At 45.6% G+C, this 72,089-nt stretch overlaps 1 protein-coding gene across 1 annotated transcript; it reads left to right on the plus strand.

Annotated features, from left to right (window-relative positions):
* Positions 1-14,789: 14,789 nt before the first annotated feature.
* Positions 14,790-47,571, plus strand: CLEC11A (C-type lectin domain containing 11A). Its single transcript, XM_040327480.1, has 3 exons — positions 14,790-14,997; positions 39,749-39,940; positions 46,843-47,571. The coding sequence occupies exons 1-3, from the start codon at positions 14,898-14,900 to the stop codon at positions 47,235-47,237; spliced, it is 687 nt and encodes a 228-aa protein (XP_040183414.1). The 5' UTR covers positions 14,790-14,897; the 3' UTR covers positions 47,238-47,571.
* The last annotated feature ends 24,518 nt before the right edge of the window (positions 47,572-72,089 follow it).

A 72,089-nucleotide genomic window follows, 5' to 3' on the forward strand; every position in this document is an offset into this window, starting at 1 on the left:
CCAAGCCGACAATATTTTTACTATGAAGTGTATCCTCTACTCTCCTGCCAGAGCCTTTAGAAGAAGCAGCTGCTGTGTTGGAGGTCTCTACACCACCAAGTCGGTACCTGCTCCTGTGTTTAGTGTCTCTCCAGCCCGGAAAGCCAATAGTGCTCTCAGAACTCTCGATTTCTAAATTGGGCACCACATTTACATGGACGGGGTGGAGCTTGTTAAACATCAAACTGGTCACAAACATCCTGTGTTAGGAGAGCGATTCCTTTTTCCTGATCCCCATGTTCAAGTTATGCTTTGTAATTTCTCTGTTAGCCTGTTGTGGCCCAGTGTTACTGTTTATGCACAGTTGACATGTTTTGTTGTGCCGTACGGTTATGGTAAAATCTGAATAATGTAACAATAAAGTGGTTTAACTTTTTGGGGGATTTAGGTATGGGCCATGGTTCTCACCCAAAGATGGGTCATCTTTTAGAGGGTGGGGGAGTGTAGACAGATGCCTACTGATGGGGTGCACAATATGTAATGTCTCTAAAATGTAAAAGCTGGTGTTAGCAAGAGTTAGACACCAGTCTGCATAGGGAGGTAGGAAAGGTATAAGGTTCCTACTCCCAGGTGTTTATGGTCCTGTTTCCTGGCCATAGGTACAAGGGGAGGTAACCTTCTAGGTGGCAGGAAGCCCAGCTGAAAGATATAACCCCCGAGGAACACTTGGCCAGCCTTTTGGGGTACCCAATTGGAGTGCTGAAGCCTATGCATGGACTCTAATGAGAGGACTCATCCTTGCTTAGAGTATGGGTATGATATGGGCAGCCTGGTCCAGTTTAGTTAGTTAGAATGAACTGAACTGTGCCTGCAATGAACTGTGCAAGACTGATCTATTAACCTTGTATGTGTCAGAACCTCCAGTAAAAGCTCCAAGTTACTGGTCAGAAATCTCTCAAAGGGGTGCATGTATGGCAGGTGTATTAAAAGAAGAGGGGCTCACAGCAGAGGATGTGTGCTCCCAAGGTCTATAAAGTGAGAAGTGCTGCATGAAAGATCTACGTGTCAGTAGTAACCAGTAACGTGTTGGTGATCAAGCCGTCAGCCAGCATATTTAGTGTGACTGGCCAGGATGATGGTGCATTCTGGTTAGTGTGAGAGTGCCATATGTGTCACCCTTTCTAGCAGCTGGTGTCCCTCTGTACCTGGGAATCAGACCTACATCACAGAGTCCCCATGTACCTAGCTGCATGTCACGGGAGAGAGTGTGAAGAGGATCCTCAACAGTATGTCAATGGGGAAAAGGTGACATCGAGGCTTGGCTGGGAAGCAAGATACAGCATCCCCTCAGAAGGACTGCATCATGTAACGAAGACAGTTCACAGTTATGCCACGTACACACGATCGGTTAAACCGATGAGAATGGTCTGATGGACCGTGGTCTGATGGACCGTGGTCTGATGGACCGTGGTCTGATGGACCGTTTTATTTGGTCAAAACCGATCGTGTGTGGGCGCCATCGGTTAGTTATCCATCGGTTAAAAAAAAGCAACTTGTTTTAAAATTAACAGATGGATTCCTAACTGATAGGACAAATCCGATCGTTGGTAGGCACGACCATTGGTTAAAAATCCATGCATGCTCAGAATCAAGTTGACGCATGCGTGGACGCATTGAACTTTGTTTTTTTCAGCACGTCGTGTTTTACGTCACCACGTTCTGACACGGTCGGTTTTTTAACCGATGGTGTGTAGGCGCGACGGACCATCAGTCAGCTTCATCGGTTAAACAATGAAAACGGTCCGTTCTCATCGGATGGACTGATCGTGTTAACTGACACATGGTATTATTGCTTCTAAGCTGGAGCAACCCCTTAATGCTGACTTTGCATGACTGTGGCCTCTGCCTGTGCAATCAGGCATTAGCGAACAAAGATGTTTAGAGTTCCCCTTTAAGGGCGATAAGCCTTGCCCACATACATCCAAATATGTGTTTTTTGGACATCTGTCTGATCTAGGTCAATGGTCACCATGGTCTGGTGAAGGCACCCTAGTGGATTATATCCACATATCCAACATGCTGTAAAGCAGGGCTTAGTACAGTTCTGTAAATGCAAAAATTTTACATTGTACTAAAGGAATAAGAAATAGTTGTTTTTAAATTGTTGTACTGTCTCTAAATACTAGCACCCATATTAAAGACAGGTCCTCTTGTCTCAAACTTTCCCCCTTGACTGTGTTTATTGGCCCAAACATTTTTCTCTTTGACCACTGCCAGCAGGCGCTCGGAAAAAAAAATCCTGACATTTCCTGTATTTAAGAACAACCTCATGTGAGGAATCCTGCTGAAGAAACAAAGAAAGTTCAGAACAGACAAGAAAAGAATTCACTGTCTGGAGTCACAAACGTCCGACCAGACATCCCATTCTATCTGTCGAAGAGGAGAGATCTTAATTTTCTTGCTGCAAGATGTTACGGAGAAGTATCTTCTTAATGCTATTGTATTTGAGCCAACTCCCCAGCTGCCGAGCTCGAGAAAAGGAGAGCAGGGACAGAATTGCTAATGAGGACTCTGAAATGGAAAACCATATTTCAGCTGAAGAACAAAATACGGATTTGGAAAACCTGAGAAAGGTAAGATTTCCATATAATAGCCAACATTTAAAATAGCTTCTCGGACACTTGCAAAACCCGCAAAATTTATCACATTACACATATTGGGCCCAAAAAAAGAAAGGCCAACTATTGTGAAATGTTAGAATAGTCAAGGGTTCAGGGAACCCCCGTGGACCCTGAGACACCAACAGTAAATATTAATTCTTGACATAGTATAAAAGTCAAGAATTAAAATCACACATAGACAGTATTAAAACAATACACATGACGTGACAGCAAACAGATATTGTGAAATGTTACATGTATTGGGTTGAAAGCAACATTGTTGTTAAAGGGGCAGAAGCCATGCCAAGCCAGTAGAAGAAGCATGAAATTTGCACATCTAGCAAAGGATTGCCATAATGTACCAGTAAGGGGAAAACTGACAGGTAAATATTTAAAACAGCCCTTAACCACTTAAGGACCAGACCAATATGCTGCTAAATAACCCAAGGGGTTTTTACAATTCGGCACTGCGTCGCTTTAACAGACAATTACGCGGTCGTGCGATGTGGCTCCCAAACAAAATTGACGTTCTTTTTCCCCCCACAAATAGAGCTTTCTTTTGGTGGTATTTGATCACCACTGCGGTTTTTATTTTTTGCGCTATAAACAAATAGAGCGACAAATTTGAAAAAAATTCTATATTTTTTACTTTTTGCTATAATAAATATCCCCCAAAAACATATATAAAAAAAAATTCCCTCAGTTTAGGCCGATACGTATTCTTCTACCTATTTTTGGTAAAAAAAAAAAAAAAAAAAAAAAAAAAAAAAAAAAAAAAAAAAAAAAAAAATCGCAATAAGCGTTTATTGATTGGTTTGCGCAAAATTTATAGCGTTTACAAAATAGGGGATAGTTTTATTTTATTTTTATTTTTTTACTACTAATGGCGGCGATCAGTGATTTTTTTCGTGACTGCGACATTATGGCGGACACTTCGGACAATTTTGACACATTTTTGGGACCATTGTCATTTTCACAGCAAAAAATGCATTTAAATTGCATTGTTTATTGTGAAAATGACAGTTGCAGTTTGGGAGTTAACCACAGGGGGCGCTGTAGGAGTTAGGGTTCACCTAGTGTGTGTGTTTACAACTGTAGGGGGGCGTGGCTGTAGGTCTGACGTCATCGATCGAGTCTCCCTATAAAAGGGATCACTCGATCGATGCGCCGCCACAGTGAAGCACGGGGAAGTCGTGTTTACATACGGCTCTCTCCGTTCTTCAGCTCCGGCGAGCGATCGCGAGGGGGCGGCTAGAAACGAATAGCTGCGCCCTCGTCCCGGATCGCTCCTGAAGCCACGGGAACCGCCGCATGTACGGGGGGGTCCCGATCGGACCCCCGACCCACGTCTAGGCAGGGACGTACAGGTACGCCAATGTGCCTGTCCGTGCCATTCTGCCGACGTAAATGTACATGCGGCGGTCCGGAAGTGGTTAAAAATAGTAAGAAAGGACAAGATTTGAAGCCAACACTCAGAAAAATAAAGGATTATTGAAAATTACTACTACTAAGTCAGTTTACGCAGCTCTTTACATACAGTTAGGTCCATATACTTGGACGCAGACACAATTTTCTTTCTTTTGGATCTGTATGCCACCAGAATAAAATTAAAACGAGATCCAAATTAATTTAAATTGCCGAATTTCAGCTTTAATCCCAAGGGGTTGAACATAAACATCAAGTACACATTTTAGGAACTGCAACCATTTTTATACATAGTCACCCCATTTCCGGGGGCTCAAATGTAATTGGACAAATGAATAGAATCATAAATAAAAAATGTTCATATTTAATATTTTGTTGTGCTCAATTGGGTTGAGCACAGGCGATTGACTCGGCCATTGCAGAATATTCCACTTTTTTCCCAAAAAGCCCCTGGGTTGCTTTTGAAATGTGTTTTGGACCATTGTCCATCAGTAATGTGAAGCGCCATCCAATCAACTTTGCTGCATTTGACTGCATCTGGGCTGACAGTATTAGGTGAATTTAGGTAGGCGGGCGCATATTTGCGGCGGCGTAGCGTAGGGCATTTACACTACGCTGCCGCAAGTTTGCAAGGCAAGTACTGTATTCACAAAGTACTTGCCTGCTAAGTTACGGCGGCGTAACGTAAATCGGGCGGGCGGGCGTAATGGCGCCTAATTCAAATTTAGCTGAGGGGGCGTGTTTTATGGTAATGGGGGGTGACCTTACGTGATTGACGTATTTTACGAACGGCGCATGCGCCGTCCGCCTACATATCCCAGTGTGCATTGCGGCAAAGTATGCCGCACAGTCCTATTGGTTTCGACGTGGAAGTAAATCCCTATTCACGGACGACTTACGCAAACAACGTAAAATTTTCGAATTTTGACGCGGGAACGACGCCCATACTTAACATTACTATTCCAGCTATTTGATGGAATAACTTTAGGCCTGATAATGCGTTACGTAAACGGCGTATCTGTACTGCGTCGGCCGGGCGTACATTCGTGAATAGGCGTGTCTAGTGATTTACATATTCTACGCCGACCGCAATGGAAGCGCCACCTAGCGGTCAGCCTAAAAATTACACTTTAGGATACGACGGTGTAAGACACTTACGCCGCTCGTATCTGAGCCTAATTTAAGCGTATCTGGTTTTCAGAATACGCTTTAATTAGCGCCGGCGCCCATTCAGATTTAGGCTGGCGTATCTACTGGTACGCCAGGCCAAGTCTTTCTGAATCTAACTATATATATCTCTAAACACTGCAGAATTCATCCGGCTGCTTCTGTCACATTATCAATAAACACCAATGACCCAGCGTCACTGGAAGCCATGCATGCCCATGCCATCACACTGCGAGCTCCGCCATGTTTTACAGATGAAGTTGTGTGCTTTGGATCATGAGCTGTTCCAAGCTTTCTCCACACTTTTTTCTTCCCATCATTCTGGTACAGATTAATCTTCAATACCAGATTCAACAAGCAGTACCAATCAGTTGGATAGTAAGGAAATATTGGTCTATCCTAAAATCGGATAGGCTTCTATCCAAGATACTTCCAAAAAACAAGGATTTGTATGTAAAAGAGCTCCCACTCTTAGGAATCATTTGTTCCATAATGTAATTGACCCCCAAAAACTGTTAAACTGTTCTCAGACATGAAAGGGTTCTATAGATGCCAAAACATGTCTACCATGTAAAGTAAGAAACAACCAAGAGAAAAAAAAAAAAGCTTTCAGATCTAGGAGTTACAAATAAAGAATACCAAATGAGAGAATTAACAACTTGTAACAGCACACGTTACCCATGTTATCGAGTGCCCGCGCCGATTACAAAAATATAGGCAGAACCACCAGACCTTTATGTGTAAGAATCAGGGAACACAAACAATAAAAGAAAGGGTTTTCCCTAACATAACCTATCCAGACACCAGAAAGATCCCACAGGACTTATTTATTATGGGATAGATCAGATAAGGTGGATATATTGATTGGGGTCCTTACATCCTGGCGGCCTTAATATTGACATTGACCTCAACTGCTTCACATCAAATTTCTAATCACTAGGAGTGAGCAAAAGATCATTATTATTAGTCCCTGGGCGTTTTGGGGTACCCTTGAGCATATGCTCAATCGGGTAGGCCCCACTCCCCCCACCATGTGAATAAGGACCATCACCTACATGCCTTGGGAGGATTCCTATCCTTGCAAATATAATTTTATATATAATTTCCCCCCCCCCATTAATGTAATATATATATATATATATATATATATATATATATATATATATATATATATATATATATATAATATTTAGCATCACTTATGATATTCTCTTAGATTATGTATATTTAAATATTTTAATCGTTTTTACAAGGTAATATCTGGATGTGATATAGTATGCGGATGTGTCAAAGTTCCCCACTTTGACCACTGGGGGCACAGACATTTACTTAGTTCTTCCGTGGATCATGTTATTCTAATTGAGCAAGTAATGAGATGGAATAATGCTGTGAAAACTCTTAGTGCACCACTATGAGAAAAATAATATATATATTATACACACATACAGAGACACAGATTTTGGCACATAGCACTATTTGCAGATTTGAATACACTTTTTATTCTTTATTTTTATTAATTACGTTTTTGGCACAATAGTATCATTTGGAGCCTTGGTAACGATTTACACTTGAAATTTTTCAAGCCTGATTTGGTCAATATATTACCAAGTCTCTTTGCAGCACCACCTACCTCTTTATATTTATATTCCAGAATTATGTTAGTTTCATTCGTCCAAAGAATGCTTTTCCAGAACTGGCTATTTAAAGATTTTTTTTGGCAAAGTCTAAATCTGGCTTTTTATATTCTTCAGGCTTATGAATGCACCTTGTGGTGAACCCTCTGTGGTTGCCCCTTGTGAAGTCTTCTCTTGATTGTAGACTTTGACAATGATATACTCACCTCCTGGAGAATGTCATTCACTTGTCTGGATGCTGTGAATGGGTTTTTCTTTAACATAGAGAGGATCCTGTGATCATCCACCACTGTTGGCCTTTTTATGTTGCTGAGCTCACGAGTACATCCTTCTTTCCCTAGGATGTACCAAACTGTTGATTTGGTCACTCCTAATGTTGCTGCTATCTCTGATGGATTTCACTTGCATGGGAAGCGCTTTTGAACGCATTATGAAGGTTCACAGTAATAGATTCCAAATGCAACACTTAGAATAAACTACAGACCTTTTGCCTGCTTAATTGATGAAGAAATAACAAAGGAATAACAAACCGCTTTGGATTAAATTGTCCAATTACTTTGGGTCCCTCAAAAAAAAAAAAAAGGAGGGGGTGGCTATTCTTAAGAGCTGCAATACCTATAACCTTCCTCCAATTTGGATGTACATCAAATTAGACCTGAGAGTGTGCACTTTCAGCCCATATCTATTATATAACTATAGCTTGAATATGTTTTGGTAAATACCTGAAAAAATCTTTGGAGTGTGGGAGGAAACCCGCACAGGGAGAACATGCAAACTCCAGGCAGGTAGTGCTGTAGTTTGGATACAAATCAACGACCCTAGTGCAGCAGATTCCCAAAAATAACATTTCAAGAAAACGTCTTCAAAGTTCATCTTTATAATTCATTGCATCTACAGATAACATTTCAAATTAGGTCAAGGCTGGCAATACACCATTAGGTATTTTTCCAACATTTGTATGGAAATTCTGAAAAATCATTCCTCAAAACATCACTGAGTCAACAAATTTAGTTTGAAAGCTCTTAAATTTTCATCCTGCTACTTGAATGGAATCCCAGATGTACTAAACATGTTCAATTACAAAATGTGTGGTTTTTCCTGAATAAAAACCACATTCAGTTAGAATTTTGTTTGTTCAAGAAAAGTTTTCCATTCTGCATGCAATTTTCTCTTTACTATGTTGAAAAACAAATGCCGATTTAACCCTACTAACCATTTAGAAAATCTGAAAATTAAAAAAGCAGGACTACGAGGCATCTAAACACCACAAACCAAAAACGCAAATTCATTTTTAATATTCAAAGCAATCTCACCCATTCACCTATGTCTCCATGGTTCATTTTTCTGAGAAATCACTTTGAAAAAATCCCCCCCCCCCCCCTAGAATTTCTGACTGCAACCATCTTGAGTAAGGGTATATGATGAACACATAGTTACAAGCCCAACCTATGTTTATGATTATATGCTAGTATTATTGTACATCCCTGTATGTTGCGGTCGTTCAGGTGCTTATCTAATTGTTTTTTTAAACCATCCATACCCCTGCCGAAACCACCACCTGTGGAAGGGAATTACACATCCTTGCTGCTCTTAGGCCCCTTTCACACGGGGCAGATCAGTAATGATCCGCCTCCATATGCTCAGCGGGGATCGCTCCGTTGATCCCAGCTGAGACGGCGAATGAGAGAGCGGTCCCCGCACACTGTGCAGGGACCGCTCTGTCTTTTCTCCGCTCTCCCCTATGGGGGGGGTCGGATGAACATGGACCGTATGTCCGTGTTCATCCGATCGGCTCTGCAGAAGGAAAAAAAATAGGGATTTCTTCCGTCTGCAAAAGCAGATTTTTGCGGAGGCGGACGATTACATCCGCTGACACCCGCAAACACATAGGGACCAATGTATGTCCCTTTTTCATCCGCAAACGGTCCGCACATGTGAAAGGGGCCTTACAGTAAAGAGCCCTCTAAGCAGTTTACGTTTAAACCTCTTTTCTTCTAAATGTATTGAGTGGCCACGTGCCTTATTGAACTCCCTTCTGCAAAAAAGTTTGATCCCTAATGTGGAGCCACCAGTACGGTATTTGTAAATTGAAATCATATCCCCTCTCAAGAGTCTCTTCTCCAGAGAGAATAATTTCAGTGTGCACAACCTTTCTTCGTAACCAATATCCTCCAGACCCTTTATTAGCTTTGTTGCCCTTCTTTGTACTCGCTCCATTTTCAGTACATCCTTCCTGAGGACTGGTGCCCAGAACTGGACAGCGTATTTCAGATGAGGCCGGACCAAAATCTTGTAGGGAATTATTGCTTTATCCCTGGAGTTAAAGGGTCACTAAAGGATTTTTTTTTTTTTTTTTTAGCTAAATAGCTTCCTTTACCTTACTGCAGTCCTGGTTTCATGTCCTCATTGCTCGTTTTTGCTTTGATGTTGCTGTAATTCCTCTCTGTTCTGGACACTTCCTGGTTGTCTACATTAAACCTCATTTGCCATGTAGTTGCCCACCCTTTTAATTTGTTCAGATCTTGCAAGATCTTGAGAAGTTATTGCCCTGATTAGCTAAGTGTTGTCCGCAAATACAGAGATTGAACTGTTTACATCATCCTCCAGGTCGTACATGAACAATTTAACCACTTAAGGACCCCTTCACGCCGATATACGTCGGCAGAATGGCACGGTTGGGCACAAGCATGTACCTGTACGTCCTCTTTAAGTGCCGGCAGCACGCTCGCGACCCAAAGCTCCGTGACCGCGGGACCCGCGATCGGTCACCGGAGCTAAAAAACGGGGAGAGGTGTGTGTAAACACACCTTCCCTGTTCTTCATTGTGGCAATGTCAGTGATCGTCTATAAGCAAAGACGATCACTGATGTCACACGTCCAGCCCCGCCCCCCTACAGTTAGAAACACATATGAGGTCACACTTAACCACTAGGGAGCACTGTAGGGGTTAACTCCTAAACTGCAATTGTCATTTTCACAGTAAACAGTGCATTTTTATAGCACTTTTTGCTGTGAAAATGACAATGGTCCCAAAAATGTGTCAAAATTGTCCGATGTGTCCACCATAATGTCGCAGTCACGAAAATAAAAAAACTGATCGCTGCCATTAGTAGTAAAAAAATAAAAAAATAAAAAAAAAATCGAACAGCTGTGCTCTCTCTCAGAAACGCCTAGGCATCTACTTTCCTCTATGTACTCGCTACAACATGAACTGCTACACGATTATTGGGTCTTCTGAGACTGCAAATAGGACTTGCCTCGGATTTATGTGCTTTAGTCAGCCTACAACTAAATGCCCCAAATACTACCCTCTGGAATATGTTCATTGCTGACCATCTCTACCTCTGGACCCCCCCCCCCCCCCCCAGTTTAAAAACCCTTTAACTTTTGGGCCATCTTCACCCTCCTCATTTAGGTGCAGTCCGTCCCTTCTATAGAAATGGTGACCGACTTGAGAAGTCGGCCCTGTTCTCCAAGACCCCAAACCCATCATTAATACACCAGCTCCTCAGCCACTTGTTTACTTCCCTAATCTCCCTCTGCCTTTCTGGTGTGGCTCGAGGTACTGGTAGTATTCCTGAGAATACTACCTTGGAGGTCCTTTTCCTCAATTTAGCTCCCAAATCCCTAAAATCATTCTTTAGGACACTCCATCTGCCTATGACTTGGTCATTGGTGCCAAAGTGCACCATGACAGCCGGGTCTTGCCCAGCCCCTCCCAGTAATCTGTCCACCAGAACCGTTAAGTGCCTTACCCGAGTGCCCGGTAGACAGCATACAGTTTGACGCTTCAGGTCTTTGTCACAGATTGCCCTTCTCCGATTGTCCAAGAATTGAGTCCCCTACCACCAGAATCGGCCTATCCTTTTCCTTCGCTTTCCACCCCACCTCTCACTGGAGGAGAAGTTCCCCTGACAGCTAGGAGAGTCCCTCAGCTCCAGCAGTGCTGGTCCCTGACAGTTTTCACCAATGTAACTCAATGGAGTGTACTTATTGGGATGCTCCAGCCCAGGATCGGCCACCCTGGCACTTCCCCCTCTATCCTTCCTGACTGTCACCCATCTACTCGTTTCTAGTGCATGCACCTCTTTGTCTCCACCCACCTCTGTGCTGGCCCCTGCCAGGTACGTTCCCGGCTCTCCTTTAGTATGGAGGGTCTTTTCAGTGCTGACAGTTGCTTCCCTAGATTCAGAACCTGTGCTTTCAGGGAACCAATGCACTTACATTTTGCACAGCAGTATTTGCCCTTGATCAGATGATCAAGGAACGCATACATGCCGCAAGATGTACACCAAATCTAATCTCAATAAACAAAACAAGTTGGCGCCAATAACAGGAAAAGTTCTAGTAAAAATTAAAATGGAAAATAAGTCAGTAATTGGCTCCAATGGATAGAAAATTCTGCCAGGCATTGATGAGCGACTATATGGTGTAGCACATCAGGAGTGATGTGAAAAGTAGTGAGCAAAACAGAAAATCCATATGTTGAGCGCTAAATCAAAAACCATTTGTGTCCAAGCAATGAGCCACATGTACAGTACATTATAAGGCTGTCCGACTGAGTTCACTTTACCATCATACAGTTTTTGCTGGCTAGTTGTACCACTCATAACACAGAGGATTGTTGGCAACTTTTTAAGTGTTTCAAGGCAATAAACATCACATTTCTTCTATCATTGCTTGGACACAAATTGTTTTTGATTTAGTGCTCAACATATGGATTTTCTGTTTTGCTCACCGAATCTAATCTCCACACCCGCCAGGCATCGTACCTACCAATTTAATGAGGATTGGCTATACCCTGTCCAAATTACTTAATAACTAACTTCCTGACACCAATACTCGATACAATACACAGGTACTCGCCACCCATAGGCGTGCGCAAGGGGTGTGCCAGGTGTGCCTGGGCACACCCTAATTCTGGGGTTGGCAACCTGCCAATGGTGGGCAGGTGACAGGTAAACCGCAATCCTTCCTTGCCGACCCTCAGAACCTGGACAGGAGAGGTGGTGGGGGTGGAATTTAGTGGAACCGATCTGTATTTTCATCCTGCAGCAGCGGAAAGTAGGCTTCTCCTCCTCTCCCTTTTGTCAACATTCAGCTGCCACAGGAGGAAAATATAGGGTGATCGGTACCAATATATGCCACCCTTCCTTTCCCTGTTCCTCTTCCTTCTGTTGACTGGGTCCCCCATGTGCTCCCTCTTTCTCCCATTGTTTCAGGATGGAGAGCAGGGAAGAGGCCAGTAAATATGTCAAAGGCGTATGTGTTGGAGCTTTGGGGTGCACACCCTAATGCAATAGGCTGCGCACACCTATGTCGCCACCCATGTGCACTCGCAGACCCCTTACTTCCTGGAATCCATATACCCTTATCTCAGGACAGGAGGGCGAACTTGCTGAGAAAACCACTCTTGCCCTCCTGAAGCGTCCTGGGATGTACAGTACCTCACATTTTTGTAAATATATTATATCTTTTTACGTGACAATGCTGAAGAAATTACACTTTGCTACAATGTAAAGCAGTGAGTTTACAGCTTGCATAACAGTGTAAATTTTCTGTCCCCTCAAAATAACTCGTACAGCCACAAAAGTGAGTACATTGGGCCCACGGTGTCAATATTTTGTGTGACCACCATTATTTTCCAGCACTGCCTTAACCCTCTTGAGCATGGAGTTCACCAGAGCTTCACAGGTTGCCACTGGAGTCCTCTTCCACTCCTCCATGATGACATCACGGAGCTGGTGGATGTTAGAGACCTTGCGCTCCTCCGCTCCTCCACCTTCCATTTGAGGATGCCCCACAGATGCTCACTAGGGTTTAGGTCTGGAGATATATGCTTGGCTAATCCATCACCTTTACCCTCAGCAAGGCATGGAGATTAGGGGCCAGGATTATAGATATTGGGGGATCCATGCCGCTGCGCCCCTTATGGACGGGTCGCCGCTGCTATAGTCTGGTTAGTAAATTGTTTTTTCTTTTGCTCTTCTCAGTAAAAATTATAAGACCAATACCTAGAGTTTGGAAACATTTCCACAGCGCAATTTCTACTGAGAGGAAAGCTTCCATTTGCAAATATTGTGGGAAGAAATATTTTTTTCCAAATGCTACAAGAATGACAAAACCAATTGGCATGCAAGAGGTGCCCTAAAAGGCTATAAAAAATTCTCCATCGAATGAAATTAGTAGCTTTTCCCTCCAGAGTTCTCATGCCAGGAACACTCCTTCAAGCATTTTTTGCACAAAGTATTTCTTCACCAGCAGCATCTTCAAGTACAATACACAATACCCTTATTTATAGTGTAATGTTTGGGGGACCAGCTTGATCGCAGGACACAGGCTTCTTAAATCAAAACTATGGTTTATTAAACTTAAATGGCTTAGCAGCAGCAAAAACAAAAGAAATAACAGTCTCACCGACTTGTACAGCTCAGAACTGCTATCGCAGTTAAACAGTCCTTCCAGGTAAGTCCTTCAGTAGCAGGTTTTTAGGCAGGACACTGCCAAGTCCTTTCACAGCTTTTCATAGCTTCCACAGCTTTCCTTGTCCACCATTCACCATGCATTGGACTCTCCTACACTCCTTCACTCTCACCTGCACTTCCTGTCTGCTTTAAACTACTTCCTTACACAGGTGCGTTAACCCTTTCCATTCCCTTAAAGGCACCACAGTCCAAACAGAGGGGAAATATAACGTCCTTCCAGGACCCAGCCATGGCGTCCTGTACAATAGGTAAAATGACAACTGAAAAATTAGGAGAAAATACATGTTTTTTCCCATGGCTTCAAATTTTTCAGAAATTCTACATCTCTAGTAACCATACTTAAAGTGGAGGTTCACCCAAAAACGTAATTTTTAACATTAGATTGAGGCTTATTTTGTCAAAGGGAATCGGGTGTTTTTTTTTTTAAAATCAAAGCAGTACTTACCGTTTTAGAAAGAGATCTTCTCCGCCGCTTCCGGGTATGGGCTGCGGGACTGGGCGTTCCTATTTGATTGACAGGCTTCTGACAGGCTTCGGATGGTCGCATACATCACGTCACGATTTTCCGAAAGTAGAAGAACGTTGGTGCACAGGCGCCGTATAGAGCCGCACCGACGTTCGGCTTCTTTTGGCTACTCGTGACGCGATGTATGCGACCGTCGGAAGCCTATCAAATAGGAACGCCCAGTCCCGAAGACCATACCCGGAAGCGGCGGAGAAGATCTCTCTCTAAAACGGTAAGTACTGCTTCGATTTAAAAAAAAAACACCCGATTCCCTTTGACAAAATAAGCCTCAATCTAATGTTAAAAATTGTTTTTCGGGTGAACTCCCGCTTTAACAGATTAGAAATGTGGGAGAACATGTAATGCCTTGTATACACGATCAGGCTTTTGCCCGACCAAACTCACATTGGAATTCCATCGGAGGAAAAGAGAACATGTTCTCTATGTAAACTCCGATGGAATTCCCGATGGAAAAACTCTGATAGGCATACACACGGTCGGAATTTCGGATTGAAAAAGTCCGTCTGACTTTTTTCATCGGAAATTCCGATCGTGTGTACGAGGCATCATAGAGCGTGGTCTGCTGTGTTGTTTAGTGGTCTGAAAAGAAGTCCCAGCCTGAAGGTGAAATTTAAGTGTGTGCAAACATCTGTGTACCTTTCAACACTAACATGGTCTTTATTTTTTCCAGTTCCTGCTTGGTCATCTCGATGTCACAGTTCCACCAGAGAAACCTCTGATGCCTCCTAAATCTGAAACAAAAGTATCCTTTAACGTCACCTTGATTTCAGTTTCCAAGAAAGAGGTGGACCTACAACAGGAAGAGACAGAGGTGCTGAACAGTGAGATGGAAGAAGAGGAGGAGGAAGAAGAGGAACATAGGGAGGAGGAGGAAGAAGAGGAACATAGGGAGAAGCAGGAGGAGGAGAATGCAGGAGAAGAGAGGGAGGAGGGTAGGGAAGAAGAAAGAGAGCAGGAAGACCTGATAGAAGAACAAGAAAAAGAAGCAGAAGAGAAGAAGAGGAAAAAGAAGAAGCAGAAGATGAAGAAGGTGAAATCTAATAAAAATATGGTAACAGAAGCAGTAGGGACAGCTCAGACCCCAACTACAATACCGGCAGATGACAACTTGTCCTATATCTGTGAGTGTGTTTACTTTAGAGCTTTCAATGTTTTATTACCAATTCTAGGGTTATTTTGTTACTCTTGCTACAAAATGGGCTCAGCTAGTACCCAGTAAGGATTATTATACAGTATTTATATAGAGCCAACAGTTTGCACAGCGGTTTACAACATGAGGGCAGACAGTACAGTTACAATACAATTCAATACAGAAGGAATCAGAAGGCCCTGCTTGTTAGAGCTTACAAAAATATATGCGTATACACATAAATGTAAATCCCAACTCATTGTTGGGTAGGGCACCTTCTCCCTGCCACCCCCATCCCCCCAAGTAATATAAAAAAAATGTTTTATACAGTACAAAACTTTTTCCAGGGATCTTCTTGCTAGTCACATGGCACACCCCTCCTGGTCCCTTCTCAGGATTCTGATGTAACTTGGTACCTTAAAGTGGTTGTAAACCACATAAAAATAAAAAAAACTGCAAGACGAAAGCATAATGAGCTAGTACGCATAGCATACTAGCTCATTTTGAATTACTTCCCTCACATCGAAGCCCCCCGCAGCGGTCCTCGTACCCCACTCCGGCTGGCGACATGTATCCCGGGTTTACTTACGGGTATCGCGGCTCCGGCGCTGTGATTGGCCGGAGCCCCGATGACGTCACTACTGTGCATGGGCGCGGGAGCCGCCGGTAATGGCACACTAACTGAAGCAACAGCACATACGTGTCGTTGTTTCAGTTTGCTTTAGCGCGCATGTGCTGATGAACTGCAAAAATTGGAAGTGCAGAAGATTCCCTGTCCATCAATCTGCTGTTCAAAAACCATATAGTGGTAGGAAAAAAAATAAGATAAAAAGGTTTCAAAATTAAAAAAATAAAATACTTTTTTTTTAATACTTAACAGAAATTGCTGTTACTAGGCAGATCGTCCTAATCTGCCGCTTCCGCGGTGAGGTTCTGTGTTCTCCTCGCGTTGCCTCCTGGGTAATGGAGGCGCGCTGCCTTCTGGGACACACAGGACAGTGTTCCCATTCACAAATAGCCGCGTGACTCGCACATTCGCAGTAGGAAACGGGCAGTGAAGCCGTAATGCTTCACTGCCTATTTCCCTTAGTGAGGATGGCTGCGTCGGGACCAGTTAAAACAGTCAGTAAAATACATATGTATATGCATCAGTGGCGGTCCGTCTATAGAGGGCGCTGGAGCGCCGCCCCCTCTGGTGGCTCCGCACCGCCACTGAAATAACATACATTCATGCATTGCATGAATGCATGTTATTGTTGCCAGCTGCCGCTGGTCTAATTCAGATGGCCGGAACTTGAGCGCCGACCACCGGAATAACGGCAGCTGGTTGGCAGTGCGGAAGTGCCTATCAGAGCTAACGGCTCTGACAGGCTTTCCGAGTACAGCCCTCGTCTCCCGGAATGGCATGGCACAGTGATGCGAATTGATGGCATAGTGACTGCATTTGATGGCATAGCACAGCGGTGATAATTGATGGCACAGTGCCTGCGTTTGATGGCATAGCACAGTGGTGACAAGTGATGGCACAGTGGCTGCATTTGATGGGCACAGTGAGGCTGCAATTTTTTTTTTTTTTTTCCGTTTGCGCCCCCCCCTAAAATTTTGAGCACCAGCCGCCACTGATATGCATAGAATGGAATTTGTAAAGATGAACAACACTTATAACAGATAACTCGCTCAATATAGGTGATATTTACTAAAAATGGAGAGTGCAACGCCTGGTGCAGCTCTGCATAGAAACCAATCAGCTTCCAGGTTTTATTTTCAAAGCTTAATTGAACAAGCAATAGTTAGAAGATGATTGGCTACCATGCACAGCAGCACCAGGTTCTGGGTGATCCAGTTTTAGTAAATCTCGCCCAATGTGACCTTTTTACTTATGCAACAACACCTAGCAATGCACATAGCTCTAAAAAAACAAACTGAACACTTACCTTTTCTGCCACCAATACAGCTGAACGCATCTCCATTGCCAAAGACTTATCCTATAAAATCTGCTAGGAAGCCAACACTTCCAGGAGTGTTGGTCGCTTGTGCCCCTCTGCACTGTTCAGTGGTTAATCCTGCTGACCTCCACATCACTACTATGTCCTGAAATGATGTGGAGGTCAGCGGGACAAAATAGTAAATGCCACAAGAAACAGGGGAGAGATTGACATCCCTGGAAGTGTCAGTTTTTCCAAGAGACTTTGGGGGGCAATTCTTCAACAACAGAGAGGCAATCAGTGGCATTGGAGAAGTACCGGTAAGGCTAGATTCACACTGCTGCGAATTCAAAATCGCGGTAAAATCGCGATTTTACCGCAATTTCGCGGCTGCGGTTTTGCCGCAATTTAAGAGACATCTGTGCAGAGTTCAATGTAAATCGCGGCCCGAAATCGCAAAAAGTAGTACAGGAACTACTTTTTGAAATCGGTGCAGCGCCGCAGATGCGGCGTCGCACCGATTAGGACGGTGCCATTGCCGACAATTGCCGCCGATTTGAGATGCGATTAGACATGTGAAATCGCATCTCAAATCGTACCAAATCGTACCCAGTGTGAACCTGGGCAAAGTGTTTGGCGTCTTTTTTTTTCCTTGACATTTATTGAAAATTCAAAAAGAGTATGCAGTGTACAAAACAGAAACGGGCATCATAAGTACCAAAAAAATAAAATAGCAAAATTATACAGTAGGTGAACAGTTCTAATCAGGGCCGTTATCAGGAATTATGGGGCTTTACAAAAAAAGAAGAAAAATATATATTAAAAAAAAAAAAATTATAAAAAAGGGGGGTAGCCATCCAGGGCCCTCTGAACCTCTGGGCTCTTTAATAAAAAAAAAAATATATATTTTATATATATATATATATATATATATATATATATATATATATATATATATATATAAATTAAACAGGGGGGTTGCCATCCGGCACTGGGGACCTCTGTTCCTTTTTTTTTTTAAGAAGATTACAGAATTTACAAAAAAATGAGGGTTGCCATCCGGGACCTCTGGGCCCTTTAAAAAAAAAAAACATTTATAAAAAAATAATAAAAAAAGGGGGGTTGCCATCCGGGACCTCTGGGCCCTTTAAAAAAAAAAACATTTATAAAAAAATAATAAAAAAAGGGGGGTTGCCATCCGGGGCCCTGGGGCCTCCAGGCCCCTTACAGGTGTACTGCCTATACCCCCCTGATGGCGGCCCTGGTTCTAATGTACAGTGTACAAGGATGAACTTAACCATTATGGTAAAAAGTTTAACAAGTGAAACTGCTGCATTTATATAGTGGGATGGATTTGAAGTCAGCAAACAGTAAGGTAAAGCAATTATATCAGACGGGGGTGTTCAGATTGGGTGTGGATAGGATATTTCATTTACAGGTACGTGTTTTTGGTATTGTTATAAAATATGTGGATCCTACATGCTACCAGGAAGAGAGGTTTGGCTTACCTGGAGGTGCAGGGCCACGGGGCTGATGAGAAGATGCCGGAACAACCCTGATGACTGCTGATACAGGCTTATCTGATATAAAATGAGATGTAAAAAAAAGATGCCAAAGTCTGGCAAACAGGTGCAAGGATGGCAGACACTTGGTTGTCTACCAGGGCAGCAATAGGCAATATCAGAACGTGGTACCATGATGACTGGTTAGATAGGTAAGAAGGCAGGCAGCAAATAGAAAAAGAAAAAAAAAAGCCAAAAGGGTCAGGTAATTAGGCAAACCTCAGTTCAGGGTATACATTTTAATCACAGCCTGTCTATTATCAGGCAATGATCTGGTGCTGAGTCATCAAGTGAATGGAGACAGGTGTGAAGCACACACCTACATCCTGCAATTTAGTGCATGTGATGTGCAAAGTCTCCAGCAGGTGACAGCACAACAGTTGAAAAGACAACTGGCTGCATTAGTAGTTGTGCAAAAGATGGCGCCTAGTTTGGGTCTCATTCACATGACCAATCAGTGTAGCAAGTATCTTGTGATAAACTGTTTTTGTGAGCTCTGGTATGTGTGTGCAGACAGCCGCAGATGGGAATCCTGTATAAAGCAATAACAGGCTCAGGCTGCACATGTGCTTCTCAAGGCTTGGAATATATATAATATATCCGAACAGGTGTGACCAGGGCCGCCATCAGGAATTATGGGGCCCCTTACACAGCTTTAGGCATGGAAGGGGCCTTTACAAAGAAAATAGAAAAAAAATAAAAATATATATAAAAAAAAGGGGTGTAGCCATCCGGGGCCCTGGGGACCTCTGGGCCCTTTAATAAAAAAATATATATAAAAAAAAAATATTTTTGAAAAGGGGGGTTGCCATCTGGGGCCCTGGGGACCTCTGGGCCCTTTAATATATATTTTTTTTAATAAAAAGAAATTACAAAAAAAGGGGGGTTGTCCGATACGTCTGCCGCAATATCGCAGCCCTGACCAAAAAAAAAAAAAAAAAAAAAAAAAAATCGCAAATCGCCGCCATTACAAGTAAAAAAGAAAAAAAAAATCATAAATCTATCCCCCATTTTGTAGGCGCTATAACTTTTGCGCAAACCAGTTGCTTATTGCGATTTTTTTTTTTTTTTTTTACAAAAATACGTCGAAAAATACGTATCGGCCTTAACTGAGAAAAAAAATAGTTTAAAAAAAAAATTGGATATTTATTATAGCAACAAGTAAAAAATATATATATATATTTTTTTAAATTGTCGCTCTTTTTTTGTTTATAGCGCAAAAAATAAAAACCGCAGAGGTGATCAAATACCACCAAAAGAAAGCTCTATTTGTGGGGAAAAAAGGACGTCAATTTTGTTTGGAAGCCACGTCGCACGACCGCGCAATTGTCAGTTAAAGCGACGCAGTGCCGGAAGCTGAAATTTCGCCTGGGCACGAAGGGGGTTTATGTGCCCAGTAAGCAAGTGGTTAATAAAAAATTAAATTAAAAAAAAAAATTAAAAAAAAAACATTTATAAAAAAAATAAAAAATAAAGAGGGGGGGGTGTTGCCATCTGAATCAAGCACTTGCCCGTAAAACTTGAGGCCGCGTAACATAAACGAGATACGTTACGCCGCCGGAGTTTTACTCCATTCTACGAGAATCTGGCCCTCATTGCTTTATTCCAAGGCCCAACATGGCCAACATCAACATGGCACACGATAGAGAAAGGTTGATGAGCGTAGAGAGAACTTTAGTATCAGGCCTTAGATATGAAAGAGAGCAAGCCTGCTCTCTGCAATAATTTAGCTCAGCTCGTCGCCACTCCAGCTAGAGTGGGTAAAGTGCCCCCGGACAGGCGGTTGTCACAGGCCTGGCAGCCGGAGCGTCACTTGCAAATCACTGGGAGGAACAGATCTCTGCCACAGGCCCGACTCAAGGCCTCTGCCACAGGCTTAACGACTTTTTAGATATGAGGGATTGAATGGAGCTAATCCTCCCAGTTAGTTCAAATAAGGGTCACCAATTGACAGCTTTAGTGTACCTGTCATGCAAGATGATGACCGGATCCTCGATGGTTCGTCTAGGCCAGGGATCCTCAAACTACGGCCCTCCAGCTGTTGCAGAACTACACATCCCATGAGGCATTGTAAAACTGTGACATTCACAGACATGACTAGGCATGATGGGAATGGTAGTTCCTGAACAACTGGAGGGCCATAGTTTGAAGACCCATGGTCTAGGCCTCCTGGACAACCTCTATCTTTAGGTTCTCCCCGAGGCCAATCCCCCACCGTGCAGCTCTCAGCTTAGGATCCTCTCGATGAAGGTCTGAGACCCAGCAAGTCGTTGGGTCCCCTCTCAATGTCAGGGTGAAGCTCCGCATGGTGCGCAACTTCGGTCAAGTAGACCTCGGTGGCGGGGCCCATGGATGCGCGTACCCTGAAGGTGGATACCGCACCTGGAACTCGGGCTCCGCACATAACAGAACATGGCGGTTGCCACAGATATACCCCCCCCCAGCACGCCCAAAGAGGGAAACACTCCTCTGATTGGCTGCTGGGTCTGTCAGGACCCCTCTAGCGCCAAGTGTCGCCCAGGGGTGGTAACACACCCCTGGAGTGCAGACTGACCTACAGGACAGTTCTGAATCGACAACAGCCCAAATTTCAAAAGATTGTGAATGGGAGTAAACTAAATCTCCCACTCCCACTAACTTTAGCGTAGCGCCCATACTGAACAAAACATTGGGGTAGATTCAGGTAGCAATTGCGCCTGCGTAACCATAGTTACGCAGCGCAATTGCTTACTTGCCCCGGCATAACGACTTCTCCTGATTCAGAGAGCTTGTTACGCCGACTGCAGCCTAAGATATGCGTGGCATAAGGCTCTTATGCCCTCATATCTTAGGCTGCATTCTTACGCAGGCCGCTAGGTGGCGTTCCGGTAGTGATCAGCGTATAGTATGCAAATTGCATACCAACGCCGATTCACTACCCTACGTGAGCCCTGCGTACACAGTTTACGTCGTTTGCGTACGTCGTTTTTTTGCGCAAGGCTGCCCCTTCTATAGCAGGGGCAGCCAATGCTAAAGTATACCCGTCGTTCCCGCGTCGCGAAATTTAAAAATTTACGTCGTTTGCGTAAGTGAATCGTGAATGGCGCTGGACGCCATTCACGTTCACTTTGAAGCAAATGACGTCCTTGCGACGTCATTTACCGCAATGCACGTCGGGAAAGTTTCCCGACGGAGTATGCGCACTACGCTCGGCGCGGTAACGCGCCTAATTTAAATGATTCCCGCCCCCTACGGGATCATTTAAATTGCGCGCGCTTACGCCGGGCATTTTGCCGGAGCGCCCACGCAATTTACGGAGCTACTGCTCCGTGAATCGCAGGTAGCGCAGAAAATTTGCGGGGGCGCAGGGCAAAAACGGTGCCCTGCGCCTACGAAAAAAAGGGCAAATGTACCTAAATCTACCCCATTATTTTTATTTTTTTTCAAAATTGTCAGTATTTTTTTACTTGTGCAAAAAAACTTGATGGAGGTCAGGTGGGTAAAGTGTTAGCATTTCACCGATTGACTGAAGCTGGGCAGTGTAGGACTATGGGGCCGTTGTCAGGGTTACATGTGTATAATGTACATTTGTCCCTAGTAGATATAACAGTCGGTAGCTGTGTTCCAGCCCTCAGGTGGTAATCTCAGTAAAGCAGAGAGGAAAGGCCCCAGTGGCGTTTATACGAGACCGGGAACATTCAGCGACTCACCTTCCTTTACAAAACTCATCAGGACTCCAAGAGCACACCACAAACCACAGCGCCAGCAGCCTAGACTCTGAGGTCATAAGCATCCGTTAAGCCGCGAGCAGAGATAAAAGCTGCATTCTCAGTACATTTCTTTTTCTACAGCTAAGCTGAGAAAAAGCAGAGTTTGGTTTTTCAGCATGGACTGTGGAATTATATATTTACTTTAGTAAGTTCCACATCATCTGCTTATTAGAGAGCGTAAACAGGCTTTAGAACGACGATGCTCATGTGTCAACTGTAGAACCTATCGATACATTTCATTTTTAGAATTCAACAAACTGAATCTGAACTCTAGGACACAAATCACAATGGTTTGGCTAGAATTAGTAATACATTTAACCACTTCCTTACTAGGCATTTAATCCTGCCCAGACCAATTTTCAGCTTTTAGCGCTGACACACTTTGAATGACAATTGCGCGGTCATACAACGCTGTACCCAAATGAAATATATACCGTATTTATCGGCGTATACCGCGCACTATTTTGCCCTGAAAATCAGGGCAAAATTGTGGGTGTGCGGTATACGGCGATACCCGCTTTCCCGCGCCGAGTTTGAATACTGCGCCGGCATATACCGAGCGCAGTACACTCGTGTATCGTCGGGCAGTCTCGGCGCCTCTCGGGCTGACGTCCTGGATGTACAGGACGAGAGCGAGAGATTACCCGAGCCTGCCCGACGATACACGAGTGTACTGCGCTCGGTATATGTCGGCGCAATATTCAAACTCGGCGCGGGAAACGAGCGGGGACACGAGGACGCCGGACCCGACGAAGAGGACACTCGAAGCTGCAGACAGACACCGGACCCGACGAGGCCGCTGATGGACGCCGCGCAAGACACCAAAACTGTACAGAAAAACTTTTTTCCACAGGAATTCGGGGAAACTTTAGGGATGCGCGCTATACCCCGATAAATACGGTATATTTTTTTCACACAAATAGAGCTTTCTTTTGGTGGTATTTAATCACTGCTGGGGTCTTTATTTTTTTGCTAAACAGACAAAAACACATGTAAAATTTTGAAAGAAAAATTAATCATGTTTCATAGTTTGTTATAAAATTTTGCAAACAGGTAATTTTTCTCCTTCGTTGATATGCGCTGATGAGGCGGCACTGATAGGCTGCACTGGTGGGCACTGATGGGGACAGATAAGGTGGCACTGATGGGGACAGATACGGTGGCACTGATGGCACTGATAGGTGGCAATGATGAGCACTGGTAGTGGACAATGATGGGCGGCACTGAGTTTGTTATAAAATTTTGCCAACAGGTAATTTTTCTCCTTCGTTGATATGCGCTGATATGGCGGCACTGGTAGGCACTGAGGGGGACAGATAAGGCGGCACTGATGGGGACAGATAAGGCGGCACTGATGGCACTGATAGGTGGCACTGATGAGCACTGGTAGTGGACAATGATGGGCGGCACTGGTAGGTGACACTGTGGGCACTGATGGGTGGCATTGTGGGTGGAAATGTGGGCACTGATAGGTGGCGCTGGTGGGCAGTAGTAGGCAGCACTGTTATGCACTGGCAGGTGGCACAGATGAGCAGACGGCTACTCTCCTTCATCGGGACCTCTGACAGCCGCCGGTAATCAGCTATTTTTCTCTTCCGTTCATGGACGGACACAGCAGCCTTTGACCTTAGGGTTATATCCGCTTCCTTCAGGAGAGTTTAGCGTGAGGAGAAAAAATAGGCGATTACCAGCTCTGTTTACATCACATGATCCGCTGTCATTGGCTCATAGTTGATTACATGATAAAGGGGTCGGAATCAAAATTAGGTCTGCACTGTAGCCGTCTTTCGGCTATAGCGCGGATCTGAAGTAGTAAAACAAGTAAAAAAAACACTCTAGACCAGCCATTCTAAACTAGGGTTCCTCCAGAGGTGGCTAGGGGTTATTTGCGTTGTGGGTAACTGACCTCCCATCTAAAGGTGACTTCAGTAGCATTCTGGCCATTATTGTAAGGGGGACATTCTTCCCTCTGTTTACCACCAATGGAAAGGGGCATTTTCCTAGTCCTAATGGACTAATCTTAAAACAAGCTTCCTGAGACATGAAAATTAGTTAAACCACTTGCCGAACGCCTAACTGGTATAAATACATAATTTGTTTGACGTGGAATATGTGGGTTATGCCTGCAGCTAGATGCCATAACCCTGGAATTTTCTTTTCCCTTTAGGTGTCGGACTTTCAGATAAAAGTGATCCCTGTAGCAGATTTGCTGTGGGGTCACTTTTAGAAGCGGCAGGAGGGGTGCGCCCCCCCCCCCCCCCACCACCACTGTTTCCCAGGCTTATGTTGCCGGTCGCTGAGCCCGAAAACCATCTGGCGTAGAGGGTGGTTTGCCATAGAAATAAGCGATGGCAAGATGTCCGCTGCTCATCTCTATGCCCTTGGAGGACCGGAGTGACGTCCCTTCTGGTTCTCAGGCCATGTAAACTTGGCTTATTTTTTTTTTTTTATATATTTTTTTTTATCTTTTGCTTTTAAGGGTAGAGGAGAGATGTGGGATCTAAACAATGTCACGTCTCCATAAAGAGAACCTATCATGCTGTATTTTTATTTCAAGGGATGTTTACATTCCTTGCGATATCAGTAAAAGTGATCAACAATTTTTTTTAAAGGAACAGTGTAAAAATCACAATGCGGTGATCTTGACAGGAAGTGGGAGCGGGTATCAAAACCCTCACTTTAAGTGGTTAAGGGTTACCATAAAATGCAGGAGAGCGTTTTCTAAATTTGTAACTGTGCTGCCCCAATAGGGGCATAGAATATGAGATGCATAGCCTCAGTTAATATTAGCATTGTTATATAGATTAGAGTCTATATAGTGTGGTTTGCCTACTATTTTCTCATAGCTAAATCTATGTGTTATCCTATGCTGCCATCTAATGGCCTTTGTTGCAATGCACATGTTTATGTGATTCTTTGAGTTACCACATATTTTCACTGTATGTATGCCCCTCCCTGCTTCCTGTGTGGAGTACTTCCTGTGTCATCTCTTCAGCCAGCAAGCCACATGTAGAAGGACACTCATGTACTCTGCCCAAGGTAGGAAAGGCATCATCTTTTGACCGCACAATACTATCACCATTCATCTGCTGTTCCTGTTATCTGCTGTAACCCCTGAAGTTTAAAGAATAAACACCTCTTTTGAATGAATCGGTATTGACGAGTTCAGCTGTCTGACAAGGATTGTCCGCAGTGAGTATATCTGCTTATACAGGCCAGGCATAGAGGTCTCAGCAAGGGATATATCGCTATCACAACAATCGGAGTCAGAATAGTCAAAAGATGCATAGAATTCTTACAGCATGCTGGGTATATGTGTGTGCCTAATCTGCAATCAAGCTCAGTGCCAGCCGCCATCTTGTGAAAGCACATGGTCGCACAAGCTTAATGCGCTTCATGTGAATGTTGAAAGCTGTTTCTCTAATTGAACTGTGTTACCCCACCTGTCTAAGCTGCTGTTCGTCTTCTTAAAGAGACAGTACCATTTTTTAAAAAACCGTGAGAAATGTCTAGACAAGGCTCTGAACACTCTTTTACGGCTGAACCAACGCAGATTCATCATGCCTCTGAACCCGCAGACGTACAGGGAGCAGACTCTGCAGATATTGCTGAACAGAGTGTAAGACCCAAGCGTACAATAAAACCAATACAGAAACTCAGAGAAAACTATGAATACACTAGAGATAAGTTCTCCTGCAAGCTATCGGACTTCTGGGACAGAACTTCACACTGCATGTCAGTTTTTCCACACTTTAATGATCAACCGGCTGAACTAGGAGATTCTATAGTTCGCCTGTCTGCTGCGTATGAACATTACCAACGGCTGTCTGCAAAATACACTGCTTTCTTGCAAGACTGTAATATAGAGGACTCTTCAGCAGAACTGACCAAGACTGATGCATTGAACCAACAAAGGGATCTCTTAGTGAAAAATGCTCAGTGTAAGGCAGAACTCCGCATTGCTCAACTGCAAGAGACCAGATCTCACAGATCAACATCAACCAAGCACACTGCACGTTCTTCTAGATCCTCTCGCTCCAGAAGTTCAACATTAAGCGACAAGCTAATAGAGGCCCGCGCTGATGCTGAATCCAAAAAAGCGCAAAGCTCCCTTGCTAAGAAAGAAGCAGAGATGAAGGCCCAAAGCAAAGCTCTTGAAGCAGAGATGGAAGCCCAAAGCAAAGCTCTTGAAGCCCAGAGCAAAACTCGTCAAGCAGAAATGGAATCCCAAATAAAGATTCTGCAAATAGAGAAAGAGGAAGCAGGTGCGCTAGCAAGGCTGAAAGTCCTTGAACAAGCAATGGGTCAAAGTACTAATTCAGACTGTCTTATCCCAGCAGAACTGGAAGATCCAATTGATCGCACCAGTGATTATGTGCTAAAGCATAATGTTTACAAAGATACAGAGTCATCTCCTGTACCTCCTACTAACAACACTGTTCTGACTCTCAACTCAGGGACCTCCCAGCTCAAAATGCCTGAGTCTCCTCAAGTCCACAACGCCAGAGCATCTACGCAGCAAACCATATCAACTCCTGCCATCAACAAGGTGACTTCCAGCGACAAGCCGCAGCTCCAGCCACAGCCAGCAGAAGCCTTAAAGACTACACCAAAGTTAAGCGCTCATGCAACATCATTTCATCCTGGTAAACCTCACCTTTCTTCACCAGAGAACTTTCACACCCAAGGGGTTCCACAGATTACTTTGGCACCAAAGAGTGAGAGATCAGACTTGAATGACTTAGCCAGCTATTTGGCACGCCGTGAGCTCATTATCACCAGCCTCTCAAGGTTTGATGACTGTCCAGAGAGCTACAGGGCCTGGAGATCAACCTTCAAGGCTGCTATTGCTAATTTCAACCTTAATAGCAAGGACGAACTTGATTTGCTCATAAGGTGGCTGGGGCCAGAATCTGCAAATCGTGTTAAAAGACTGAGGACAGTACATGTTGACCACCCAGATGCAGGTCTTGTTGCCACATGGGCAAGACTTGAGCAAGCCTATGGTAGCTCAGAAGCCATAGAAAGCGCTCTATTCAAGAGACTGCAAAACTTCCCAAAAATAGGGAACAAAGACTATCGCAAGCTCCAAGATCTAAGTGACCTCCTCATGGAGTTAGAGTTGGCAAAGACAGACCCACGTCTACCTGGTCTAAGCTTCCTGGACACTGCTCATGGTGTCAATCCAGTGGTGTCTAAACTGCCATACGGCCTGCAGGAGAGATGGGCGCAGCAGGGCTCAAGGTACAAAAGAGACTATAACGTATCCTTTCCTCCATTCTCATATTTTTGCAGGTTCATCAGTGAACAAGCCTGGATGAGAAATGATCCCAGCTTCAGCTTCAGTGAACCCAACTTGCCTGCTTCATCACCATCTCCAAGGTATGACAACACAGCAGCTAAACACAGAGACTTTCATAGAGCAATATTAAAAGGACAGACATCTCACCACCCGTATCCTCTCATGCATACCAGAGTGATTCGGGTGATAAAGATCCTAATCGTCAGTGCCCTATTCACAAGAAGCCTCACCCTCTTAAGAAATGCCGAGAGCTGAGAGCAAAGACTTTACAAGAGCGCAGGGAGATTCTCCAGAAACTTGGAGTATGTTACAGGTGCTGTGCTTCTTATAGTCATTTTGCCAAGGACTGTAAAGTTGTCATCAAGTGCACAGAATGCAGCAGCGAAAGACATGTGACAGCTATGCATCCTACTCCACTTACAGACAGCCCACAGCAGCTACCTACCTCCACCCCTCTCTCAAATCATGGCGGGGAGCAACGAAGCCACGCTCTAGCCCAGGAGAATGTTTCTTCTTCATGCACAGAAGTCTGTGGAGAAGGTTTAGATCACAAGTGCTGTGCCAAGATATGCCTTGTTAAGGTATACCCAGAGGGTCAACCTGAAAAAGCTGCCAGGATGTATGCCATAATAGATGAACAGAGAGCACCTTGCTGATGAGATTCCCGCAATGGACATGAATGCTGAAATCTTAGTCTTGCTAGGAAGAGACATTCTTAGAGTACATAAGGTACGTGAGCAGTGTGATGGACCTGAGGATGCCCCTTATGCACAAAGACTTGATCTAGGCTGGGTAATAGTGGGCGATGTATGCTTGGATAGAATGTGTACATCATCTGAGATCCACTCCTTCAAAACTTACATGTTAGGAAATGGACGTGCATCCCACTTCAAAGAGTGCCCTCACCATCATGAAATAAAGGAGAAGCCTCTTGACATCATCCAAGTACCTGATGTCACTCCTATCTTTTGTGATGACAACCTAGGTACCACAGTGTTTTGTACCACAAGTGACGACAACAAAATAGCCTTGTCAGTTGAAGACAGATTTCATCAAAATAATGGACAAAGAGTTCTTCAAGGATGAGTCTAACAGCTGGGTTGCACCATTGCCTCTTCGTGCTGCAAAGGTCAAACTGCCAAACAATCGGGAACAGGCTTTATCCAGATTCAACTCACTTCAACGAACATTAAAGAACAGGCCTGAAATTAAGGACCATTTCATTACCTTTATGAAGAGGATCTTTGACAATGAGCATGCTGAGCCAGCTCCACCTCTTCAAATACACGATGAGTGCTGGTACCTACCCTTCTTCGGAGTGTACCATCCACGTAAGCCAAAACAAATTAGGGTAGTGTTCGACTCCAGTGCCAAACATCAGGGCGTATCCCTGAACGATATTCTTCTCACTGGTCCTAACCTTACCAACAACCTTGTAGGTGTACTCATGAGGTTCAGAAGAGAGCCAGTTGCCATAACTGCGGACATTGAACAAATGTTTCATTGCTTTATTGTACGAGAAGACCATAGGAACTTCCTAAGGTTTTTGTGGCACCGTGACAACAACATGAACAATGAGATGATTGAATACCGCATGAAGGTTCATGTTTTCGGAAATAGCCCCTCACCTGCCGTCGCAACATACGGTTTACGAAGGACTGCTCTTGACGGAGAACAGGAGTATGGTGCAGATGCTCGACATTTCGTCGAGAGAGATTTCTATGTGGACGATGGACTTAAATCTTTACCTACAGCGGAAGAAGCCATAGACCTGCTCCAAAGGACACAAGTTATGCTTTCTGAGGCTAACCTCAGACTACACAAGATTGCCTCAAACAGTGTTGCTGTTATGAAAGCCTTTCAACCTGGCGATCATGCCACAGGGTTTAAAGACTTAAATCTGGGGATGGACATGCCACCTGTGCAGAGAAGTCTGGGCCTACGGTGGGACTTATTAAAGGACAGCTTCGGCTTTCAAGTCAGCTCTGCAGACAAACCATTTACCAGGCGTGGAGTTCTGTCAGTGGTGAACAGCCTATACGATCCAATGGGATTTGTGGCTCCCATCACCATACAAGGTAAATCCATACTTAGACAGCTCTCAGAGACTATCAAAGATTGGGATGCCCCACTACCAATAGACAAACTTTCAAGGTGGGAGTCCTGGAAACAGTCGTTACATGCCTTAGATGGAATCCTTATACCACGCTGCTACACTCCGACTTCCCTTGCCACCAGTCGGAGGAAAGAGCTGCACATCTTCTCAGATGCATCTACTGAGGCCATAGCGGCTGTTGCCTACCCCAAGGTAAGGGATTCAGCTAATCTAACCCATGTAGGGTTTCTGTTTGGGAAGGCTAAGTTAGCACCCAAACCTGAACACACAATTCCTAGGCTTGAACTTTGTGGGACTGTGCTAGCTGTAGAGATTGCAGATTTCATACTGCGTGAGCTAGACATTCAGATAGATGACATCAAATTCTACACAGACAGCAAGGTTGTTCTGGGCTACATATACAACCAGACTAAACGTTTCTATGTCTATGTCAGCAACCGTGTAGAAAGAATAAGAAAATCATCTAAACCTGAACAATGGCATTATGTTCCATCTGAAATTAATCCTGCAGATCATGGCACCAGGCCAGTGCCTGCGAGTGCCTTCGTAAATTCTTCTTGGTTAACAGGTCCTGAATTCTTGTTGGCTGATCCAGAAGAAACCACGGCTGACGTCTTCAGTCTTCTAGAACCCGACAAAGATCCAGAGGTTCGTCCTGAAGTTAAAACCCTTGTCACCAGAACTGAACAAAGACGTGCCTTGGGCTGTCAACGCTTTGAACGTTTCTCCAAGTGGACAAGGCTGGTACGCACCACCGCAAGGTTAGTTCATATTGCACACTGCTTTCACACGAAGCTCACAGATGCTCACTGTCAAGGTTGGCACATGTGCCAAAAGCTTCTTTCTGCAAAAGACATTGCTCAAGCTGAACTGATCGTAATACGCAGTGTACAACAGGATGTCTTTGGCTCAGAAATCAGACGTATCCGTGACAAGGGGGACATTCCAAAAAACAGTCCAATCGCTAACCTGAACCCATTCATTGACAATGATGGCACGTTAAGGGTTGGTGGACGCCTAAACAAGGCTAAGTTCAGTGAGCAAGAACAGAATCCTCTCATTATACCTGCTCGCCATCACATCACCACTTTGCTCATACGGCACTACCATGAAAGGGTGAAACACCAAGGTAGACACTTCACAGAGGGAGCCATAAGAGTCGCAGGCCTTTGGATTAAAGGGACTGTAAAGACTTTCATCAGACCTATCACGGAACTCATTTTGCTCCTGCCGTTTGGAGACTGAACTTACTTGGGTATGCTGTTGGATCCTACCTGCAACTTCGAGAAGGAAGTATCTGGAACTTTAGTTGTCACAACTTGAAGCCTTATATTATAGTTGTTGTATTATATGCATGTTCTCCATTATGTCTTTCAGGTTTTCAAGACATCAAGCAAATTGCGCTGTTGTTTATTTGCATAACTACCGTTGTATTATGTAAATAGTGGCATTATCATGCCAGACGGGGAGTGTGCTGCCCCAATAGGGGCATAGAATATGAGATGCATAGCCTCAGTTAATATTAGCATTGTTATATAGATTAGAGTCTATATAGTGTGGTTTGCCTACTATTTTCTCATAGCTAAATCTATGTGTTATCCTATGCTGCCATCTAATGGCCTTTGTTGCAATGCACATGTTTATGTGATTCTTTGAGTTACCACATATTTTCACTGTATGTATGCCCCTCCCTGCTTCCTGTGTGGAGTACTTCCTGTGTCATCTCTTCAGCCAGCAAGCCACATGTAGAAGGACACTCATGTACTCTGCCCAAGGTAGGAAAGGCATCATCTTTTGACCGCACAATACTATCACCATTCATCTGCTGTTCCTGTTATCTGCTGTAACCCCTGAAGTTTAAAGAATAAACACCTCTTTTGAATGAATCGGTATTGACGAGTTCAGCTGTCTGACAAGGATTGTCCGCAGTGAGTATATCTGCTTATACAGGCCAGGCATAGAGGTCTCAGCAAGGGATATATCGCTATCACAACAATCGGAGTCAGAATAGTAACCCTTTGTTAGGACAGACAGTGTTCCAATCTAGTTTACAAAGAACTGCGAACACAGTCATTACAGAGTTAATTATGGTAAACTTTACTTCACAACCCCTTTCTAAACATTACAAAGCAGGGACAGCATGGCGGCCGGGCGGTGGTTCCGTTATCCTGACTGGACGTCTTATTACGTCTTTCAGGATAACAGCTGGCAACATTGATCACGGTAAAGAGCCTCTGATGGAGGCTTTTTAACACGTGATCAGCTGTGTCCAATCACAGCTGATCACTTTGTAAACAGGAAAAGCCATGTATAGGCTCCTTTCCTGACAGGAGAAGATGCCCACTTCAGACCACCTGGGATTGCTACAAATCAGCTGTGATTGGACACAGCTGATCACGTGGTAAAGAACCTCCATCAGAGGCTCTTTACCGTGATCAATGTTGCCAGCTGTTATCCTGATCACGATAAAGAGCCTCTCATGGAGGTTCTTTAACACGTGATCAGCTGTGTCCAATCACAGCTGATCACTTTGTAAACAAGAAAAGCCATGTATAGGCTCCTTTCCTGACAGGAGAAGATGCCCACTTCAGACCACCTGGGATTGCTACAAATTAGTGCCTAGTAATGCCTAGTGCCTAGTAATAAAGCCTGCCAGTGCCTCCTTATCAGTGATGCCAATCTGTGCCCACCTATCAGTGCCCATCAGTGCTGCCTATGAGTGCCCATCAGTGCCCCATACCAATGCCACCTATTAGTGCTGCCTATCAGTACCCATCAGTGCTGCATACTAGTGTGCATCGGTGCCACCTCATCAGTTCCCATCAGTGAAGGAGAAAACTTACTTATTTACACAATTTTATAACAGAAACAACGAATGTTGGAACAAAATGATACGAAAAATTGTTTGGGTACAGTGTAGCATGACCGCGCAATTGTCATTCAAAGTGCGTCAGCACTGAAAGCTGAAAATTGGCTTGGGCAGGAAGGGGGCAAAAGTGCCTGGTATTGAAGTGGTTAATCAAGCAAAACGTGTTTGACTGCATCTGAGCACCACAAACAAAAAACGCTATTTACCCGAATTTCTTTTTGAGATTCAAATGCAAACTCCCTCATCCATCCATGTCTCCATCCTTTATTTTGCCAAGAAATCACTTAAAAAAAAAGAAAAAACCCTAGCATTTCTAGCTTCAGCCATCTTGAGTAAGGGCAGATGATCCATTTAGCATTTGCTTCCTGGAATCCATCTTCCCTAAGCTCAGACATGCAGGCAGGAGGGTGTGCTTAGCTAAGAAATTTTTTTTTTCTCATTTTGGACACAGTATGCAATTGTTAAAACCCCTGACGGATTTGTTTTTTTACATCTGGGTCCCATTAGGAAGATTTCCCTTCACTTCCTGTGTCCATGCAGTCGCTGCATCACAATTGACATGAATACTACTGCCTACATAGGGATGCACGGAACACCTGTGCATCCACATACATACATGGTCTCACACATGTATGTGCTGTATGCTGCATGTAGCACTACCCCCGAAGGAGCTGCTGGTTTAGATTTGGGCCTGCACTCTGCTTGTCAACCCCCACAATTTGGCTCGATTCCTCCCTGGCACAAGTGGACAACAATGTAATTGGGGCCCCCACTTGGTGGTAGAGGGCCCCAATGATACCATACAACAATAAAGGTAGTAAGATGTTGTTACCTTGTTGTTGTTCGTCTGCTACAAAAGATAGAATCCAATACAAGATGTAGCTTAAACAGTGGTAAGACAATTACTTGGTAAAAGAACAGAGCAATAGTTATACAGTGAACATTCAATACATACAGCTCCCTGTATCAATCAATGGAGTACCACCAGTTCAGAGTATCCCCATAACCAGACCCTCATAAAGCAACCTGAAGGCCAGACTTGAGTGAGGATGTGGTGGAGGAATCTCCCAGTGTACTAACTTGAGCACCTCTCCACCAGGTCTCACGTAAACAATAGAATAAAACACAACGTATTGCGATCACTTGTATTAATCACATGTAGCGCCTGTGTACTTTCGTACAGGTGCTATGTTTAAATTTAGTGGGGGAATGAGAGAGTTATGTTGCTCTCATTCTTTGATTTGTTAAATTTGGCTGTCGCCAAATCTGGATTGTCCTGTGGGTCAGTCTGTGCTCCAGAGATGCGGTCTCATCTCTGGGCGGCAGGTGGCGCCAGAGTGATCCAGGCGGAGCCGCTTCTTCCTAGCAGCCAATTGGAGGAGTTTTTCCCTCGCAGGGCATGCTGGGGAGGGGTATTTCTGTGGCGGAGGCCGTTGTTCGGGGTTCTTTGCGGGTTACTGGTTCCAGGTGCGGCACCCACCTTTAGGGTGTGCGCACATCACGGGCCCCACCACTATGGCCTACCAGGCCGGGGTCACGTGCTACGTGGAGTTCCTGACTCTGGGCTCTCATAGCCCGGAGCAACTGATGTTGCCAGGGGACCCCAGTGACTTACTTGGTTCCCATACCTATTAAGAAGATCCCAAGCTGGGTGCTGTTCGGTGGGGGATCGGTCTGAGGAGAACCCGGAGGCAGGTGATCCAACAGGGCTTGAGCGAACCATCGGGGATCTGGGTGACCGGACACTGACAGGGTACATTTAAGCTGTCAGTCTGTAACCCCAAAAGACATACTGGGAGGATTCGCTCTATCGTTCACAACTTTCAGTACTAGGCCTGTGGCAGAGGTCTCATCTACCATTTTAATTTAATCAGAGCCAAGTCAGTGGCAGAGACTTGTTCCTCCCAGAAGCTCTAAGTGGCGCTCTGGCTGCCAGGCCTGTGAGAGAGGTCTGTCCAGGGGCACTTTACCCACTCCGGCTGGAGTGGCGACGTAGATGAATACAACTACAGAGGGCAGGACTGCCTTTACTATCCATAGCCTGATTCTGTGAAGTTGCTCTTCCTTCACCAACCTATCCTGTCTACCTCAAGTTACGTGTTGGTCGTGTTTGACCGGGAAAATAAAGCATTTGAAAACGTCAACCAACGGCCCTGGACTATTATTGCTCTCAGCACCACCATCACCCCTAGACACAGTATAGAGGCAACTTAAATACGCCGATCCCAAATCTGATCAGCGGCTCCCCTGGGGGGTAGCGCTACACACATAAAGTCACATTGGTATGGCTCCCCCTAATGGATAGTTTAACTCAGACCTGGGCAAACTACGGCCCGGCGGACCTTTTAATCCGGCCCACCCCCGCCACCGAAACCGCCGCCGCTGCCACGTTAATCACCGCGGCGGGGAACATTAGACAGCGTTCGTTTGAACAGCTGTTTTCCCCGCCGCGCATAGACACTCCCCCTTGGACGGATCTGTCCAATCGCGAGCAAGGGGAGTCACATAGACACTCCCCCTTGCTCGCGATTGGACAGATCCGTCCAAGGGGGAGTGTCTATGGCATAGACACTCCCCCTTGGACTGATCTGTCCAATCGCGAGCAAGGGGGAGTCACATAGACACTCCCCCTTGCTCGCGATTGGACAGATCCGTCCAAGGGGGAGTGTCTATGCGCAGCGGGGAAAACAGCTGTTCAAACGAACGCTGTCTAATGTTCCCCGCCGCGGTGATAACAGTAGGCAGGGCCGGGAGGGGTCACACGCAGCCACTTGTGCCAACACACGCAGCCACTTGTGCCAACACACGCAGCCACTTGTGCCAACACATGCAGCCACTTGTGCCAACACACGCAGCCACTGTGCCACCATAAATTGTCGCCACTGTGCCAATCACACGCAGCCACTGTTCCCAAACACAGCCACTGTGCCAATCACACGCAGCCACTGTGCCAATCACACGCAGCCACTGTTCCCAAACACAGCCACTGTGCCAATCACACGCAGCCACTGTGCCAATCACACGCAGCCACTGTGCCAATCACATGCAGCCACTGTGCCCATCAAACGCAGCCACTGTGCCAATAACACGCAGCCACTGTGCCAATAACACGCAGCCACTGTGCCAATAACACGCAGCCACTGTGCCAATAACACGCAGCCACTGTGCCAATCACACGCAGCCACTGTGCCCATCAAACGCAGCCACTGTGCCAATCACACGCAGCCACTGTGCCAATCACACGCAGCCACTGTGCCAATCACGCGCAGCCACTGTTCCCATCAAACGCAGCCACTGTGCCAATCAAACACAGCCACTGTGCCAATCACACGCAGCCACTGTGCCAATCACACGCAGCCACTGTGCCAATCACACGCAGCCACTGTGCCAATCACACGCAGCCACTGTGCAATCAATTGTTGCCACTGTTCCCAAACACAGCCACTGTGCCAATCACATGCAGCCACTGTGCCACTCACATGCAGCCACTGTGCCAATCACACGCAGCCACTGTGCCAATCACACGCAGCCACTGTGCCCATCACACGCAGCCACTGTGCCAATAACACGCAGCCACTGTGCCAATAACACGCAGCCACTCTGCCCATCAAACGCAGCCACTGTGCCAATCACACGCAGCCACTGTGCCCATCAAACGCAGCCACTGTGCCATCACATGCAGCCACTGTGCCAACACACGCAGCCACTGTGCCAACACACGCAGTCACTGTGCCATCAATTGTTGCCACTGTGCCCATCACACGCAGCCACTGTGCCATCAATTGTCGCCACTGTGCCCATCAAACGCAACCACTGTGCCATCACACGCAGCCACTGTGCCATCACATGCAGCCACTGTTTAATCAATTGTTATTGATTTAACAGTGGCTGCCTGTCCCCAGCCTCTGTCCCCCTCCTGTGTCATGTCCCCAGCGTCTGTCCCCCTCCTGTGTCATGTCCCCAGCCTCTGTCCCCCTCCTGTGTCATGTCCCGAGTGTCTGTCCCCCTCCTGTGTCATGTCCCCAGCCTCTGTCCCCCTCCTGTGTCATGTCCCCAGCCTCTGTCCCCCTCCTGTGTCATGTCCCCAGCCTCTGTCCCCCTCCTGTGTCATGTCCCCAGCCTCTGTCCCCCTCCTGTGCCATGTCCCCAGCGTATGTCCCCAGCGTCTGTCCCCCTCCTGTGTCATGTCCCCAGCCTCTGTCCCCCTCCTGTGTCATGTCCCCAGCCTCTGTCCCCCTCTTGTGTCATGTCCCCAGCCTCTGTCCCCCTCTTGTGTCATGTCCCCAGCCTCTGTCCCCCTCCTGTGTCATGTCCCCAGCCTCTGTCCCCCTCCTGTGCCATGTCCCCAGCCTCTGTCCCCCTCCTGTGTCATGTCCCCAGCCTCTGTCCCCCTCCTGTGCCATGTCCCCAGCCTCTGTCCCCCTCCTGTGTCATGTCCCCAGCCTCTGTCCCCCTCTTGTGTCATGTCCCCAGCCTCTGTCCCCCTCCTGTGTCATGTCCCCAGCCTCTGTCCCCCTCCTGTGTCATGTCCCCAGCCTCTGTCCCCCTCCTGTGTCATGTCCCAAGCCTCTGTCCCCCTCCTGTGTCATGTCCCCAGCCTCTGTCCCCCTCCTGTGTCATGTCCCCAGCCTCTGTCCCCCTCCTGTGTCATGTCCCCAGCCTCTGTCCCCCTCCTGTGTCATGTCCCCAGCCTCTGTCCCCCTCCTGTGTCGTCCCCAGCCTCTGTCCCCCTCCTGTGCCATGTCCCCAGCCTCTGTCCCCCTCCTGTGCCATGTCCCCAGCCTCTGTCCCCCTCCTGTGCCATGTCTATAACAAGTACTCGTACCAGTTTTCCAACAATGATATTTACTGCTTTTTATAAAGAAATACAATTGATTTTATGCAGTATTGAGTTTAGCCTTTTGGCCCGGCCCTCCAAAATATTTTTAGTTTCTCATGTGGCCCCATCGAAAAAATAATTGCCCACCCCTGGTTTAACTGATGTGTATGTCCTGTAGCAACTAGTTGCAAGGATAGAGAAACAGGTGACTGTTCCCCTAAGAGGCAGTTGATCTTCAGCTAGCCACATTGGTGCACTTGGTTAATTGTAATCCAAACACAAGGTGGGGAAGGAATGAACACTGAAAGTATGAAGTGGTATAGAGTTAAAGCATCAATCCTCCCAGACCACTGTGTCATTCTCAGATGTAATGTATCCCCGCTTGTGATTCTGCAATTGTCAGCACACTCGGGTGGAACTATAACTACCCAACTTGTTGGGACTCAGTAAATAAGTGGATAGGCAAGTGCCCTCTCACCGAATGCGGCCTTGTCTCACCGGCTGCTCCATCTGGGCTCCGCTTGGCTCTCGGTCTCTCTGGAACTCGCGATCCCCGGTCCTCCACACAGCTGCTCACAAGGTGCCGTGGACTGGTGGTTCCGGATACTGTGGAACGTAGACCGGCCCTTCTCTGGTCTGATCAGCAATCCTGTAGTAAGGATCCCTTTCTGACGAGGCGATCCGTCCTCAAGCTGTAGGCCCAGGCTTCTCGGGTCTAGGAGACTTTCAGCAGGCCTCAGCACAGGCCTCCTGCCGGCTGGAAGATGGTGTCCCAAGAGAGAGAGCTGAGGGCACGCTCGCCTTAAATAAGTCCTTCCATTAAGTCATGCGCGACGCACTGCCCTCTGGTAGCACAGTAGCCTTGTGGGCAACATAGTCTCTGTGCTACCCACTATATTAGAGTCTTTGACTCTGGGTAACTGAACCAAACAAGTTGTAATGAACCAACATAAAACCAACACCAGAGGGAGCCAACTTATATTCAAAGCACAAATTGCAGTCCTTTAGGATGCTTGCAAGGGTAATACCTTGCTACATTCATATGCCATGTGAACAAGGTCTTCAAGTAAAACTATAAGCAAAGCCTTTTTTTTTTTCATTTTGGATAGAGCAAGGGAGGGTTATAACCCTGTGAGATTTTTTTAATTTTTTTTTTGTTGCCAACTGTGTCCCATTTTGAAGATTTACCTTCACTTCCTGTCCCATAGCCAAACAGAAGGTGAGAAGAAATCCCTGCATATTAAAGTGATTGTAAGATCTTGTTTAAAAAACAAAAAAAAAAACAGATATGTCATATTTACCCCCTCTGTTGCAGTGGATTTGCACAGAGCAGACTGGATCCTCCTCTTCTTGGGTCACTCTTCTGTGCTCCTTGCCCCTCCCTCCTGTCGAGTGCTCCCGCAGCAAGCATCTTACTATGGGGGCACCCGAGCCGAGTCGCAGTTCCCTGTGTCCATTCAGACATGGAGCCCCGGACCGGCCCTGCCCCCTCTCTCCCCTGATTGGGTAACTGACTTTGAATGACAGGCACGGGAGCCAATTGCACCAATGCTGTGTCTCCCAATCAGGAGGAAAGTCCCGGATGGCCAAGATGCTCATTGACATCGCTGGAGAGAGATGGGGCTCAGGTAGGTAATTAGGGGGTGCTGCTAAACAGAAGTTTTTTTTTATCTTAATGCATAGAACAGGACAAGTAGAGACGGTGAAACTCCTTAAAGGGGTTGTAAAGGTAAACGTTTTTTCACCTTAATGCATTCTATACATTGGGGTAAAAAAATATCTGTGGATTATCGGCTCCCCGAGCCCCCGTTTACTTACCTGACCCCTCGAAAGTCTTGTGCCGTGATCGGGCAGACTTCTCGGCCGGCTTCTCCGCTCATTCATTGGTTGATTGAAAGCAGGGCAGCCATTGGCTCGCGCTGCTGTCAATCAAATCCAATGACGGGGCGGGGCCGAGTGATACAGTGATTAGCTATAGCCGCGGGCTGTATCACTGGAGCGCGCCCGCAAGAACTCACCACCATGCGAACTTGCTCGCATGAAGGTGGTTTATTCTTGCGGGGAGGACCTGAGACAGCCGCCGAGGGACCCCAGAAGACCAGGTTTGGGGCCACTCTGTGCAAAACGAGCTGCACAGTGGAGCCAAGTATGACATGTTTGCCATTTACATTTTTATCTTTAGTGTTCCTTTAATGGAAGCACAGATCGCAATAAAAACGAACAGAGGTTCAAATCCCTCTCCACGCTATCCAAAACTAGAAAAAAAAGTTTTGCCTTTAGGTATACAGAGCGGGATAATGTATAATGCTTTATCTGCAAAATATTTGTGATTACATGATTTATAGTACCCAAGTATTATTTTTTTTTCTCATGATGGCTTTCCTTTTATTCTCCAATACAGTGTCTAGACTGAGCGGCATTGAATCCGCTATCCATCGCCTCAATGTCCAGTTCTACGGTCTGGATGTGAAAGTGTCGCAGATGTATCAGAGTCTCTCTAAGATGCGGAACAAGCTCAGCGACGCAGACGATGCCATCACCACTGTGTCAGAAATGAATCTCAGGAACCAGAGACAGATTGGACAGATTGAAGGTAGGAATGCCAAGCAGGAACATGTGTTGGGCTGTTGTTTATCAAGCTAATTTCTTGTTTTAATTATGATATTCTCCACATTGCTACGGGAGACTCTCTTTTATATGCTAAATAAAATGTTATTTTTCAGCTATGCATAACTGACAGCAACGGTGTAGCAAATGGTGTAGACAAATCCCACTGGGCCCTCTGACCCTACACAATGACCCTGATCAAAGTGTTCTCATCTCTTTACCACTTATTACAACAATGGAAGCATCATTACATCTTCTTAATTAGAAGAGAGCTTTTGTGTGTGTAGCGCCCCCTTGCTGTCAGCATGGGCACTACGCCTAAAGTTAGTGAGAAGTGGGAGAGTTACCTTGCTCCTATTCAGTGTTTACTTAAATTTGGGACTTCTGTCGTTCCAGAAAGTCCACTGGGTCAGTCTGTGGTCAGGGGGTGCAATGCCACTTCTGGCCGGCAGTTGGCACCAGAGGGGTTCTGGCGGAGCAACTCTTCCCCAGCAGCCAATTGGAGAAGCTTTTGCCTCGCGAGGCATGCTGGGGGAGGGTATATCTGGGACAGGGGTCATGTGTTAGGAAGGCTTCGCGGGGTCCCCGTTCCAGGTGCGGTACCCACCTTCAGGGTACGCGCATCCATGGACCCCACAGGCGCGGCCCACCTGGCCAGAATTGAACTCCGCATTGAACCTTATCCTGATGAGAGAAGGGACCCCAGCGCTTCACTGGGTTCCAAGTCCTATTGACAGAATCCCAGTCTGGGATCGGGTGTTCGGACCATTGACAGGTATGCTTGCTGTCATCCGGGGACCCTTTATAGAAAAGTCTACTGGGAGGATTCTCTTTTCCTTATTCACCCAAGTCTTCTATTGAAATTGGCCCGTGGCAGGGGCCCTAGAGTCAGGTCTGTGAGAGAGGCCTGTTCCTCCCAGTAACACTCCGGCTTCATAGGCGTCTGTCCGGGGGCACTTCACCCACTTCAAGCAGAGTGGCGATGTGTAGCAAAGTTGGTTCTATACAGAGCAGTGTTGATTGCTCCATTCTACATCCAGGCCTGATACCGCATGGTTCTGTTTCTTCCTTTATCAACCTTGACCTTCCTAATGTATGTTGATGTTGGCCGTGTTTGACCTGGACAACAAAGCATTGAAAACTCTTTATTGGATGTCTGGACCTCCACTCACTATTGCTATTCTCACAGTTACACCCCTAGACACTGCCAGGGTAATTTGGTAGGCTGGTCCCAAATAAACCAGCGGCTCCTTCGGGGGTAGCTCTACATGCGTGTTGTTTTTAAACATATTTACTGATAAGTCAGTCCTGAAAGGGATTTTGTCATGAACCACAGAGGCACTTGGACATGTTTTCCTTAAGCCTCATACACACGATCATTTTTTTCCATGGATTTTTGTTCGAAGAGTGTTGGCTGTGAACTTGTTCTGCATACACACGGCAGGACTTTTTCAGCCAACTTTCACCAAATCACGTGGTTTCTCAGCTCTTTACCGCCACCCTGTGGGCAACTTCTGTTATTGTTGTTTGATCTTTAGCATTGGTTCTAAGTATATGTGTTTGTACTTTGGACTTTAGTCCAATGAACTTGTGTACACACGATCGGATTAGGCTCCATCTGACATTTGTTGGTGAAAAGTTTGAGAACATTCACACCGAACATTTGTTCGATAAACACACGGCCGGATTGTCCGATTAAACGGGTCCGGACATTTTTTGTCAAAAAGTCAGATCGTTTGTATGGGCTTTTATGCCGCGTACACACGATCGGAATTTCCGACAACAAATGTGAGCGTTCTTGACGTTTGGAATTTCCGACAACATTTGTGTGACCGTGTGTATGCAACACAAGTTTGAGCCAACATTCTGTTGGAAAAAAAAATCCACGGTTTTGTTGTCGGAATGTCCGATCGTGTGTACACGGCATTAGGCTCCATCCACACTTGTGGGACTTGTCATGCAGCTTTGGACATCAAAGTCGCATGACAAGCTGTTCCCCATGTTTCACAATGATAACCATTCATATATGTGTTACTTAAAGTTGCAGCAACTTCAAAGTAGTTAATGCACTACTTTGGTCCGACTTTCATGCAACTTGAGGGCCATAGATTTGAATGTTAACCCTCAGAAGTTGCATGAACGTTGTACCTGAAAGTTATAAAGTACAACAGTTGTGCAACAGTTGTCCGTTATTACTGGTCAAAGCCAAAGTTGTATCCAAGTTGCACCCATCCAAAGTTGTGTCAAAGTTGCACCAAAGTTTCACTCCAAAGTCGGACCAAGTGTGAATGGAGTCTAAAAGTTCCAACGCATACAACAGATTCAGCTGGTTCTTATTTGCGCCACGTTAATAATGTGTTGCTATGGCTACAACAAATTCAAAAAGGATTACAGCAAATTCACAGATAAGCAAACTGGGGGTAATTAAGACAAACTCTAATAATTGGCTTACAGAGACATGTCACGCATGTTTGCACTGGATAGCTGCCATAAGCTTCTTGCTTAGGGTTTGGACGTTGCCAAGACACTGGAAGCCACCAGCCTCATAGGAATAAATAATGCATCCCTGACCCTACACAGCTGCCAGAGAGTCCCTGGCCAACAGCTGAATGTGCTCACGAATGGTATTACTCATATATGACCATGACCGCATTAAAGTGGAGGTTCACCCGGAAATAAAAATATTTAACCTTAGATTCATGCTCATTTTGTCTAGGGGAATCGGCTAGTTTTTTTAAAATCAAAGCTGTACTTACCATTTTAGAGAGCGATCTTCTCTGCCACTTCCGGCTATGGGCTGCGGGACTGGGCGTTCCTATTTTGATTGACAGTCTTCCGACAGGCTTCCGACGGTCGCATCCATCGCGTCACGACTTTCCGAAAGTAGCCGAACGTCATACGCAGGCGCCGTATAGAGCCGCACCGACGTTCGGCTTCTTTCGGCTACTCGTGACGCGATGGATGCGACCGTTGGAAGCCTGTTCAATCAAAATAGGAACGCCCAGTTCCGAAGACCATACCGGGAAGCGGCGGAGAAGATCGCTCTCTAAAACAGTAAGTACAGCTTTGATATTAAAAAAAACTACCCGATTCCCCTTCACAAAATGAGCCTCAATCTAAGGTTGAAAACATTTTTTAGGGTGAACTCCCGCTTTAAGTCAATGAGGGGACTATGAATGGGGCCAGGCAACCATATTCCATTGCTAGGACGCTGTCGGCTGCATAGCCAACAACATTCTAGCAACCAAGGATGCTGTTCGGCCTAGGGTCTGAACATACACTGGGGATGGAATGTCCATTATGGACACTCAGACACTTTCTTTCGGCATTACAAGGACATAGAGGGGGTTATTTACTAAAGGCAAATCTACTTTGCTCCCAAACAAAATTGACGTCCTTTTTTTCCCACAAATAGAGCTTTCTTTTGGTGGTATTTGATCACCTCTGCGGTTTTTATTTTTTGCGCTATAAACAAAAATATAGCGACAATTTTGAAAAAAAATCTATATTTTTACCTTTTGCTATAATAAATATCCCCAAAAAATATCTAATTTTATTTTATTTGTTTTCCTCAGTTTAGGCCGATATGTATTATCCTTCAAATTTTTGGTAAAAAAAAAAAAAAATCACAATCAGCGTTTATTGATTGGTTTGCCCAAAAGTTATAGCGTCTACAAAAAATAGGGATAGTTTTATGGCATTTTTATTAATAATTTTTTTTTATTATCAGCGATTTTTATCGTGACTGTGACATTATGGCGAACACATCAGACACCATTTTGGGACCATTGTCATTTTTACAGCGATCAGTGCTATAAAAATGCACAGATTACTGTAAAAATTACACTGGCAGTGAAGCGGTTAACCTGTAGGGGGCACTGAAGGGGTTAAGTGTGTCCTAGGGAGCGCTTGCCGTGACATGGGGGCGTGGCTTGCCGTGACATGTCACTTAACGTTGTTCCCGATGACAGGGAACACGATCAGTGACAGTGTCACCTAGGCAGAATGGGGAGATGTGTTTTCACTAACATCTCCCCGTTCTTCACCTCTGTGACCCGATCGCGGGACACCGGCGGCGATCGAGTCTGCGGGTCCTGCAGGCGCGGTCACGGAGCTCACGGTTTGCAAATTAAAGGGGACGTACCTGTACGCCCATTTGCGCAGCCCTGCCATTCTGTCGACGTTCATCGTCGTGCGCCGGTCGGGAACCGGTTAAGGTAGGCTAAGGTTATATTTTATACAGTGGCATTTGTTTTATTATCTCTTTCCTTACTATTTAGTTAGGCCTTGTGAGTTAATTATTATTTTTTTTTTTTTTTAATAAAAGGGTACCGAAACCTTTGATCCCTTTTTAATGTTGTTAAGGTAGATCTCCACCCCTTAGGCCCCGTACACACGAGGGGATCTCCGCTGGAAACGGTCCGCTGGACCGTTTCCAGCGGAGATTCCTCCTCCGGATTTGGATCCGATGGCTTGTACTCAAAATCCGCGCGGAATTCATCCGCGGTGACGTGTCGCGACGATGACGCGGCGACGTGCGCGACGCTGGAAGGTAAGTACTTCCACGCATGCGTCGAATCATTACGACGCATGCGAGGGAGGGGAGCGGACGGATTGATCCGGTGAGTCTGTACAGACCACCGGATCAATCCGCTGGACCCGATTCAAGCGGATAGATTTCTTAGCATGCTAAGAAATTTATATCCGCTTGAAATCGATCGGCCAGAGAAATCTCCGCGGATAAATATCCGCTAGGCCGTACAGACGACCGGATTTGTCCGCTGGAACTGATCCGCGGATCAATCCCAGCAGATAGATCCGGTCGTGTGTACAAGGCCTTTCAAGGTTACCTACCTCTGCTTTAGTTTGTTTTAACAGTGCAGCCTCGTACACACGATTGGATTATCCAAGAGGAATTGTGTGATGAAGGGCGGTTGTCGAAAAACTCCATGGACAAATGTGGGATAGCATGCTTTAAAGCGGGATTCCACCCGCAAATTTTTTTTTTTAAAAGTCAGCAGCTACTAACAGTGTAGCTGCTGACTTTTAATAAGGACACTTACCTGTCCTACTTGCCCGCGCTGATGGCCCCCCCGATGCCGATCCCACGATCGATGCAGGTCCCGCGCCGCTATTCACACTAGGGGAAACAGGCAGTAAAGCCTTACGGCTTCACTGCCCATTTCCTACTGCGCATGCGCGAGTCTCGCACCGACTTGTGAATGGGCGGCTGCTCTCTGAGAACACACACAGTTCCCAGAAAGCAGCGCGCCCCATTCACTAGGAGAAGATGAAGACGGACCGCGGCTACGGAAGAGGCAGATTACGAAGTTCCGCATAGCAACAGGTATTTTGGGTGAGTATAATTTTTTTTTATTTTTTCTCATTTTTTTTTTCAATTTTTTTAAAGATTTTTGGGCAAATGTTTTTTACCTGGGTGGAACTCCACTTTAACCACTTAAGCCCCGGACCAATATGCTGCCTAAAGACCCAAGGGGTTTTTACAGTTCGGGACTGCGTCGCTTTAACAGACAATTGCGCGGTCGTTCGACGTGGCTCCCAAACAAAATTGGCGTCCTTTTTTCCCCACAAATAGAGCTTTCTTTTGGTGGTATTTGATCACCTCTGCGGTTTTTATTTTTTGCGCTATAAACAAAAATAGAGCGACAATTTTGAAAAAATGTTTACTTTTTGCTATAATAAATATCCCCCAAAAACATATAAAATGTTAAAAAAAAAATTTCCTCAGTTTAGGCCGATACGTATTCTTCTACCTATTTTTGGTAAAAAAAAAATCGCAATAATCGTTTATCGGTTGGTTTGCGCAAAATTTATAGCGTTTACAAAATAGGGGATAGTTTTATTGCATTTTTATTTTTTTTACTACTAATGGCGGCGATCAGCGTTTTTTTTTCGTGACTGCGACATTATGGCGGACACTTCGGACAATTTTGACACATTTTTGGGACCATTGTCATTTTCACAGCAAAAAATGCATTTAAATTGCATTGTTTATTGTGAAAATGACAGTTGCAGTTTGGGAGTTAAACACAGGGGGCGCTGTAGGATTTAGTGTTCACCTAGTGTGTGTTTACAACTGTAGGGGGGTGTGGCTATAGGTCTGATGTCATCGATCGAGTCTCCCTTATATAAGGGATCACTCGATCGATACGCCGCCACAGTGAAGCCGTGTTTACATACGGCTCTCCCCGTTCTTCAGCTCCGGGGAGCGATCGCGACGGGGCGGCTATAAACGAATAGCCGTGCCGTCGTCCCGGATCGCTCCCTGAGGCTTACGGACCGCCGCATGTACCGGGGGGGTCCCGATCGGACCCCCGACCCACGTCAAGCAGAGGACGTATAGGTACGTGCATGTGCCTGTCCATGCCATTCTGCTGACGTATATTTACATGAGGCGGTCCTTAAGTGGTTAATATTGTCCGCCAACAATTGTGTTTTGTCAGATTTTCCAATCGTGTGTACACAAGTCTATCGGACAAAACTCCAAAGTACAAACACGCATGCTCAAAGTTGCCCAAAGGGTGGCGCTAAAGAGCTGAAAAACCACGTTGTTTTGCGTTTGTTGGCCGACAATTCTTTGCCGTGTGTATGCAATACAAGTTCCTGCCCAACGCCTTCGGACAAAAGTCCTACGCTTTATTCACAGAAAATCCGATCGTGTGTATGAAGCTTTAGAACTCAAAAGATGGCTTGTGTGTCTTTTGTTTTCTTTATGCAATCCTGACAGCACTTTTTCGTATGAAAGATTTGGTTGTCTGTATTGAGCTCAGGTAAGAGTTCTGTTTAAAGGAATGTATCTATGGAATAACAAAATATTATCCTGATACTAATGCCAATAATTATTGTCTTGCTTGTATTTCTTTGTAGGTTGTTTGAAAGGCAAGAGGTACACACGCAAGTGCTACCTCATTTTCCAGCATTTTGAAGATTACGATACAGCACAAAAGCATTGCTACAGCCGCGGTGGAAACCTGGCAATGCCCATTGATCAGCAAGAATTTGGAGCTGTGGCACAATATGTTCATGATGTCTTCTTCCCCTTTAACTGGCCTGTCTGGATTGGCATTAATGATCGTCGCTCGGATGGGCTGTACTTGTTTGAGAACGGGCATCGGGTTTCTTATTATAACTGGTTCAAAGATCCCTTAGTGACGGAGCCAAACGGTGGCGTCAAGGAAAACTGTGTGTCCATCTCCTCAAATGATGGGAAATGGTGGGACAGTGACTGCACCCGTAGGATGTACTATATTTGCGAATACTGAGCTGAAAGTCAAAGGGCCTCCTCAGTTAAAGGAACAGCCCAGGCCAAAACTCATGTTTCAGCTTCAAAAGGGTAATAATAACTGCACGGTCACTAGAAATGATACATTTGTACTTCTCCCAGCAGCCTCTTAAAAAAATTCCAGTGGGTTGGTGGTGGGACGACCAACCACCAAATAAATGCAACTGGGATGGTGGTGGGATCATAGGTGTGCGCAGGGAGTCTGCCAGGTATGCCTGGGCACACCCTAACCACTCTCTGTGGTGCCAATTTCCCCTACTGCCTGAGCTTACCCTTGTCTTGCACCCCCCCCCCCCCACAGTGCTGCTGGCATCCCTCTTCTCCCCCATGCTGCTGTGGGGGATGTTTCAGGGGAACGGGCTAGTCAATACGTCATTAACCAGCCCCTTCCTTTTCTAAATGAACATAGTGAATACATTCCCCCACTGTGTTCATTCCTAGCTGAAGCATAGTAAAGTATTTTACTTACTAAGGCCCGGATTCAAAAAAGACTTACGCCGACGTATCTACTGATACGCCTCGTAAGTTCATAGATGCGCCGTCGTATCTCTGCGCCTAATTCTTAATAGAAGATACGCCTGAATTTTGGCCTCATCCGACCGACGTAAGTCTCCTACGCTGTCTTGGGCGCATATTTACGCTGGCCGCAAGGGGCGCTTCCATTCATTTACGTGTTGAATATGTAAATGAGCAAGATACGCCGATTCACGAACGTACTTACGCCCGTTGCAGTAATCTACGCCGTTTACGTAAGGCGTACGTCCGGCGTAAAGTTAAACCACCATATAGGAGGCGCATCCCATGCAAAGGTATGGACGTCGGAACAGCCGTCGTATTTTACGTCGTTTACGTAAGTCGTACGTGAATGGGGCTGGGCGTAGGTTACGTTCATGTCGTAGGCATTGAGCCGTCGTATCTTATGGAGTATATGCGACGTGATTCTGAGCATGCGCGCGCCGTTCGTTAGGCCCTTCATTTACATGGGGTCACGCTTCATTTTAATAGATCACGCCCACTACCATCCTACTTTGAATTAGGCGGGCTTACGCCGGCCAATTTACGTTACGCCGGCGCAAGTTTGGGAGCGAGTGCTTTGTGAATAGTGTTCTTGCCTCACTGATTTACATATGAGATGCGCTACGCCGGTCTAAAGATGCGCCGCTCTATGTGAATCCGGCTATAAGTGTTTACTATGCTTCAGTGTGTGAATTAACAAGAAACCTCTCTGCACAGAGCACTTCCCATTCCTTCACTTTCCAGTGCAGCTGAGGCTGCAGACAAAGGTATGTGCGTTTGAGCTTTTGGGTGCACACCATAATGCTATACTTGTGTACACCACCAACCCACCACCACCACCACCATCCAAAGACCACAAAAAATGCTACTGTGTTGGCAGTAGGACCACCAACCCGCCACTACTCAAAGACCACAAAAAATGCTACTGGGTTGGTGGTAGGACCACCAACTCACCACCACCACCATCCAAAGACCACAAAAAATGCTATTGTGTTGGCGGTAGGACCACCAACCCGCCACTACTCAAATACCACAAAAAATGCTATTAGGTTGGTGGTGGGACCACCAACTCACCACCACCACTTAAAGACCACCAAAACAAAATACTACTGCAATGGGTAACCATTTTAAAGAAAATACCTATTTCCAACAATACTACTTCTGGAAGAGGGGTTGTGCATTCAACCCAATAGAGAGAATAGAGCTCCTGTCCTCCAGGAGTGACCAGAAACAGCTTAGTAATATAAAGATTGATGGAAGCACAGGACCAGCGTCCCTGTTATATTGGCACAGGCTGCGAGGACAAGTACAAATGCTCAAAGTGACACTAGACAATATCCCTTTTCTCAAAAAATGAATCCACTACCTAATGGCCCTGTAATCTATTTCTCAATAAATTGTCCCTTACTGTTTTTTTCTGCCTCCTAGTAACATCCTCCGTGAGCTCCCAAATGCCTTTTTTCACTCACAAGCAGACATACATTAGTTGCGGTCATTTGCACTGCTCTATGCACACAACAAATCCCATATTCCATACTCCGTTTCTGGAGTGAGTTACGCTGCATTCACATCTGAATCCGTATTTTACCGCAATTTGCCACGACAAATTGCAGCGTTTTGTCCCGCGATTTTCCGTGACAAAACGCGGCGTTTTTTACCGCGGTTTTCGCTGGAGGGGTGATTTACACATTGTCGGCTATGGCCGAACGCCAAAGCCGCCTGAAAAAAAGGGTCAGGGACTTGTTTTGAGCTTCAGGCGTACGGCGTTTCGGCGTTCGGCGTGGAGATGTGAACCATCTCCATAGCCGACAATGTTAAATCACCCCTCCAGCGTATTGCAGGCTGCAATAGCGTCGGGCGACAAAACGCCTAGGTGTGAATGGAGCCTAAGGCCCCATACACACGAGAGGATTTATCCGCGAATACGGTCCAGCGGACCGTTTCCGCGGATAAATCCTCTCGAGGATTTGCGCGGATTTCCATGCAATGGAGTGTACTCACCACGGCGACGTGCGCAACGCTGTCATATAAGGAATTCCACGCATGCGTAGAATCATTACGACGCATGCGGGGGATCCCTTCGGACGGATGGATCCGGTGAGTCTATACAGACCAGCGGATCCATTCGTTGGGATGGATTCCAGTGGATAGATTTGATAGCATGTCATCAAATATTTATCTGCTGGAAATCCATCCCAGGGGATAAATATCCGCGGAAACAGATCCGCTGGAGTGTACACACCATAGGATCTATCTGCTGAAACCCATTCGCTGGGATTTTTCAGCGGATGGATTCTATCGTGTGTATGGGGCCTAAGAGTGGCTACATTCCTATATACAGTGGAACCATTAAGAACGAACGTAGCCACCCACCCCAGAAAGTCAGATCACAGCAGCAAAAAAAGGGAGTTGGAGGAAGCTGGGAGCAATAGAATGGACTTATTTGCGTTAAAAATACATACAGGTGAAACTGAAAACATTAGCATATCGTGCAAAAGTTCATTTATTTCACAAATGCAACTTAAAAGGTGAAACTAATATAGGAGATATACTCATTACATGCAAAGCAAGATAATTTTGATGATTATGGCTTACAGCTCATGAAAACCCCAAATCCACAATCTCAGAAAATTTGAATACTGTGAAAAGGTGCAATATTCTAGGCTCAGTGGGGCAGAACCACAGAGCGATCTACTGATACGCCGGCGTACTTTCAAATTTCCCGCGTCGTATCTTTGGCATCTGGGTTAGATCTGACAGGCGTATGGCTTCGTACGCCTTCGGATCTTAGATGCAATACGTTGGCGTCCGCTGGGTGGAGTTCTCGTCGTTTTCCGCGTCGAGTATGCAAATTAGCCATTTCCGACGATCTGCAAACGTACGCGCGGCCGTCGCATTCTCTTACGTCGTCTCTAGTCGGCTTTTTCCAGCGTATAGTTAAAGCTGGTGTTTTGCGGCATATAATTAGACTTGCCATGTTAAGTATGGCCGTCGTTCCCGCGTTTATTTTGAATTGTTTTTTTTTTTTTTTGCGTAAGTCGTCCGTGAATCGGGATGGATGTAATTCACGTCTATGTTAAAAAAAATTACGTCCTAGCGACGTCATTTAGCGCAATGCACGGCGGGAAATTTAGGGACGGCGCATGCGCAGTTCATTTGGTGCGGGGACGCGCTTCATTTAAATGAAACACGCCCCCTAATCGCCGATTTGAATTCTGCGCCGTTACGCCGCTTGAGATACACTACGCCGCCGTAACTTACGGCGCAAATTCTTTATGGATTTAATTTAAAGCCAGGTAAGGTACGGCGGCGTAGCGTATCTCGGATACGATACGCCGGGGCAGATCTTTGTGGATCTGCCCCAAAGTGTCCCACTCTAATCAGCTAATTAAGCCAGAACACCTGCAAAGGGTTCCTGAGCCTTTAAATGGTCTCTCAGTCAGGTTCAGTAGGAATCACAATCACGGGAAAGACTGTTGACCTGACAATTGTGCAGAATATCATCATTGACACCCACCCTCCATAAGGAGGGAAAGCCTGAAAAGGTAACTGCAAAAGAAGTTGAATGTTCCCAAAACATTAATAGAAAGTTATGTGGAAGGGAAAAGTGTGGAAGAAAAAGGTGCACGAGCAGCGGGGATGACCGCAGCCTGGAGAGGATTGTCAGGAAAAGAACATTCAAAAGTATTGGGGACTTTCATAAGGAGTGGACTGAGGCTGGAGTCGGTGCATCAAGAGCCACCACACACAGACAGATCCTGGACATGGGCTTCAAATGTCGTATTCCTCTTGTCAAGCCACTCCTGAACAACAAACAACGTCAGAAGCGTCTTACCTGGGCTAAAGAAAAACAGACCTGGTCTGTTCTCAGTGGTCCAAAGTCCTCTTTTCTGATGAGAGCAAATTTTGCATCCCATTTGGAAACCAAGGAGCTGGAGTATGGAGGAAGAATGGAGAGGCACACACTGCAAGATGCTTGAAGTCCAGTGGGAAGTTTCCACAGTCTGTGTTGATTTGGGGAGCCGTGTCATCTGCTGGTGTTGGTCCACTGTGCTTCATTACGTCCGGGGTCACCGCAGCCGTCTACCAGGAGATTTTGGAGCACTTCATGCTTCCTTCCACAGACGTGCTCTATGGGGATGCTGACTTCATTTTCCAGCAAGACTTGGCACCTCCCCACACTGCCAAAAGCACCAAAATCTGGTTCAATGACCGTGGGATTACTTTGCTTGATTGGCCAGCAAACTCGCCTGACCTGAACACCATAGAGAATCTATGGTGCATTGCCAAGAGAAGGATGAGACACATGAGACCGAACAATGCAGAAGAACTGAAGGCTGCTATTGAAGCATCCTGGTCTTCCATAACACCTCAGCAGTGCCACAGGCTGATCGCTTCCATGCCACGCCGCATTGAGGCAGTAATTGCTGCAAAGGGGCCCCAAACCAAGTATTGAGTACATATGCATGCTTCTACTTTTCAGATGTCCGATATTATTCTATGTACAATCCTTGTTTTATTGATTGCATGTAATATTCCAATTTTCTGAGATTGTGGATTTGGGGTTTTCATGAGCTGTAAACCATAATCATCACAATTATGACAAATCACGGCTTGAACTATCTTGCTTTGCATGTAATGAGTCAATTTCATATATGAGTTTCACCTTTTAAGTTGCATTAGTGAAATAAAAACTTTTGCACGATATTCTAATTTCTTGAGTTTCACCTGTACTTAAATAGATTTTTTTTTACAAGCAGAGTTAAAGCGGTAGTTCACCCCCCCCCCCGACACATTTTACCATCGAGACAGGCATTGTAGCGCGAGCTACAGTATGCCTGTCCCGATTTTTTTAACCCCGTACTCACCTTGTAGTCGTCCATCGTAGATTTCGGCTCCCGCGGGGAATGGGCGTGCCTATGGAGAGGGAGGATGATTGACGGCCGGCCCTGGCACGTCACTCTCCCCGAAGACAGCCGGAGTAGGTCTCGGCTCTTCACGGCGCCTGCGCACAGGCTATGCGCACGCGTCGTGAAGACCAAGCCTATTTCGGCTATTTCCGGAGAAGCGTGACGCGCCAGAGCCGGCCGTCAATCATCCTCCGTCTCCATAGGCACGCCCATTCCCCGGTATCTTCGATGGACGACTACAAGGTGAGTACGGGGGTAAAAAATTCGGGACAGGCATACTGTAGCTCGCGCTACAATGCCTGATTTTAAGGTAAAAGAAAAAAAAAATGTTTTTTTTCCCGTCGATAGGGTGAACCCCCGCTTTAAGGCATGGTTCAAAGCTATGTGTTTTGCAGTGCGTTTTCAGTTTTGCAGAAACGCACTACAGTCCATTTAACATGATTTTCAATGGGTTACCTTCATATCTGTGTGTTTTCAGCGACAGGGACTTTTTTTGTCTGCAGCAGGCTGCATTTTTTGCTCCAGAGCCTTCAATGGAAATGCAGAGGAAATGCATCAAAAACGCAGTGATTGCATTTTTGATGTGTTTCCGCTGGTTTCTCCCGCATGACAAAATACATCTTCTAAAAACATATTAAAAACATATGTAAAGAAATTCAAAATGCATTGGGAACACGCATCAACTGTAACCTGCATAGGTGTGAACCTAGCCTTAAGGCCTGTACACGGGATTGGATTTGTATGCTCCATCGGACAATTGTTGTCGGATTTTACGCCAACAAATTTTGGATAGCATGCATTAAAGGGTCACTAAAGGAATTTTTTTTTTTAGCTAAATAGCTTCCTTTACCTTACTGCAGTCCTGGTTTCATGTCCTCATTGTTCGTTTTTGCTTTCATGTTGCTGTAAATCCTCTCTGTTCTGGACACTTCCTGGTTGCCTGTTTCCTGATAACCACAGTACTGGGAGATTTCTCACGGTGGTCACTAATGTGATTATTGTGTGTAAAACGAAACTGGATTGGTGCTGAGGAGTTTTAGACAAAGTATCACTGCTCTCTATTGGCTGACTGCCCTCTAGTGGCTCTCTGTACATCAGAGAACCAGGAAACAACAACAAAAACGAAACTACACTGCAGGCACATTATATGACTGTTTTTTATCTATTTTTTAATCATTTTTAAAAGGAATCAGTTAACTATTATGTCTCTATGCCCTGTAAACAATCATTTCAGCTAAAAAAAAAAATTCCTTTAGTGACCCTTTAAGATTTTCCGATTGTGTGTACATGATAGACCCCAGATCTCTAAGTAAATAGTACCTGCCACTGCCCATGCTTTCACTAGGGATGTTGTTGAGCAATAAAAAAAAAAAAAACAAGGGCCAGATCCACGTAGCGGATCGTAATTTTCGGCAGGCGTAGCGTATCGTATTAATGCTACGCCGCCGCAACTTTGAGAGGCAAGTGCTGTATTCACAAAGCACTTGCCTGTAAAGTTACGGGGGCGTAGCGTAAATCTGCCGGCGTAAGGGTGCGGAATTCAAATGTTAAAGATGTGGGCGTGTTTTATGTTAATTTTACTTGACCCGACGTAAATGAAGTTTTTTCTGAACGGCACATGCGTCGTCCATGGGGGAATCCCAGTGCGCATGCTCGAAATTAACCCGCACCAAGCCAATGCTTACGACGTGAACGTCATTCTACGCAAAGCCCTATTCGCGAACGACTTACGCAAACGATGTAAAATTTTCAAATTTCGACGCGGGCACGACGTCCATACTTAACATAGGATACGCCTCATATAGCAGGGGTAACTATACACCGAAAAAAGCCTTACGGAAACGACGTAAAAAAAATGCGCCGGCCGGACGTACGTTCGTGGATCGCCGTATCTAGCTAATTTGCATACTCAACGCGGAAATCGTCGGAAACGCCACCTAGAGGCCAGCGTAAATATGCACCTTAGATCCGACGGCGTACTAAGACGTACGCCAGTCGGATCTAGCACAGCTTCAGGCGTATCTTGTTTTGTGTTAGCGGGGGTTAAGCGGGGGTTAATACCGCACCGCAAGCGGCCGAATACTGCTGCAACTCCGCGGCAATTCAGACGGTATAGCGCCACTAAAAATAGCGGCGCTATACCGCCACCGCACATCCCGCCCCAGTGTGAAAGGGGCCTAACTCTAAACTGGTAACCTGTAAAGGCTTTTAAGATGTCAGCTATGGATAATTTTGTTTATCGCCATTCCACAGGCAATGCGCAATTTTAAAGCATGACATGGTACATATCTGTTTACTCAGCGCAACATCATCTTTTATATTTTACAAATTGGGTATTATATTGTATATGTGTGCACTAAAATGTAATAAAATCTATCTTTTCCTTAAAAATGTGTATTTTAAAAATGACTGCACAAATGTCATGTGATTTTAAAAGTTGCAACCACCATTTTATTCTCCAGAGCCCCTGCTTAAAAAATATATACTGCTTGTGGGTTGTAAATAATTTTTCAGCAAAAAAAATAATAATGCTGGATTTTTATGTAATAAATGTCTGATTCGGCCTGGGCAGCATGTGGTTAAGGAGTAAAAAAATTAAAAATGATTGAAATTGACTTTTACGTGCCGAGTACAGCAAAAACCTAACATACATGTAGGAAATTTAGAAGGTCTGTGCAATGAAACCTTTGAGGCTCTTTCATACAGTGCCACTCTGCTCCATTCAACAGGGGATCAGTGAGAAGATTCCCTTGCTAATTCGGAGCTGAATGGGATATTGGTCAGTTTTTATTTTTACATTCATGCCTATTCATTTACACAACGGACAGAGGCAGACCTGTGTTGGCTCTATGGGTGTCCCGGTTGTAAAGTACCTTGTGTCCGTTTACCTCAGGTTATCTCTGATTTGTCACGTTTAGGTCCAGACCAGTGCCGGCCCAAGACATTGTGCTGCCTGGGACCAAGAATGAAATGCTGCCCCCCCCCCAGAAAAAAAATCACGCCAACCAAAAGGCCCCCACATTCATTATTTTATATTATGATAACTAAAGGGGACCCGTCATGGCTCTATACATGTATAAAGAGGACCTGTCATTGCTCTATACATGTATAGGAGTATAAAGAGGACCTGTCATGGCTCTATAAATGTATATAGGACTATAAAGAGTACTTGACATGGCTCTATACATGTATAAAGGAGTATAACGAGGGCCTGTCATGGCTCTATACATGTATAAAGGAGTATAACGAGGGCCTGTCATGGCTCTATACATGTATAAAGGAGTATAACGAGGGCCTGTCATGGCTCTGTACATGTATAAAGGAGTATAACGAGGGCCTGTCATGGCTCTGTACATGTATAAAGGAGTATAACGAGGGCCTGTCATGGCTCTGTACATGCATATAGGCGTATCCAGGAGTATAAAGGGATCTGTGAATTGCCGGCAGCCACAATGTCTTTTGCGCAAACTAATCAATGTACGCTAATTGTGGGGTTTTTTTGGTACCAAAAATATGTAGAAGAATACATATTGGCCTAAACTGAAGAAAATCGTTTTTTTTTCTAAATTTTGGGGATATTTATTATAGCAAAAAGTTAAAAAATATATATATTTATAGCACAAAAAATAAAAACCGCAGAGGTGATCAAATATCACCAAAAGAAAGCTCTATTTGTGGGAAAAAAAGGACAACAACTTTATTTGGGTAGCGGAGCTGGCGGAACGGGCTGGCGGGCATCAGTATGCTGCCCCCCTAAAAGTGCTGCCTGGTACCCATGGTACCACCCGGTCCCATAATAGGGCCGGCCCTGGTCCAGACCGACCAGTTTCTGGACCTGGACAGACTTGGAGGTAGTCAGGTATGAAGAGACCGCCTGCCCATAGCCCCCGCATGGCGCTTCTCATCAGGTCTGAAAAACAGACAGGCGACCTGATCGGAAAGCCTTCCATGAAAGGGCCCATAGGGCTCGTTCACACTATGAGCGCTGACCTGCGTTTTTCCCACACTGGATAAATATAGGACACCACTTGGGCACATAACATTTTTTTTTCGTATGTACCGTATGTACCCTGTTCACACTGCAATGCTGGTGTATTGTGCAGTGTGGTGAGCTACAGTACAGTGAGATAAAAAAAGTATTTGATCCCCTGCTGATTTTGTACATTTGCCCACTGACAAAGAGATGATCAGTCTATAATTTTATTGGTAGGTTTATTTTAACAGCGAGAGACAAAATAACAAAAATATCCAGAAAAACACATTCCAAAAAAGTTATTTCACTCATTAAAATGAAAATCAATTTACAGTGGAAACTCGGATCGCGAGTAACGGGGTTAAGGAAATGCGTTTTCCTGGATATTTTTGTTGTTATTCTGTCTCTGGCTGTTAAAATAAACCTACTATTAAAATTATAGACTGATCATTTCTTTGTCAGTGGGCAAATGTACAAAATCGTCAGGGGGTCAAATTCCTTTTTTCCCCTCACTGTAGGCAACAGTAAATTGTGACATGTCTGCATTTTTCCACAGTGCACTGGATGGCACCGCAAGTCACCGCACAGCAGCAGTGTGTGCTGCTGTGCGATGACATGAATAAAGTTTTACTACGAGACACTTCAAATAAAGTTAATAAAAAATAAATAAAAAATAACCAGTGCACTGTGCTAAAATGCACATTGCACTGCACCCTGCTGGTGGTGCCTGTCTCTAGCCTGCAAAGTAAAACACTGGAGTTTTACTGTGTGGGCCAGTGTGAACCTAGCCATAGTGAATAACTCCAAAAATGTATCCATAAATAATGCATTGAAACTAACAAAGAAGAGCTGACATATGACTTCCGGGTGGAGATCCCCTTTAAAACAGTATTACATCTGTAACGGTCACGACCGTTTACAATATTCCATTCCATCGCCCCACGACAGCTTATCCGACAGTCCGACAAGCCAACAGACACGATCCATAAGAATTGACTCAGACAGACGAGACATACGCTCTGTGTTCTGAGTCAAATGAATGAACCGATGCTTTAATAGTTAGCTCTCTTATATACAGTACAGGCATGTTACAGTTAATCAAAGGAACAAAGAAACTCTCCACCCACACATCACACAATGGGGCTTCAATCACATTCTTTTAGATAATGACATTCAGAAGAGTTAATTATCCCCCAGACGTTCGGACTCCACCAATAAGCGATTCACCTGCATAATACACATTCCTATGTCAGACGTTTTGGCACCGATCGGACATAATTAACATGACCTAATTACTACAGTTGACAAGTACATTCCACACACAAAACAGTATTAGCATACATAATGAAGGGTCTTAGGAACCAGGCTGAATTAACACCTAAAAGCTAGACATCTGACCTTTACAGACTTAATTAGCATCTCACAATGGAATGTCTAGGAGCAGACGCAATTAACACCTCAAAAGCATGTGTCCCCCCATTGAATGAAAACACTCCATTTGGAGTCAGACTTTAACAACTTGTAATATTCCAAGATATCCTGCAAAACATGAATTATCAGTAATGTCCCATCTCATGTAATTTATAATATTTCTCAGTCACCCTATGCCCAAAGGGGCACAGGATGACCCTAGACCCAAGAGTCATTAGTGACGCTGGCACAGCAGTACCCCCCATCCTTCCAAAGTCTCTGTTACAAAATCCAAAACTAAAAATGAATTATATTGCAGCTAACCAATGATTAGGTGTGGTAGCTGCATTGGTTTTCTTTTTTTAGGCTTTTTATGTTCTGTTTTCACCAGGTGATCTCTCCAGTAACACACCTTTGGTGAGACACAACTCTGGAGGAAGCAGAACAGGAGACACAGCAGACAGCGGCATTGTCAGCCTGGGGGAGGGGACTGTTAAATGTATTAACAGATTTAAATACACTAACAATTTGAAGGCAAACTCCATTCACACTTTATAATCAGTTACAGCAAACTGTTGTTGTTTTTTTCCTTTTGGGATAAATGGAGTTGATTTACTAAAGGCAAATGGCCTGTTGACATGGCAAAATAGGTTGTATGCAGAGCACACAGCCATTTTGCCTGTGCTAATAAGCACAGATTTCATCTTAATACAATAATGCATCTTAAAGGGTCACTAAAGGAAAACATTTTTTTTAGTTAAATAGCTTCCTTTACCTTACTGCAGTCCTGGTTTCATGTCCTCATTGTTCGTTTTTGCTTTGATGTTGCTGTAATTCCTCTCTGTTCTGGACACTTCCTGGTTGTCTGTTTCCTGATCACCACAGTACTGGGAGATTTCTCACTGTGGTGACTAATCAAGGAGGTGAGATTACTGTGTGTCTAAAACCCCTCAGCACCAATCCAGTTTCATTTTACAAACCATCACTGCCCTGTATTGGCTCTCTGGCTCTGTACATCAGAGAACCAGGAAACAACAGCAAAAACGAAACTAAACTGTAGGTACATTATATGATTGTTTTTTTTATCTATTTTTAATCATTTTAAAAGGAATCAGTTAACTATTATGTCTCTATACCCTGTAAACAGTCATTTCAGCAAAAAAAATGTTTTTCCTTTACAACTCCTTTAAGCTAAAATTCACTCACCATTCATTCGATTCCCATTCATTCAAGTCAAGAGACATCACCATCCTGTAAGTTCTTAGCTTAGCATCCCAGGAAAACACTGCCTGTGACTTGTCCTGAATGTTCCCCTATGGGGGAAGTTCCTCCACTCACTGCGCAGGCGCAAACTTTCTGACGGAAATCTCCGAACCTCGCCCGGCAGCCAGGCTCTTTCCTTAACATCCCCGTGGATTGGAGGATGTTAAAAAAAGAGCCAGGAGGCCGAGCGAGCGAAGCGAGCCGTCCGAGCGAAGCGAGGACGTGAGGCCGACTGGCCACTTTCCTCTAAGTCCACGTCGCCCTGGATGCTCGGGGACGTTCGGGGATTTCCGTCAGCAAGTTTGCACCTGCGCAGTGCTTGACGGAACTTTCCCGATGGCTGGAACCAGCTCAGCGCATCAGTTCGCGCATGCGCTGGAACTTCCATGATACATGGAACCAGCACGTCAGATCACCTGCCGACGCCCTCACAGGGTCCTTTTATTAGCAATCCCCCAGGAAGTGATGTCAAAGCATGTGACCTCCTCCATAGGAAGTGAGCTCACAGGGTGTGAGCTCCACCCAGCAGATGACCATATAAGGATATCCCTTCCAACAGGGTTATTTAAATACATACAATACATGAATACAATACAATGATGGCTAAAGTCTTATAGGCGTGTCCCGGCAGGGAACGCATGTATGCTCTTAGCAAACAAAGCCCTATTGCTTTAAAACATGGACGCCTTCCCTGACTCTGAAAACTCTCATAAGCTCTCATATTACCGCTGATAGGAATCCTTATTTTGCGCCATTCCATAGAATAACGCATATTCAGATTATACTATTATTGTAGGTGGAATGAAGACTATCTGCAGGCGTGCGCTACAAATCCCGACCATGCTGATCAGACACAGCAGAGACAAGAGCGCACATCTGCCGATAACCACTAATGTCCTTGCGGAGCGAGGATATGCATTCCTCAACCATCGTCCGCGCTAATGCAGAGAAGGCCCCTCGTCGGCGGACATACCCCCACGCCGCAAACATCACACTCCAACCTCAAGACATTTTCCACTACCAGACGGGATTCAACGAGTTTCAGACTGCACCAGTCAGCTCTTTAGAGCGGGTTGCGGAAGTACTAACACTGGGTGACACTATGACAATACATATTAAATACATCTTCATAAAATGTACACACCTGTGCATGTTGGCAAGTTCAGTTGCTCCAGAGCTTATTAAATGAGTGGGAGCTCTGCTGACTTCCACCATCCAATCATGTACAAACATTCAGTTTTTTAAATTTTCCTTGCATGTGATTGGGTATTCTGTGCAAAGTGAAAGTTACCTCATTTACTAAGTTCTGGAGCAACTGCACTTACAAAATTGCACCGTCTCTTAGTCTTTAGTAAATCAGCTGCACAGGTTTTACATGAATAAATAAAGCTGATCATTTTAACCACTTAAAGCGGGAGTTCACCCATTTATTTAATTTTTCCTCTTTTCCCCTTATATTCCTGCTCGTTTGGTCTAGGGGAATCGGCTATTTGTTTTAAAATATGAGCAGTACTTACCCGTTTTCGAGATGCATCTTCTTCCGTCGCTTCCGGGTGTGGGTCTTCGGGAGCGGGCGTTCCTTCTTGATTGACATTCTTCCGAGAGGCTTCCGACGGTCGCATCCATCACGTCACTCGTAGCCGAAAGAAGCCGAACGTCGGTGCGGATCTATACTGCGCCTGCGCACCGACGTTCGGCTTCTTTCGGAAAATCGTGACGCGATGGATGCGACCGTCGGAAGCCTCTCGGAAGACTGTCAATCAAGAAGGAACGCCCATTCCCGCAGCCCATACCCGGAAGCGACGGAGAAGATGCATCTCGTAAACGGGTAAGTACGGATCATATTTTAAAACAACTAGCCGATTCCCCTAGACAAAACGAGCATTTATCTAAGGGGAAAATGTACTCTCTAAGGGTGAACCTCCGCTTTAAGACCCGGACCTTTAGGCAGCTAAAAGGACCCGGCCAGAATTTGCGATTCGGCACTGCGTCGCTTTAACAGACAATTGCGCAGTCGTGCGACGTGGCTCCCAAACAAAATTGGCGTCCTTTTTTTCCCACAAATAGAGCTTTCTTTTGGTGGTATTTGATTACCTCTGCGGTTTTTATTTTTTGCGCTATAAACAAAAATAGAGCGACAATTTAAAAAAAATGCAATACTTTTTACTTTTTGCTATAATAAATATCCCCCAAAAATATATAAAAAAAAACATTTTTTTTCCTCAGTTTAGGCCAATACGTATTCTTCTACCTATTTTTGGAAAGAAAATCGCAATAAGCGTTTTTCGGTTGGTTTGCGCAAAATTTATAGCGTTTACAAAATAGGGGATAGTTTTATTGCATTTTTATTAATTTTTTTTTTTTTTTTACTACTAATGGCGGCGATCAGCATTTTTTTTTTGTGACTGCGACATTATGGCGGACACTAAGGACAATTTTGACACATATTTGGGACCATTGTCATTTTCACAGCAAAAAATGCATTTAAAATGCACTGTGATTGCTGTGAAAACGACAATTGCAGTTTGGGAGTTAACCACAGGGGGGCGCTGATGGGGTTATGTGTGACTTCATGTGTGTTTACAACTGTAGGGGGGTGTGGCTGTAGGTGTGACGTCATCGATTGTGTATCCCTATAAAAGGGATCACACGATCGATGACGCCGCCACAGTGAAGAACGGGGAAGCTGTGTTTACACACAGCTCTCTCCGTTCTTCAGCTCCGGGGACCGATCGCGGGACTCCAGCGACACCGATCGCGGGACTCCACCGGCAATCGGGTCCACGGGTCCCGGAGCTTCGGACCGGGTCGTGGGCGCCCGCGACCCATGGCTGGGTACTAGCACAGGACGTACCTATATGTGCATGTGCCCAGTCGTGCCATTCTGCCGACGTAAATGTGCAGGAGGCGGTCCTTAAGTGGTTAAAGTGGATGTAAACCCAAGTCATGAAATTTGAGCTGGGCACATATATCTGCAGGGTTTTCTTATTGCTCTTCAAAGCCCTGAGTCCCGTGGCTTTCTCCTGCTCCGTTCATCTGTTATCAGAGTTATAACTTCTGACAAGTTCTCTGACACGTGATAGATGTGTGAGGGCGGGTGCTATAAACAGATTAGCAGACAGCTGGTCAATTCACAGCACAGCTCTGCAGGTCTCTGCCTATGTGGAGAGAGGGTGTGTGCCTTTTCTCCAATCAGCTGTCTCACAGTGTATGGCAAGACTCCACACCCCCTGCTGGAACAGGAAGAGAACATTCTAACAGGATGTGCACCTTTTAAACAGTGTATAAAGCTGAAGACAGCAGATATACATGTAAAACTCATGTAGGGAGATTTGTTTCATCTCTGTGTATCAATCAAGGCTGTTCACGTCACTGGGTATATGTGACACATCCACTTTAATGACAAGGCCATTTTTTGCGATACAGCACTGCGTCTGCTTTAACTGACAATTGCGCAGTCATGCGACGTTGTACCCGAACTTAATTTCAGTCCTTTTTTCCCCACAAATAAAACTTTCTTTTGGTGGTATTTGATCACCTCTGCAGTTTTTATTTTTTGCACTATAAACAAAAAAAGACAGACAATATAAAAAAAAAAAAAAAAAAAAAAATTTTGGTGGATATGTATTATTGCCGAAAGTAAAAAAATATTATCTAAAAAAACGAAATTATTCATCAGTTTAGGCCAATATGTATTCTTCTACATATTTTTGGTAAAAAAAGCAGTAATAAGCATATATTGATGGGTTTGCGCAACAGTTACAGTATAGCGTCTACAAAATAGGGGATATATTCATATATGGGCGGTTTCTTTTTATGTTTTTACTGGTAATGGCGGCAATCTGAGATTTTTAGTAGGACTGCAACATTGCGGCAGACAAATCTGAACACAAGTGACACTTTTTGGGGAACAGTGACATTATTACAGTGATCAGTACTAAAAAAAAATGCACTGATCAATGTATAGATGACACTGGCAGGGAAGGGGTTAATGCTATGGGGCGATCAAGGGGTTAACGGTGGTCGTTTTGCACAATAGAGTCGACCTTCTGCAGTATATGTACTGTGGCTGGTCGGCAAGTAGTTAAACTGTACAGATTTGGGTCCCCTCAGAATCCTGACCTGAAAACTCCCAAATGGCAACCTCCACATCCTGAGTTGTTGCCAGGACGTGAAAAACGTTGGATGCTCACTCGCAGCATTGCAGGTGTGAAACTAACAGTTTTCGTATCCTAGCAACAAGCCAGGATGTGGGGCGAGTTGACAATAATATGACAATAAAATGACAATAAAATGACTGAACCTTTTACAAAGCTGAATAGGGACACGCATCACACACCCATGAGAATGTCAAAGTAGGAGCAGCAGCTGTATAAGTGCAGTCACTGCCTCTCAATTGACATGAATGGGATTGCCTGCAGACCAAGCACGGCCCTCATATGGGTATACACTTACATAGTTGCCAACATTTGAAAAAAAATTCCAGGGACACTTTGCAGCACAGCTATTAATTAATTACCACACTCACTTCCCCGAAGCTCCACCCACTCCGCAGTATGTACAGGAGAGGAGGAGTGCAGAGGGTATGATGGGGGCAGTATGTACAGGAGAGGAGGAGTGCAGTGGGTATGATGGGGGCAGTATGTACAGGAGAGGAGGAGGAGTGCAGAGGGTATGTTGGGGCAGTATGTACAGGAGAGGAGGAGGAGTGCAGAGGGTATGCTGGGGCAGTATGTACAGGAGAGGAGGAGGAATGCAGAGGGTATGCTGGGGCAGTATGTACAGGAGAGGAGGAGGAGTGCAGAGGGTATGCTGGGGCAGTATGTACAGGAGAGGAGGAGGAGTGCAGAGGGTATGATGGGGGCAGTATGTACAGGAGAGGAGGAGTGCAGAGGGTATGCTGGGGCAGTATGTACAGGAGAGGAGGAGTGCAGAGGGTATGCTGGGGCAGTATGTACAGGAGAGGAGGAGGAGTGCAGAGGGTATGCTGGGGCAGTATGTACAGGAGAGGAGGAGGAGTGCAGAGGGTATGATGGGGGCAGTATGTACAGGAGAGGAGGAGTGCAGAGGGTATGCTGGGGCAGTATGTACAGGAGAGGAGGAGGAGTGCAGAGGGTATGCTGGGGCAGTATGTACAGGAGAGGAGGAGGAGTGCAGAGGGTATGCTGGGGCAGTATGTACAGGAGAGGAGGAGGAATGCAGAGGGTATGCTGGGGCAGTATGTACAGGAGAGGAGGAGGAGTGCAGAGGGTATGCTGGGGCAGTATGTACAGGAGAGGAGGAGGAGTGCAGAGGGTATGCTGGGGCAGTATGTACAGGAGAGGAGGAGGAGTGCAGAGGGTATGATGGGGGCAGTATGTACAGGAGAGGAGGAGTGCAGAGGGTATGCTGGGGCAGTATGTACAGGAGAGGAGGAGGAGTGCAGAGGGTATGCTGGGGCAGTATGTACAGGAGAGGAGGAGGAGTGCAGAGGGTATGATGGGGGCAGTATGTACAGGAGAGGAGGAGGGGTGCAGAAGGTATGCTGGGGCAGTATGTACAGGAGAGGAGGAGGAGTGCAGAGGGTATGATGGGGGCAGTATGTACAGGAGAGGAGGAGTGCAGAGGGTATGCTGGGGCAGTATGTACAGGAGAGGAGGAGGAGTGCAGAGGGTATGCTGGGGCAGTATGTACAGGAGAGGAGGAGGAGTGCAGAGGGTATGCTGGGGCAGTATGTACAGGAGAGGAGGAGGAGTGCAGAGGGTATGCTGGGGCAGTATGTACAGGAGAGGAGGAGGAGTGCAGAGGGTATGATGGGGGCAGTATGTACAGGAGAGGAGGAGGAGTGCAGAGGGTATGATGGGGGCAGTATGTACAGGAGAGGAGGAGTGCAGAGGGTATGATGGGGGCAATATGTACAGGAGAGGAGGAGGAGTGCAGAGGGTATGATGGGGGCAGTATGTACAGGAGAGGAGGAGTGCAGAGGGTATGATGGGGGCAGTATGTACAGGAGAGGAGGAGGAGTGCAGAGGGTATGATGGGGGCAGTATGTACAGGAGAGGAGGAGGAGTGCAGAGGGTATGCTGGGGCAGTATGTACAGGAGAGGAGGAGGAGTGCAGAGGGTATGCTGGGGCAGTGTGTACAGGAGAGGAGGAGTGCAGAGGGTATGCTGGGGCAGTATGTACAGGAGAGGAGGAGGAGTGCAGAGGGTATGCTGGGGCAGTATGTACAGGAGAGGAGGAGGAGTGCAGAGGGTATGCTGGGGCAGTATGTACAGGAGAGGAGGAGGAGTGCAGAGGGTATGCTGGGGCAGTGTGTACAGGAGAGGAGGAGGAGTGCAGAGGGTATGATGGGGGCAGTATGTACAGGAGAGGAGGAGGAGTGCAGAGGGTATGCTGGGGCAGTATGTACAGGAGAGGAGGAGGAGTGCAGAGGGTATGATGGGGGCAGTATGTACAGGAGAGGAGGAGTGCAGAGGGTATGCTGGGGCAGTATGTACAGGAGAGGAGGAGGAGTGCAGAGGGTATGCTGGGGCAGTATGTACAGGAGAGGAGGAGGAGTGCAGAGGGTATGATGGGGGCAGTATGTACAGAAGAGGAGGAGGAGTGCAGAGGGTATGCTGGAGCAGTATGTACAGGAGAGGAGGAGGAGTGCAGAGGGTATGCTGGGGCAGTATGTACAGGAGAGGAGGAGTGCAGAGGGTATGATGGGCACAGTTAGTACAGGAGAGGAGGTTGGAGGGTATGGCGGTGGCATAATGGGGAGGGATTTCTTGTGGTGTCTATGGGGTAATCAGGAAGTGATGTTGGGAAGATAAGGGAAGGTAAGTGACCATGGAATGATGTCCCTCAGCGGGGGGGGGGGGGGGAGTAGGAAGCTCGGAGTGATGTCTGTATGATGTGATCTGGGGGTGATGCAAGCTGGGGGCAGTATGTACAGGAGAGGGGGACTGAGAAGTGGTCAGATAGCGATGTATATATATATAAAAAAAAAACTCATCCACTAAAAACATTTAAAACAATGAATCATACAACAGTACTAGATGTAAGTTCAGATCTATGTAATCCAGTTTATAGCACTCTGTATCCAATCCAATTGCTCAGACTAGATAATGTGGAGTCATTTATAGCCATTCATGTAACCTGTGTGTGTATGTGGTGAGTTCACACTTCTGATTGCACAGACTCAGAACCTGTATACATGTACAATCAGAGGTGTGAACTCACCACATACACACACAGGTTACATGAATGGCTAGAAATGACCCCACATTATCTAGTCTGAGCAATTGGATTGGATGATGTTTGCACAGAGTGTTCCTGCTTAGAAGTGATCTGTCAAAATGTGTTTGGGCTGCAGACCTCACCCCCCCTCCCCCTCACTATCTCCTTTGATCCTTCTCCTAAGAAAAAATCTCCTTGAAAGTGTGTACTACTACTATCCACCCTAGGAAACTTCTCCCAGAAAAGTTCAGCTCACTCACCTCCTCCCTTCCTCTGGCCAGCCGACAGGAGCTACAGTGAGCTCCGCCTCCCAGGTCTCACAGCACACCGCGCTGCTGATTGGAGGGGAGGCTGAGTCAGAGATAACAAGGACCCCGCACAGCACGAGACTGGAGAGAGGGGAGGGGACAGAAAGGAGCTTTGCATCCCAAACACACACTACAGGCTCAGGTCCCTGCTGAGACCCAGAAGCCGCACCTGCCTTCCCCAATAGCCGGGACAAGTCCCGGCAGGCTAAATTAGCTGGGACTAGGTCCCAAATAACGGGACTGTCCCTTTAAAAACGGGACAGTTGGCAAGTATGCACTTAAAAGGATAGTTCACCTTTACAAAAAATATGCCTATGTAGGTAAGGGATGTTTGTAGATTAAAACAAACTGTGCAGCCAGTGCCGGCCCAAGACATTGTGCTGCCTGGGACCAAGAATGAAATGCTGCCCCCCCCCCCCCCCCCAGAAAAAAAATCACGCCAACCAAAAGGCCCCCACATTCATTATTTTATATTATAATAACTAAAGGGGACCCGTCATGGCTCTATACATTATAGAGGACCTGTCATTACTCTTTACATGTAAAGGGATATCAAGAGGACCTGTCATGGCTCTATAAATGTATATAGGACTATAAAGAGTACTTGACATGGCTCTATACACGTATAAAGGAGTATAACGAGGGCCTGTCATGGCTCTATAGATGTATAAAGAGGGCCTGTCATGGCTCTATACATGCATATAGGCGTATAAAAGGACCTGCCATGGCTCTATACATGTATCCAGGAGTATAAAGGGACCTGTGAATTTCCGGCGGCCATAATGTCTTTTGCGCAAACTAATCAATGTACGCTAATTGTGTTTTTTTTTTGTACCAAAAATATGTAGAAGAATACATATTGGCCTAAACTGAAGAAAATAGTTTATTTTTCTAAATTTTGGGGATATTTATTATAGAAAAAAGTTTAAAAATATATATATTTATAGCACAAAAAATAAAAACCGCAGAGGTGATCAAATATCACCAAAAGAAAGCTCTATTTGTGGGGAAAAAAAGGACATCAATTTTATTTGGGTAGCGGAGCTGGCGGAACGGGCTGGCGGGCATCAGTATGCTGCCCCCCTAAAAGTGCTGCCTGGTACCCATGGTACCACCCAGTCCCATCATAGGGCCGACCCTGTGTGCAGCTCTGACTGAAGTTGAATAATACCCTTGCTATATGTGTAGGTCATTTACATGTAGCGACTGTGTGTGGTTAAACTCTGATCAAGATTGTTAGGTGCAAAACAGTGTCTCTGTCTCAGCTTGGCTGTGCTGTGGGCTTATTCTGTTGTGCTGGGGTGTTCTTCCAGCCCCGGTACTGCAGGTGGCAGCAGTGGAGTCAAGGTTTGGGTGCTCTTTCCCAGCAGCCAATCCGGAGGGTTTGTCCTTGCTGTGCATGCTGGGGAGGGGTATTTATGAGGCAGACGCCATTGGTTTTGGGTCTTCTTCGTCCAGTGTGGCACCCACCTTTAGAGGGGCCACACAACGGCGCCCCGGCGTTATGGCCTACCTGGCCGGGGCGTGCGTGCCACGCAGTGTTACTGGTTTCGGGACTATGTTGGCCCGGAGCATCTGAACAGCGACGGAAATACAGTGAGTGACTGGGTTCCCACCTTTGAGGATCCCAAGCTGTACTGCTGTTCGGTGGGGAGTCAGTCTGAGGAGCGCCATTGAAAGGCTGGCGGTCCAAAAGGGCCTGGACAAACCACCGATGATCGAGGTAGCCGGACACTGAGGGATTGATCACCTGTCAGTCGGTACCTGGGCGACAAGTTAAAGGAGATCCAGGCGTAACTCATCTAAGGAGGGATATCTCCAAGTATTCAATCCAGAGAGGGCCTGTGGCAGAGGTGTCTTTCTGAGGCCCACGAGGAGGGTCTGTGACAGAGACTTCATCCTACAATTGTCCGAGTGATACTCCGGCTGCCACGTTCGTGAGAGAGGCCTGTCCGGGTACGCTAAACCCACTCTTACGGGAGTGGTGCGTAGAAGTGTTACGCTTGGGAGCAGGACTGTTTCCTATTATCATGCCTGAATCTGCTATTCTCCATTCTTCTTCAACTTTACTTTCCTCACCATAAGTTTACTGCTTTTACCCGGCTGGGTAATAAAGCACTGCAAAGAGCACCTGTTGTGGGCATTCTTTTACTTCTACTATATGCAATACGCATTATTCACCCCTAGGAAATTCGGAGGAGCCATGAGGTAATGTGCCGCCCAAAAATCCACCAGCTCCTCCGGGGGTAATGCTACATATATACCTTATGAAACCTGACCGGAATACTCTCAGGGTGTTGCTAAGTGCGGCCTTGTCATTACTGCTCACAGGAGTGAGCTCTTTCTCTGATTCAAACCATTCACATACTCTTTCTCTCCCCTGATGCAGTGGTTCTGAGCTCAGCATTTGAGAGCTCACTCCTGTGATGGTGGAGGGTGACTAGGCCTCACTTAGCAACGTCCTGGGAGTATTCCAGTCAGGCTTTGGGAGGTATATAAATGGCCTACACCTATAGCAAAGGCATTATTCAACTTTAGTCAGAGCTGCACAGTTTATTTTTATCTATAGATGCCCCTTATCTGCATAGGCTAAAGGTAAAAGGTAAACTAGCCCTTTAAGTACACCCATGTGAAAAATTCCTGAATGTTATAACTATAATAAAGTTGAGTCGAATGTGATAGTAAAAGATCTAAAAGCTAAGTTCAGTATGCTCCTCGTAGGCGGTGGAGCCTCTGGGCCAGATTCAGAAAGAGATACGACGGCGTATCTCCTGATACGCCGTCGTATCTCTGAGTTCCGACGGTCGTATCTATGCGCCTGATTCATAGAATCAGGTTACGCATAGATATCCCTAAGATCCGACAGGTTTAAGTGTCTTACACCGTCAGATTTTAGGCTGCAATTCCAGGCCGGCCGCTAGGTGGCGCTTCCGTATTATTACGCAACGAATATGCAAATGAGGAGTTACGCCGATTCAGAAACGAACGACTGCCCGGTGCTTTTTTTTTGAGTCGTTTGCGTTCGGGTTTTTCCGGCGTATAGTTACCCCTGCTATATGAGGGGTAGCTAATGTTAAGTATGGCCGTCGTTCCCGCGCCGAGTTTTGAAATTTTTACGTCATTTGTGTAAGTCGTTCGCGAATACGGATGGACGTAATTTACGTTCACGACGAAAGCAATGACGTCCTTGCAATGTAATTTAGAGCAATGCAAACGTAAAAAACGCGGGGTCAAGGGAAATTTAAATAAAACACGCCCCCTACATCCCCATTTGAATTACGCGGCCTTACACCGCAACACATACGCTACGCCGCTCTAACTAAGGGCGCAAGTTCTTTGTGAATAAAGAACTCGCGCCCAAAGTTAGAGTGGCGTAACGTATCAGAGATACGTTACGCGGGCCGGACAGATACGCCAATGTATCTGAATCCGGCCCTCTGAGGTTTTTATTGATAATGAGGAATGGCGAGGGTTGCTGATAGGATTTATATTGTACTTTCTTGTCACGCGGACACTTGAAAGTTGTTTGTACTGTTGTTATTTTTCTTTGTCAAACATAATAAAAATGTATTTGACTCTAAAAGCTAAGTTCACCTTTAAAAATTGTAAATGTGCATTTTTTTTCCATTAAATTGTATTTATTATTTTTTAGAAGGAGAGAGAGAGAGAGAGAGAGAGAGAGAGAGAGAGAGAAAGAGAGAGAGAGAGAGAGAGAGAGAGAAAAAGAGAGAGAGAGAAAAAGAGAGAGAGAGAAAGAGAGAGAGAGAGAGAGAGAGAGAGAGAGAGAGAGAGAGAGAGAGAGAGAGAGAGAGAGAAAAAGAGAGAGAGAGAAAAAGAGAGAGAGAGAAAAAGAGAGAGAGAGAAAAAGAGAGAGAGAGAAAAAGAGAGGAGAGAGAGAGAGAGAGAGAGAGAGAGAGAGAGAGAGAGAGAGAGAGAGAGAGAGAGAACCGCACTTATCTTCCATTGATGACTAGAAGTCCTTCTCCCGCAGTGGCAGATCTCTGGATCTCTTTGAATGAATGACACGGTGGTGTGGGCAGAGATGGAAACAGCCAAATCGATTTTGAAAGTGGTAGTGGTTGCCAGGGAGGAGAACCCCTGCACACTGTCATGAGGGAAAGGGGCATTCTAGGGTGAGGGGGTTACTTAGCAACATGGTAAACCCTAAATATAGGCATAACATGTAACATGTTGGAGTTAGCCTTTAGGACATGATGGCTACTAGGGAAACTCTGTGGTGCACCCCTTCTCTTGGTGCCATAAATTGGTACTAGGTCCCAAACAAGGCAAGGGTCTTTTCCAACATGTATCTGTTTCAAGACAGTTTTTTAAATACAGTATATTATAGCATTCACAGAGGACCCAATACAGAAATATACACGGTGTAGTTCCTGATTTCACCGGCAGGTGGCTAAAGAGATCACATCTGATTTGTAAGCCACCTTTCCTAGCGTATGGACAGACTAGTGTTGCCAACCTACCAGATTGAAATTTACTGTCACGACACCCGAAATTTACTGGCGCAGCCACGTTTTTACTGGCATTTCACAAAAGTTACTAAGTTACATTTTTAGGTGCAAATTTCAGTATTTAGGCTACAAACAAGTACACTAGGTTATTTTCGATATAATAAGGGAAAATTATTTAGTCAGATCACCCCCTGCCTCCATCCCCCTCTGCCACCAACACCGCCTGAACACTCAAGAACATTTTCCGACATGCATGTCTGTCATGGTAATCTGTCATGTCCTTCTAAGGCTGGGATCACACTATTGCGATGTAAGACATTGCATGTGTTTTACACCGCATTGCTGTGCAGATCACATGTGATGTCTGTGTGATGCAAATTCAGCCATACAGATTGCTTTATGCAAGGTAGCAAAAGCTGTCTCTATAGAGTCTAAACGCTGTGATGAAATCTCAAAGGGCTTCTCCAAAATCCCTTCACATCTATGAGTTGCTGTAGTCTGGTAAAACATAGGCTCAATGGGCCAGATTCACAAAAGAGATACGATGGCGTATCTCCTGATACGCCGTCGTATCTCTGTGATCCGCCCGTCCTAACTATGCGGCTGATTCATAGAATCAGTTCCGCATAGATAGCCCTAAGATCCGACAGGTGTAATTGACTTACACTGTCGGATCTTAGGAATGCAATTCTATGCTGGCCGCTAGGTGGCGAAGCCATTGCGGTCAGCGTAGAATATGCAAATGACTAGTTACGGCGATCCACGAACGTCCGCGTTACC

This window comes from Rana temporaria, chromosome 10 (assembly GCF_905171775.1).
Source record: "Rana temporaria chromosome 10, aRanTem1.1, whole genome shotgun sequence".
Lineage (NCBI taxonomy): Eukaryota > Metazoa > Chordata > Amphibia > Anura > Ranidae > Rana > Rana temporaria.

Bases quoted from the DNA above. Each gene is read 5' to 3' on its own strand.
- CLEC11A (XM_040327480.1), top strand. From the start codon at position 14,898: ATGAAGAAGGTGAAATCTAATAAAAATATGGTAACAGAAGCAGTAGGG. The intron at 14,998-39,748 runs GTGAGTGTGTTT...TCTCCAATACAG, and splicing joins TGACAACTTGTCCTATATCT to TGTCTAGACTGAGCGGCATT. The intron at 39,941-46,842 runs GTAGGAATGCCA...ATTTCTTTGTAG, and splicing joins ACAGATTGGACAGATTGAAG to GTTGTTTGAAAGGCAAGAGG.